Below are 72,089 nucleotides of genomic sequence, written 5' to 3'. Positions count from 1 at the left end.
AAGAATCAGGAGAAAAAGAGACTTCAGGGACCATGACAATGACTGGCTCATATGCTGATTTAAATTCCCTAATGTAGCTGTAATAGTAATATAGCTGCGCTCTTGGATCTATGTACTGAATTGGGTCCAGTAGAGAGGGCAACGCGCCGGAACCGTGCCATCCCGGTCCAAATACAGGTCCTCGCCGCTCTGGGTGAAACCGGCTGTTTCCAGAGGGAAATGTCAGACAGCTAAGTATTTTTTTAAATAAATATTATATATAATCTTCAACTTCATCACTAAGGCTTGTTTTGATATAATATATAGTTCTGTTAAATCTTATTATATACGTCTGGTACGCGAAGGCCAGTCGCGTATAGGTGTAGAAGACTTTCTCGTAAAAAAGGGAAAGATGGTTTCCTCAGCGGAAGCCTCTCCAAAAGAACAGGGTTCGAATCCCCCCTTACCCCAAAAAATTGTCCTGTATTTAGTTCAGAATATTATGCTACAGCATGTCTGTATTACACAAAACAATTATATATAAAGTTTTTAACCGTTTAATGTTAAATTTAATTCAATATGTTTCTGAAAAATGATGTGGAAACAATATGATAAGACCTTGTGATTTTAAGGTCATGACAATACTTTCACATGCTGCTAGTGGTAAAAGTTAAATTGAACTTAATAGTATACTACCATATAATGATACAAAATTCCAAAGCAATGTATATATTTATACGTATAATTTTATTTCATTTTCTATCACTTTTACTTCCTCAATCAAATGACAGTCATAGTAATGCTCCCAAGATATTTCATAAAGAACAACCTCATTCGTAAACACACAATAAAAACTGACATTGACACATTGCTTATTTATATAATTCAAATGTTATATATAAAACAAATTAACAACTAAATATGGGTATACATTTACGGAATAATTTATTAAAATATTACACATTTACACAAGTAGAGGGAACACTAGAGTGCATGTAAAGGTGCTGAGAGACTATGTGAGGATGATGATGATGATGATGATGAATCAGACCAGACGTCCAGTAAAGGTGAATACAGTTAAATTAAACTAAAGATCACAATTGCTTGGCTATGAAAACAGAAGAAACAGTCCTGACAATGCACAGTGGTGTGTCTTGTGTGCGTGGGTAATGCGTGCGAGGAGGGATATATTTGTCGTTTGGTGGGTGAGCAGTCCATTTGTCTGTCTTCTCTTTGAATTTTTGTGTCTCTCAGCCTCATAGAAGTCCAACAGTTTGAACCCCCAGGTCATCTCCTTCCCCATGCCCTGTGCCTTGTAGGGGAAGAACACTCTGGAGGGGCAGTAGATGTATTTCCCTGGTACCCCGGGGAAGCTGTCATGTACAGTATGTGAGGGCTGTCAGGGCCCTGCTTTAGGGGTTGATGACAGAACCTGCACAGGCGACCTGTTGGAAGCTGCACTGCTGACTTCCTGTTCGCCCTCTCCTCTGACTCCATCTACGACTTCAGCTGACTGTAGGCTAAACAGTTCCTGGTCATCTTTTTCTGCTGCAGCTGCTGATGCGGCTGCTGCTGCTGCTTGATGATGATGATGATGATGATGATGATGATGATGATGTTGTTGTTGTTGTTGTTGTTGTTGTTGTTGAACCAGGATGTCTGACCCAATCCGCTCCACTGTAGACCGGCTCAGAGACTCCTCCTAGTGCGGAGCAACAGGTGGAGGGGTTGAGAATGGCACAATCATATATTTATTATATAGTTTCTTACCAAACTCGGACAAAACATGCATCAAAAATTGTTTGTGGATTGTGTGAAGAGTTGTTTGAAATAAATTCAGTTAAAAAAACAGTTCAATTTGTTACATTTATTATATATTATATTCCCCCATAGTCTTGACATTTTGCATAGAGTAACTGATTACTAATTCAACCTTATTAAGCCTATTAAGCCTGACCATTAACTGGTCTGTAGGAGGATGGTAGGTAGGTAATTTGAATGACCTGTATCCATGAAAGACTGCCTCTGGTAGCAGCTGTGTGCTGGGACCGCTGGGACCGCTGGGACCGGGAAACTGCTTCAGAGCCCTGCTGAAAGACCACTCCAGCTGTGTGATCAGCACCACTCCAACTGGATCTTCACTGGTCTCCTGCAATACAGCATCACATATAGTGATTTAGTCAGTCTAAGCCTACAGATCAAAATATTTTGCATTAATTTGCTATTGGGTCATATTACTCTCAAATGCAATTATACACATGTTCACTGTGTAAATCCCTACATGCTAAATAGAGCAACCAACAATCACAATAACCTGTCACACATAAGATACATAATAGATATGTGACATTTTTTTAAAAGTTGTAAGCTAAATGAGGAACAATTCAATTTCCTCACAATTTTAAACACATTTACACTGCAAGTGTCAGACTGAGCAGAATATGGAGCATGCAGGAGACAGACTGGGGCAACAGCCTCCCGTAAGTAGAAAGGGCATTAGAGTGCGGGGAAAGGCGACGGCACAGTGAAATATCAAATGAGATAAGGGCAACAATCACACTTTAATCAACCATGGCCTGAGCATGACAGGCTGGGTGGAGAGTACAGCCTCTTTTCTTTTTACCTGCACTTGTACAGCAGTTCCTAATAGTTTTGCTTTTGTATATCTTTTTTTTTTTGTACAAGCTTTCTTTATGTATATTTCCTATGGCTAGTATGTACACACAATGACAAGATACATGTTTTGTTGAAAATGTTTTTGTTGACATCAATAGTATTCAGCTGCCTCAATATAAAATGTTAGACTTCAGACAATATTTCATAGTGGGCAACTATCACACTTTCAGATTACACTGTCATTAGACAGGATGTCTTTGCATTTTGACTGTGTTGGTCTAAGCAATAATTAATAATGATTGTTTTGATGCCACTTAGTTATTCATTGATGGATTTATTTACATTTGAAACAGGATTTCATTATTTTGATTGAGTAATCACCTTTTATAGGTCACATAGATTATTGGAATGCTGAATGTGCCATGTGGTGTGAGAGCTGTACTTAGAGTTTTGACAATTGTAAATTTGGTTCAGTAAATGTACCAAAGAGATTTAGAAAAACTGTAACCTGGATTACCTGAGAGTCTGTGGCCACCACAGCAGCAGGGCAGTGATCCTCGGTCTCCATAGCTACAGCAGCTGGGATGTTGGGTTGTACCCTGTGCTTGTCACAATTTAACACAACATGACGACAGCCTGGCTCCACATGCTGAAGTCCACATATCATCTGAGCTGAGGAGCTAGAAGGGGCTGGCCGGGGCCTTCAGCCTGGCTGTAAGAAGATTTTGGTCACAAAAACATTCAGGGCATTCATGATGGTTTAAAGTAAGAAGCAACAAATAATAACCTTTCACAGAAGCAACAATCCCAGAGGAGTCATCAGGCTCGGCAGGTCTGGAAACCGTCGCTGTTGGCTCTGTCCTGTGTGCTGTAAAAACAATTCAGAGTAATTTTCCTCACACAGTGAAGTTAGTTTATTCTTCACAATGTGTCTTTATATGTTTTCTCTCTAACAAACTGTGAATACAGACTGAAAACACCATATTTCCTTAAATTATGAATCATTATTTATTTGTCATGAAAAAAACAATGCTTTTAAGAAAACAGGTAAAGCACAGAAACAATATCAATATATAGTAAGCACACAATCAAAGATGTGGTTTGTTGTGCCTATTGAATATAAAATTTAAAATGCCAAATCCTTGAATGACAGCCTGAGAAAAAAAAAACTGTTGGTGGAGACACAGCCGTGGCTCTTTAGACTGCTGCTGCTGGCCCTGAAAGCACAGCTGACATTAGACTATTATCATGACCAGTAGGAGTAAGAGTTTAAAAAATACTCTGGTTATTAAACTAGATCCACCTACTTAGTTCAGTGTCAAATTTAGACTGAGAGAGATTAAGCATCCCCCTCTCCATCGCCACAAGATGACTGTAATGGTAACATTTATTGTGTGTCAGGTATTTACCTGATGGAGCCTTCGCTAAAGACACCGTAATCTTTCCTGGAAAGAAGTTGGATCCTGTGCACAGAAAAACACAATGCACATAATAATTTGTATGATTTTATTCATGAATATAATTATACTATTATCATAGATCGATAGATAGATAGATAGATAGATAGATAGATAGATAGATAGATAGATAAATAGACAGATAGATAGATAGATAGACAGACATAGATAGATAGATAGATAGATAGGTAGATAGGTAGGTAGATAGATAGATAGATAGACATATAGATAAATAGACAGATAGATAGATAGATAGATAGATAGATAGATAGATAGATAGATAGATAGACAGACATAGATATAGATAGATAGATAGATAGATAGATAGATAGATAGATAGATAGATAGATAGATAATAGATAGATAGATAGATAGATAGATGAACAAAATGTTTCACCTATTAATCTTAACAATTTAATATTCTGTTTGGCATAGCAATTAAACCCCATTCCAGACATGCTGTAGTATTTAACGTTACCCATTCAAAATGTACACTATAGTTGCCTGAAATAGGAAGTATTTATGTCTCAGTGATATGATTTTTAAATACAAAAAATGTAGAAGCATGCAGCAAGAGAAAAAAATGAAAATCAGACAGGTCTTCCACAAAGTAACCTTATTACAATTGGTAAACATTACTAAAAAACGCTAAAATATAACGTTATGCATAACGTTAATGTATTAACCTTAATGTTAGCTAACATCATACCATTAACTAAAAACAGTTAGAACCTGTCAATCATAAAACAATAACACTAAACGTAACGTAACACTTTCCCACATAAACAAAGGAGACACGTACATTTACTACTTACTTTTGATAAGTTTACCAGCTTCTTAGACGACAGAACAGTGATTAAAACGCCGTACATACCGATATAAAACCTCCGTGGATTATATTCTCTACTGCTGCTGCTGCTGATGATGATGTGAAGGCTGTCACTGTAAACAGGAAACAAAGAAGAAAAGAGTCTCTCCTTAACTTTATCCACAGGGGGAAACAGCGCCCCCGAAATCCAGCTTGTGGCCACAAATATATGACAGCCGTAGTTTAAGACTTACCATAGAGAATGAATGGTAAAAGTTAAGAGAATTAAGCCCTAGCTACTATTCACGGCTCTGGCGCGGAGATATATCGAAGCTGTCCCCGAGTACCGTAATGCCTGCTGGTTTGGAAGATTTTATGAATAAAGGTTGTCTATAGATCCGGTTTCCCTACACTGTGCGACAACAGGCCGAAATTATAATTCAATTGGCAGCAATTCCCGAGCGTCTGAGAGTTTTTCTTTTGTTTTGTTTTTTTCTCCGCCAGTCGTCATGATTCGGTATGATTTGGTGTAACGAAAGAACAACTGCAAATTTCGGCGTACGCCAATTTGGGCTTTTGGGTGCACATACATTTATAGTAAGGATCCTACGCACAGTTTTATAAATGAGACCCCTAGGGTCTCATTTATAAAACTGTGTAGTCGGGCCATCTCCTACTCCTGCGCTCCGTAGCGGACAATGTGACGGCGAGACAGTGCTGATTAAATATTAAGAATGTTAAAAAATAAATTTTTATTTAAGATTTGAGTTTGAGGAGTTTATGGAACAATTATCACTCAATATAAGCGCAAATAACACTGCTGGATTTAATCTTCATTTGGTGTGAAGAAATGTGTGTGAGGCATCATTTTTTAATACTTAAACATATTAAGAGTAGCCTAACCCTTATTCCCACATGTACTTTCTGCAGTCTGACTTCAGTTCACCACCTCACCATCTGCGTCGCCAATTCCTATTTTGTCTACAAAATGTGCGTACGTATGGGTCAGAGTTTGCGTGGAGGACCGCACATTCTCCCGTCAAGTTTGTTTTTTATAAATCACAACCTTTGCGTGGAACGTTTTCAGCCCCGTTTTGTGCGTACGCCACGTTTATAAATGAGACCCCTGGGGTCTCATTTATAAAACGTACGCCGAAAAAAAGTCAGATTTATAAAACCGTGCGTACGCACACCTGTAAGCAATGTTCCCTTTCTAATTCACAGATTGACTACAAGTGTGCGTATGTGAATAGTCAATGTAAAGCACCTCGTGAATGCTGATCAGTTTGTTAATGACCCTGGCAGTTGTTCTTCGTTACACCGAAACATGCCGAATCATGACGACTGGCGGAGAAAACAAACAAACAAAGAAAAACTCTCAGACGCTCGGGAATTGCTGCCAATTGAATTATAATTTCGGCCTGTGTCGCACATCGTATGGAAATCGGATCTATAGACTGAAGTGTTATTGAGGAGTCAATTGTAATCTAGTTCCAAAATAACATATCACAACATAGACTACCTTTATTCATAAAATCTTCCAAACCAGCAGGCATTACGGTACTCGGGGACAGCTTCGATATACGAGACGTATATAATAAGATTTAACAGAACTATATATTGTATCCAAACAAGCCTTAGTGATGAAGTTGAAGATTATATATAATATTTATTTAAAAAAACACTTAGCTGTCAGCCATTTCCCTCTGGAAACAGCCGGTTTCACCCAGAGTGGCGAGGACCTGTATTTGGACCGGGATGGCAAGGTTCCGGCGCGTTGCCCTCTGTACTGGACCCAATTCAGTACATAGAGCCAAGAGCGCAGCTATATTACTATTACAGCTACATTAGGAAATTTAAATCGGCATATGAGCCAGTCATCGTCATGGTCCCTGAAGTCTCTTTTTCTCCCGATTCTTCCATTGCTGTCCTGTCCATCATGCAGCATTACGCACGGGTTCACCGCAGTATTTATGTTTAGTCTACAACAATTTGTGATTGTTAACTCCTTGCTAAAATCACAGCAACAACTGGTATCCCCCACCCCGAGATACAATTTGAAATCGAAATGTAATAGGCAAACACACTTTTCTTCATGCAGGGTTTGTTATAAACAGTATTACATTTTAGACTGATAACAAGGACATAGAGCGTAACGATTGCGCGAGAGCTTAACGGCTGCATTTCCAGACTTTGACATTTGATGATATATGCACAGTTTTAAAGACAGATTTTTAGTTATTTACACTGTGTTGTGCAGTTATCTAATGCTAGGGTATTTGATGCTATCCTGTATTCCATGCAGTCGGGCCATCTCCTTAAAGATTTGAGTTTGAGGTGTTTATGGAACAATTATCACTCAGTACAAGCGCAAATAATACTGCTGGATTTAATTTTCATATGGTGTGAAGAAATATGCGTGAGGCATTATTTTTTAATACTTAAACATATTAAGAGTAGCCTAACCCTTATTCCCACATGTACTTTCTGCAGTCTGACTTCAGTTCACCACCTCACCATCTGCGTCGCCAATTCCTATTTTGTCTCCAAAATGTGCGTACGCATGGGTCAGAGTTTGCGTGGAGGACCGCACATTCTCCCGTTAAGTTTGTTTTTTATAAATCACAACCTTTGCCTGGGAAGTGGCGTACGCACGTTTTCAGCCCCGTTTTGTGCGTACGCCACGTTTATAAATCAGACCCCTGGTCTTTTAAGGGCAGCTGCCTTTGCAATGAGAGCAGCCCTTTCCGCCTCTGCTTTTAGGCATGCAGAGGAAATTGAAGACCTTGAAGACCTATGACTGTAACAGCCAGTTGATGAGCCTGTTTTACCACCAACATTAGAAACGTGACCACAGTCATCAGTGACCACAGTTGTGACTGGTGCAGTTTTGAGCACAGTTTTTAGTGCAGCATCATCATCGTCACCATCATCTTCATCATCGACCCTTTTGTCAAGCAACCACTTGTCCATGTTTTGTATTATTGCTGTATTGCTGTGCATTTGGGTTTCAAACCATTCATTTTGTTTCGACATTTCATCCTCAGGTAGTTTTTGTTTCAATGATTCATGAAACTGTTCAATTTCCACACAGTTTCAAACACATCTCATACTTTGTTTGTACCTCAGACAGATTTCCCTTTGAAAGCATCAGTTGCTTAACTTCCTTTGTTAGTTTATATAGTTTAGTAAAGTTTAGAAAATGTAGTTTCTTTATACTGGAATTCCTTTCCTTTTGATTTGATATCATTTTTAATTCCAATGCTTTGGCCGTTAGTTTGACCGATCTTTTACCACGTTCATTTTCCGTTTCACTTTGATTGACAGCTGCAGACACACTCATTTTGATATTGATTTAGCAGAACTGCTGAAGGCTTTATTAAGAATTGTAGCAGTATGTACCTGTATCACTTTTGTAAGAAGGCCAATCTCTTCCACACAGCGTAACAATTCTTGTTTTGTCCTACCGTGATTCTTCTGCGAAGCTTTTGTGCAGGCTGTATTTGTGTCCAATTGAGTGGATTCAGCTGACACAGAATGAATGAAACGCGGCGCTGCCCTTCCTCTGACAAATCCAATCGTTCTGTCCTTTGAAGCTAAGTTTTTCAACAAAATGTAGTGGCAATCTGTCAACAAAAAATGCCACTACAGGGACTTTGAAGCCATTTCCAACTCTTGCTGTTGCAAAAAATGAGGTCCTCCATTGTCATATGGTTAATCCTTTATTGTATAAATGTATTTAAAAACATATTTTTTTGTAATTTTTGATAATATGAATAAAGATGCTAAAACAATTTGTATTACATGTTTTCTAATCTCAGACATATATTGCACTACATCATTATATTGATCCAAACTTATTGTTGATATTAAAAAAGATGGGGGCAGAGATTAGTGGAAGCAGTATAAATTTGATAATACAGCTAAAAATTGCTTTATTTTAAATGATCAAATTTAGATATGCATCTGAGAATATGATTGTGTAATTAGAAGTACTGAACACTAGGTGTCATTACTCTGCCATCTTGAGTTGCTCCTCAAATATCAAGCCAAAAATGTGTAAATGTTTTCTGATTTCGCTAATACTTGTTGCTAATAGCCGTAGTAAAGAACACATATATAGTCTGTAAACATCCGAGGCTGCTTACAAATGGACAAGAACAAAGATCATAAAAGCACAAAATGTGTATAGGGTCTTCATTTAATATATCTCTATGTCTGCTGTCCTTTGCAAAATCCAAACACATTTGTCAGATGTCCAAATCACATGTTGACTCTAAAATGCCAAATAAAGCCTTTCGTCTTTCTTTTCTTAGGAAAGAAATAAGACTGGAGCATTTTACATTCCTACAGATTCCTTTTACAGACATACAATCACACAAATACCAACAACAACCCATTATAATTGTTTGATTAGCAACCAAAACGAAAAAAGCATTCATATACAAGGTCAATAATGAACCTTTAACCTCATCATATATTTTGTTCACCCCTGCTGGAGCTGCTCCCCCTGCGACCCGATACCGGATAAGCGGGCGAAGATGGATGGATGGATATATTTTGTTTAAAAAAACAAAAAGGTCTTCTTTCAGTCCCCACCGATCATCCCTACCATCACAAACAGATCATGCTTCCTAATCGCCGTGTTAGAAAAAAGTTTGTTCATAATATGAAACCGTAAAAACTGTGCTGCATTTTCGTGAATAGTTGGATTAGTCTAATATGATTTAATCTGGTCTGCTGTGCTTGTGACTGCGCTCAAAACGTCTGTAAGCCATACTCTGATTTCCTTGACCTACAAAGTTGAGGATAGCAAACTGAAAAGAGTTGTGTACTAACTTTGGGAGCAGCCCTATAGTTCCTTGGTTAAATTCCAATAGGGATTGGCTCTGCAATATAACTGTGTACTGTATACTTATCACATTGTAGTATGTCATGTAATATAGTGTACCATATCTGTGTATCATATACAATAGCCTCTGGACCTTATCCGCAATGGCCCTCATTTATGAAACGTTCGTACGACCTAAAACAGACCACACAGTGACCCTACTCGTCAAATGTCTGACGCATGGTCAAGGACCCCTGGGCTAAAGTTCCAACAAAAGAGGTGTACCTTTTGCATTGGTTTTCGAAGTGGCGGTAGACATTCATGTTAATCCCTCACTGTTGTATATAAACAACAGAAAAAACACCTTAACACTAAATCTTTGGCAGTTTTAGCATTTTTACCCCAATAACCGCATTTTTATCAACATTTATTCACGAGATCTTATCATGATTTATATGTATTTTTTTAAAGTTATTATTTCGATCTATTTGGGCCAGGGAAGCTGGATTGCTTTGTTGTTTATTTATGTTTTTAAAACTATCACGCTACATCTATCAACATTTATTTAGATGTTATCATAGTATTCATTTCTTTATTTTAATAATAAAGGTGAAATATTACAGTATGCTGATATACGATGTGATCTGAGCGGGGCGAGCATTGAAGCCTGTATCCCACAATGCAATGCGGGCATTCATATCAGAGAATCGGACAGCGATCAGTGGGTCTTTAACCCCAGTATCGCTTCAATGTACATACTGTACATATAATCAGTGGTTTTTGTAACCAGCAACAACACGGTGCTCAGCTTTGTTCCAGTAAGTTATGCACCGTAATAACGTTTACATTAACACAATAAAAATACAAATAATGAAAAAATTGTGTTTTATTCTAGCACTTTGATTTGCCTTATACATACTATATAAATAAGCTACAATTGAGTGTTTAAAAAATACAGCATAATGGCTTCTTTGACTAATTTGCATTTTTTTTACTTGTACTGTTGTGAAAAACTTTAATTTACAAAGAGAAGCATTTTTTATTTTATTTTCCATGCTTCGTTAGTTAAAAAAGCAATTTTCAAATTTTGCGGTTGTTGAATGTTAATAGCAAAGACTAAAGGAAAAAACATCAGCATATTGATGTGTGGGACTTAGTTTGATTTAACATCACACTGCATTATTACTTGTTTTAAATAAATTACTTTTTTGAAATATCAATTTATGGTAGGCCTAAAATATTAATTATTATATTCAGAAGATGATCCTCATACCAATCACCGTGGTTACAGTAGTTTTAGGAAGCATTTTCAGGAAATTAAAAAGATAAGCAGATTGTTGCCAAGTATTTTGTTCACAAAGTAAGATGTATATAGCTTTGCATGTGTATATGTGTACATATGCAACATGTATTTTGGCATTTTTGGCACACTTCTACCTCAGCCTATACTGCACACAGACACAAGTACTTTAGTATATTCTGCTGCCAACAATCTCATTCAACCATTTCACAAGCTGAGGAAAGGGCCGTGACCATGGGTCAGAGGGTATCAGAGGTCATAAATGATTAACCAATCCATCAGCTCCGCTCCTATAGGCACCTTGGTGTTCATATGGACAACACCTGGCTGGAAGGCTCGTGTTCAAAGTGTGTGTTATCATTTAGAGCAGACACTCACAGTGAATGTCATACAAGGCTGCATTACAGACCACTCATATGTTTATGTCATACAATGCTGCATTACAGAGCATATTCACATATCTAAAAACATCTCATTTAAAGCTTGCTTGTCAGGTGACTGTCTCTCCAGGCAAGCACAGAGAATATGGTCCGATATAGCTTTATTCTCCATGCCAATGAGCTCTTATCCTCTCACAGAAGATATAGGGTACCCCAATGTGAACTAAATATTTCTAAACTATAGCCCTAATTAAAACTTTAAATAATGTTGCTTGAGGTCGCAGGGGTTGTGCAATAGCATCATGATATGATGCATAGGGTTGTGTGTAGGTTGCTCTTGTCACTGTTTGTGATAGATGAGCAAAAATTGTGGGTGTGTGATGTGCTCCCGCCGGCCGGCCGAGCAAACAGTACATAAGACAAATAGGCTACATGAAACTAAGTAAGCACCTCTCCTCCTCCATAACACTAAGCACTGGGGCCCCGCAGGAGTGTGTTCTGAGCCTGTCGTGGAAGTTTTCCTTGAAGCAGCAGAGTTAGTGATATTCATGATAAAATCAAAACGAATAACAACTGTTTGAGAATTAAACCAAAGTTTGGTCTTTGAGTATTTATTTACATTTGCAAATGGAGAAAACACAGTTTCAAAGGTACATGCAGCACAACTGAAAATGTCTTTCTAACCTAAAGTCTAAACATCCAAACATCATATAGTGAAGAAACTCCGTTAAGCCACCCCTCTAAATGTATCTTTTAGTATGGCCATAGTTGAAAAGAGGACATCATTAACAGTCACACCATTGTCTCACCTTCCCCTCTGCTCCTGTTCTTTTCATTAGCCTAAACAACAGTTTTATCTCAGGAGAAAGAAAGCTACGTAGTTCTCACTGTCGTAAACAGTCATCGGCCTTCTCCACTTCTATCTAAACAAAAAGTCAACAATGTGAGGAGCTTCAAGCTAGTAAAACTAAATAACTATCTAGGCCATAGTTCATGGTTGCCAACTATTTCACTTGGAGTCTTTTGAATCTACACATGAAGAAGCTAAATCTTGTGGCGTTATAAAACAATCATTAAACCAATGGTTAATATCATTTCAATCAGGAGAGACTCCGTTGCAGATAAGAAAACGTTTAATAGAAGAAAAACAAGTACATAGACATAAGTATTTGGAACATATGTAGTGTTTTGGAGATTAGTCTCCATTGGAAGGGTATCTATACAATTCTGTGGTTTAGGAAAACCAAACACATCCCCCAATGGAGACCAGACACCGGTGGCGGCAAGGGAAGCCGGAGACGAACAAGAGCCGACAGCCAGGAGAGGACCGAGAACGCCGTCCGAGGCCGGGAGGAGAAAGGGGAGGAGGTGGGTCGCCCCTGAAGTCTGAAAACAACTGACAGAAGCAGGAGAGAAGACAGCTTTAAAACTCGGTAGTCAGCCGTGATTGGTTAGAACATAAGCGCCAGACTCTAAGTGGTTTACACCGTAACACCCACCGCCCAGCTGACAGTAAAAGGGGGAGTGACCACGAATGGGAGTCTCCCTGACTGAATTTACGCTGAGCTTCATTTCAATCAGGAGAGACTCTGTTGCAGATATGCAAACGTTTAATAGAAGAAAAACAAGTACATAGACATAAGTATTTGGAACATATGTAGTCTTTTGGAGATTAGTCTCCATTGGAAGGGTATCTATACAATTCTGTGGTTTAGGAAAACCAAACACATCCCCCAAAACAGTGAATAAAGATGTGAGTACATACCTTATGCTGCCACAACAGTCCGGTGACCCAGAATAAACTGTGTTACTTAATCAGTGACGAATTTAGTAATGAATACTTAACCCTACTATGCCAAATAAAAGTTCCGCCCCATGACATGTGTAAGCAAACTCCCACGGCAATAGGCCGTAAAACAAAACATCGGCAAACCAGCCGGTGCAAACACAACCCTCAGCAATTCAGTCGGTACAAATGAAAACTACGGCAATTCAGGCCGGTACAAACAAGACCATCGGCAATTCAGGCCGGTACAAACGAAACCATCGGCAATTCAGGCCGGTACAAAGAAAACCATTGGCAATTCAGGCCGGTACGAATAACCATCGGCAATTCAGGCCGGTACGAATAAAACATCGGCAATTCAGGCCGGTACGAATAAAACATCGGCAATTCAGGCCGGTACGGAATAAAAACAACGCAATCTGTGCCTGTACAACAAAACATCGCGAAACAGATGGGCATGACTGGCTATCCAGGCAGGGAGCACGCAACCCTCTGCAAGATGGCGGCACCTGCATTTATAAAACAAACACTGCAAGTCGAGCTGGACACCCTCACATCAGGAACCCAGCATGAACCACGGACGATAACAACTACTGTAAACAATACTGGAATGCCATTTGAGAAACACCCGAACGTGCGCCGCCACCAGTTATATGCAATCTTACCTCGTCAATGTTTCAGAGATCTCTGATTATTGATGACGTCCTCTACATCGGGGCGGATATACGAAGAGTACGCTGAGGAAGCCCACTGTCCGAGTTGTTGTAGAGATGTACTGGAGATGCCCTGACTAGCAGCAGTAGTAGCAGCCCCTATTCTGAATGAATGACTAGTATAACCCTTCGGTGGAATGTTAGCCTTTAGAAGAACCAGTTTTAAGTGCTGGTTGAACCAACATTTCGACATAGGAAAATCCCCTGGAATAACGAATAGGGGTGACGAGTTACTGTTCTGGGGCCTGCAAGAGAGATACTTGATCATAGCTTTAAATGGGCAAAACTGCGTATCATTACGGGCAACAATGACTGAACAAGAGCTACCACTTTTAGAATGCTTGAGTAGCAAGCTGTAATGACGGGAATGAAAGGTTAAATCTGAAAACGATATATCTCGGTTGGGATTAAACATCTTGGATGGAGTGGTAAATTCACTACACCTCAAAAAGGCATAAAACGCCATAAAGAACACAGCTTCCAACAAAGAATCGACATAGGAGGAAATGACCCCGCCACGTAGCGTCGACACCAAAACGTGCAAAACCCTGAGGGTAATAGCCTGTCTAAGGTCAGGAGTGGAAGGATGAACCTTAGCTATACCTTTCAGAATCAGTTTAATTGCGGGATTGGAAAACAGGCTAGGAAACGACGGATCATAGCATCTGATATGGAACTGTATGCCTGCAAGCAGCCCACGAGTATATTGAGGTTTAAACTTACGTGTATCAGTGCAAAAACAAATAAAAGCACAAACCGTATTGATGAGAACGGGTTTTAGTGGAACATCAATGGAAACACAAAAAAAAGCAAAAGTACACCAGGCAAAATCATAGGTTCTTAATGTTGATTCAGCCAAGCCCTTCCTCATATAAAACCTGGCGGAATCACCATAAGCGCGTAGGGGTACCTGATTTAATACAGAGCTAAATCTACCAGAGAGGGAAGCACTACCGGTACTGGGCTGGCTGCGGGGCAGTGGCTCCGAAAGGTCTGAAATTGAAAGCGAGAAAGAGAATCAGCTGCTGTGTTATAGTGACCAGGGACATGTCGGGCAGTGATAATAAAGTTGTTCATAACAGCTGACCAAGTGATGCGTCTCATGTAAGGCATGATTCTATTACAGGTAGAACGCCCTTTATTAATGATGCTGACCACGGACTGATTGTCGCAAAGTACAGATATGCGTTTCCGAGACCAATGGCAGCCCCATACGTGACATGCCACAGCAATGGGGTATATCTCATACAACGCCGAGGAGTCTGATGCTGTGAACTCGGTAGGCGAGTGGCCCGCAAACCACTGCCTGAGGAAAAAAAAAAAAAACCCTGCAGAAGGGGCAGCATCGGTAAACAACCGCAGCGCCTCGGAGGAATACACCACGTCATCATAGGAAAAAGAAACCCCATTCCATTCACCCAAGAGACGAAACCAGAAACCCAAATCAGAGCGGCACCCGTCATCCAAGGACAGGACATCATGCAAACCAGGCACAGAGGAAGCCAAATCCAACAACCGAGAAATAAATGAGCGGCCCTGGGGAATAACGCGCATGGCGAAATTCAAATGACCGAGAAGCGAAAGCAATTGCCGTTTGGTCACGCTACCCGCGCCAAGAAAAGACGCAGCAATCCCACGGATATGCTGCAGCTTCTCCAGCGGAAGAGAAGCTTCCATGCGAACCGAATCAAGGGTAATGCCGAGAAATTCCAGGCGGGTATCGGGACCAATAGTTTTAGCCTCAGACAGAGGCACGCCAAGTGACTGAAAACAAGCCCGGAGTTTGCCAAGGGACGAACCAGCACGATCCCGAGGAGGGTCAATGAGCAGAAAATCATCCAGCAAATGAAGCACGGACGGCACCCCAACCCTGTTAAACAGGATCCAACACAGAGCCTCCGATATGTGGTTGAAAATACACGGACTACTCCGACACCCAAAAGTCAGCCGCACCCCGAAATAATACTTAGAATCCCATCTAACACCAAACAGAGGCCACTGGGAAGGATGAATGGGCACGATCTTGAAAGCGTCAGTGACATCAGCCTTAGAGAGCCAAGCCCCATTACCAGCCACCTTAATCAGCCTGATGTCATTGTCAACAGTAGCGTAATGCAGAGAAAAAGGCACCGGCGGTATCAGGCTATTGATGCTAGCAATCTTGCCGCGGCGCGGGGCGGACAAATCAAAAATCAGCCGCTTCTTACCAGAATATTTACGAGTAGCAACGCCAATAGGACTAATACGGAACACAGAAAACGGAGAAGAAGCAAACGGCCCGATGATATACCCTTTCTTGACCTCAGCATCCAACAGTAGTGACACGGTATCAGGATCAGAGACGGCGGAAAGAAGATTTTTACATACGTGCGTCACGGTTGGATAGGAAAGTACACCCACCCGAAAACCCTGAGAGAGGCCTGTGAGAACATGGTCCACAAACACGGAATTAGGATGAGACGACAGTTCAAATGCCAAAGCCGGAATATTTATTGGTGTGGACGGATGAATCTTCAAAATGTCTTTGAACCACGTCGTGACTGCTGCTTGCCATTCCGAGCAGAAGCTGGGCGCCGGGAGCAGACTGACCGGGGATGCGCATCTCGGCAGTCTTTTGCAGATATGAAGGAAAACGCAATTGGGGTAAGTACAAACACCTTCATTAAAACTATTACAAATGGGAGTATAACTGGGATTATAAACCTGACGCCAACGGGAATCCACACCAGGAACCGGAGTACTCTGAGAAGCCCGTTGCGCCGGACCAGCCCCGGCTACATCACGCTGAAACGCCACACTAGGGCAGAGGGAGGCAAAATGTCCGGCAATGCCGCAAGTCACACATGCCAACGCCGGGGAACCCCCCGCGACCAAGAGCAAAAGCTCAGTGTCAAGAATGGACCAGTTCAGGCGGACATTGGATCGGGCTATATACATAGCAGACTTCCTGGCAAAAGCCTTGTGGTACTGATAAAACACGTTCCTACCGTATCTCAAATTAAGATCAGCAATGAGCGCCAGATACGCATCAAACTCTTGTCTCCGGTCCGGATAAACAGAACAAATCACGTCCCGGTAGATCCCGAAAGCCACTAGAAACTGCCCGATCGACAGCTCTTTAGAAAGCCTGGGATCCGCTGATTTAAACACCGCAGAGAAGTTCCCCCCGGAGACTAGAGACCTATCGCACTCCGGTGACGGTAAAATAAGGCTCACTAAATTAATGTCCTCCCCCTGCAGAATTTTAGATCTCATCCGGGCCGAGACATTAGCAGCTTCGGAGACATAAGGCCTACCCATAGCAGACGAGGCCACGCTCGAAGCCAGGGAATACGAAACATCACCCGGGGCCGACACAGACGGCAGAGAAAAACTGGGTACAGGCAGGGCCGCAGAAGCCAGCGCGGCATCAACAGTCACCGAAGCGCCGGCAGTCGTGGAGCCATCCACAGCCAGCAGCCTCGCATCCAGAGACTGCATCGATCTGCCCAGAGCCTGTAGAGACTCGAGAATAAGGCCGGATTCAGAGGAACCACCAGGAACAGCAGCAGCAGGCCGGCGGGAAGACCCGCCACCGCGACGCTTCGGCGGGGCGCAGGGAGGAGTATCCGCCTTCCTGGTCCGCTTCCTACCACGAGCCGGCCGCGATACAGCCAGCACGCCCCTCGGAGACACACGCGCACCACCCTCCGCCAGCACCCGGACATCGGGCGAATCCAGCCCCGAAGCCGGAGTGATCCCACGAAGACGAAGATCCTGTAGCAAAGCCTCCGTCCCCTCCGAACGGGAACCGGGCATCCCAGCCAGGCGGGAGCTCCGGCGAACCCCATCCGGGGAATCGGCACCACCCACGGGAGAAACCCCCCGACCAGGATCTGGGACCCCCAAAGAACCAGAGTCGGAATCCGACATAGCGAGAGCGCCGAACCAGACGCAATACAGGACAAACGTAAGTGCCATAAGCCACGCACCGATCGCACTGAAGTCTGAAAACAACTGACAGAAGCAGGAGAGAAGACAGCTTTAAAACTCGGTAGTCAGCCGTGATTGGTTAGAACATAAGCGCCAGACTCTAAGTGGTTTACACCGTAACACCCACCGCCCAGCTGACAGTAAAAGGGGGTGTGACCACAAATGGGAGTCTCCCTGACTGAATTTACGCTGAGCTTCATTAAACAAATGGTTCAAATAAAATATACCACCACAAGCCCACTCCTGTTCTCCCTCTTCACACTAGACTGTAAACCCACTGATGACTCCAACATCATAGTTAAGACACCATCGTGATTGGACGTATAATCAACAATGATGAGGAGGCCTACAGGAGGGAGGTGGAAAACCTAGTGGAATGGAGCCAAAATAACAGTCTGGTTTTCAACTCTAGGAAAACGAAAGAAATTATCCTAGATTTTAGGAGGCTCAGAAAAGATGGTCACCATCCCATCAGCATCAACGGAGAGGTGGTGGAGGTGGTCCAGAACTTTAAGTACCTGGGAGTACAACTCAGCGGTGACCTGACATGGTCTACCAACACCAAAGGCATGGCAAAGAAAGCACACTAGAGGATGTACTTCCTAAGGTGCCTGAAGAAGGCCCAACTCCCGCAACAGCTGCTAATCAACTTCTGCAGATGTACCATTGAGTCTATTATCACATATTGCATCACTACTCAGTCCTTCCAGAAATTTTTTTTTTGTAATTGTTGCCGGCAACAATCCTTGATTATGCGGCATGTTTTCTTAAAATGCGATGGAATATGGATATTTATGCAATTTTATGCGATTAAATTGCGGGAACTTGCAAAAACTGCGGTTTGATGAAAAAGAGAAAAAAAAGTGATTCTCCCAACACCCTGATTTTTTTTTACTTTATTTAAAAAAATAGTTTACAGATATTCAGTCATCGCAATACGTAAACATATAAGATACAAAAATATATATATATAAAAATATAATATGAAAGTAAAAATAAAAGGAATAGTCCAAACAGAGGGAAATAAAAGATACAAAATAGACAGACTTTCAAAAAGCATTAATAATATAGACAGCAGGAGCACTTAAACAAAGACATTTCAGATAATGTCAGATATTAAGATAGCTTTCTTATTGGATACCAACTTAAGAGACTCAAAGTACAAAGTGTCAAATTCAACCTCCAACAACCTGCTTTTCAATGAAGTTCACATCGCGTCATTACGTCACTTCTTAATGTTCCCATGGCAACAGGGGAAAATGGCTGCTCTTGTGTGAAGTAAACGCAACATTTTTCAACTTTCTGCTAAGATATATGTGACTTTTTTGCAATGAAAATGCGGGGATTATGAAATCATGCAAGCCCCGCATATTTGGTGCGGAAATCGGCAATTTATGCGGCGAAAGTGCGGTGTATTTGAAAAAATGCAGCCCCCGCATAAATATGCAGACTTTGGCTGATTATGCATTGAATTATGCGATCGCATCTACTTGGTATCCTGGCTGCACTGCGGACAACAGGAAGGCCCTACAACGCATCATCACTACGGCACAGAAAATCATCAGAGCACAGCTCCCAACACTGGAGGAAATTCAGAGAACTCGCTGTAGAAAGAAGGCCTTAAGCATTTGTAAGGACCCAACCCATCCTGGACACTGCCTCTTCACCCTCCTGCCATCTGGAAGGCGCTACAGAGCACTCTATGCCCGCACCAGTAGGCTAAGGAACAGTTTCTATCCACATGGAGTTGCACTGATGAACACACACCACCTCCTCATTTTTTTAAACGTTATTACGATGCATAACTTACTGGAACAAATCTGAGCAACATGTTGTTGCTGGTGACAAAACCACTGATTTTATATATATATATATATATATATATATATCTACATTGAAGCGATAAAGACCTACTGATCGCTGTCTGATTTTCTGATATGAATGCCCACATTGCATTGTGGGATATGGGCTTTGTATGCGCCTAGCTCGGCCCATTGCATATAGTGTTTTACAGCATACTGTAATATTTCACCGGTTTCACTGGAATCAGAGAATATTTGAGATTTATTTAAACAATAATAACTTTATTTGTATAGCACCTTTTAAAAACAATAGTTTACAAAGTGCTTTGACAGAATAAACAAAAGCATATACACATCAACTCACATTATGTACAGACCATTGTAATAGTAAAACAGAAGATGGGGCATCTTTAAAGGACAGAAAAAAATACAATTCAATAAACAAAATGAAATTAGCAGGCAATAGGGTAAAAAGACGATAAAAAAGATGATAAAAAGACGGCATAAGACATGATACTGATCATTTCTTTTCATCCATCTCTTATTAATCAATGTCTGTGATGTCTGTCCCACACACCATCTATGTTCTGGAAGTTCTAAACAAAAGAGCAAATTAACATTCAGAAACTTCACGGGAAAAAGGAGAACACACATCTTTTTTATAAACCTCCATAGAAAATGAAAGACTTAAATTCTGGTTTCTATCTCTGGGGAAACTCTGAAACATTTAAGGCCCTATTTTAACGATCTGAAACGCAAGTATCAAACGTGAAACGCAAGTAGCTTTGTGGGCGGATCTCGGCCGCTGTTGCTATTATGCCGGCGGGATAAATGAGTCTTGCGCCCGACGCAAATCTACAATGGGTTGGTCTGAAGTAGCTAGGTGGGGTTTGGGCGTAACGTGCAATAAACCATTTCTGTCGAGTCTGGAGAGGATTGCTGCAGCCATGGAGCATGGGCCTCCAAACGCACCACCTGCACATGTTGTGCCCCTTCTTCCTCCCCCAACTCCATCTCCGTCCACCCGCTCCACCAGGAGTGCATCCAATCCCACGCCTCCTCTTTTCGCTGAACCGCCCCCGGGAGTGCAAGTTCATTCCTTAATTTACCAACGTGCGTCTGTGGAGGGAAAATCCTCAACTGCCCGTCGGGTGCAAAATAGGAATGATACATGCGTCGGTGTACAAAGGCAATTGCACTGAGTACAAGATAGGGCCCTTAGTGTGTTTGGCCGAAGCAAAACCAATACTACTGTCTTCAAACTTGGAGATTAAAACCAGTTTTATATTCCACTGACATGACTAATAAATGTGATACCATAACCATATTGGAATAACATAATGTTGCATTATTTTCAGCACATTCTCCCAGGTCCATCCACTATGCAGTTAAAGAAGTGACTTAAACAAGTGAATCACTTTTTACAATAGTTGATTCCTCCAGTAAACGCTGACTCACCGTCTGCCTCCTCCTCCTTCAGGGCACTTCCTCCTGAGCCAGTGGCATCATGGGAGGTTCCACCTCCTCCCTCGTTGAGGAGGATGAGGGTGATGATGGTGCACTGGAATATCTGTTGTCATTCTATGTTGAATGTTATCCTAAGAATAATACCAACTCATGAAAACCTTCTAACTAAGATGAGAGAATAAATGTTTTTTACCTTTTCAAACGTTCCCGTTGAGTCTGGGTCTTGTTCCACCTTTGCTGCCTGATACCCAGAGAAAGAAATCCTTTGCTCGTGTGAGTAACGTTACATCCTGCTACCAAACACACAGGCGTCGTAGCTTCAGAGAGACGTCAGCCATGATACTTTGAAGTGTGGAGTCTTTCTAATGACGTATTTTCACAGTCTGATACTTTAACAGTTTTAGAACAAACTGAGCGTTTCTTGACTTGCTAAATTATCTTTTAAAGTGACAAACATCATATGTGTAATTCATTGCTCAATTCCAACAGGATCAAAATAAATTTTGGTGTTTCTTCTTGGATGGCCAGTGAGGACGTGGCTCGTTGATTCCTCCTGCAGGTGGACACGGATCGTCAGAGGACCAAACCTTTGCTCTTTATGTGAGCCGCCATATAATATTAATTTAGTTTAGTTAGGATGAAATGAGCCAACTCGGCGTCCTTTTGGGCTCTAAGCTGTCTCCACCTTTTACATGCATCTTTCTAATATTTAGCTGTGTTTTACCTCTTCTCTGGTTATTCAACTTTAGAAAGATGCCGAGTTTTAAGATTGAGTAGAATGTATCTAATATTTGTTAATCAAGTTTTTTCGGTTGCTGCTACCAAGCAGCCAGCACCTTGTTTTTGCGTGTTTGCGTTTCATGTCTGGCAAACCAGGTGTCAAAATAGGCAACTCATAGGCCAAAATATGGACATCTATATTTAAATATGGAGAATACTGGCTTTGGCATTGTTGTCAGAACATATAGTATTTCAACTTAGCATGTTTCCTTAATATCTGTTGAAATATTGTAGACATTTCTTGATTAAATACAATATATGTTTTACATATTGCCTCTCCGGGAACCATCACCTTATCGTGGTGGAGAGGTTTGTGTGTCTCTATGAACCTGAGGGCTGTGTTGTCTGGAGCTTTGTGCTCCTGGTAGGGTCTCCCAAGGCAAAGTGGTCTCAGGTGAGGGGCCAGACAAAGAATGGTTCAAAAACTCTATGAAAAATCGAGGAAGAGGTGAAGTGACCATGCCCGGAGGAAGCCCGGGGCCCCCGCCTGGAGCCAGGCCCAGATGGCGGGCTCGTCAGCGAGCGTCTGGTGGCCGGGTTTGCCACGGAGCCCTGTAGGGCACAGCCCGAAAAAGCTACGTGGCCCCCATCTCTCCAGCCCATGGGCCCACCACCTGTGGGAGGAACCGCTGGGGTCGGGTGCGCTGCCACACAGGGAGCAGTGAAGGTCAGGGGCCTCGACGGACCAGACCCGGGCGGCAGACGCTGGCTCTGGGGACGTGGAACGTAACCTCTCTGTGGGGGAAGGAGCCGGAACTGGTGCGGGAGGTGGAGCGCTACCGATTAGATCTGGTGGGGCTTACCTCTACGCACAGTCTCAGTTCCGGAACCATACTCCTGGATAGGGGTTGGACTCTTTTCTTCTCCGGAGTTGCCCAGGGTGTGAGGCGCCGGGCGGGTGTGGGGATACGTAGCGCCGCTACGTTGGAGTTTACCCCGGTGGACGAGAGGGTCGCCTCCCTACGCCTGCGGGTGGTTGGGGGGAAATCTCTGACTGTTGTTTGTGCATATGCACCAAACAGGAGTTCGGAGTATTCGGCCTTCTTGGAGACCTTGAGTGGAGTCCTGTATGGGGCTCCAGTGGGGGACTCCATTGTTCTGCTGGGGGACTTCAACGCGCACGTGGGCAATAATGGAGACAACTGGAGAGGCGTGATTGGGATGAATGGCCTCCCTGATCTAAACCAGAGTGGTTGTTTGTTGTTGGACTTCTGTGCTAGTCGTGGATTGTCTATAACGAACACCATGTTCAAACATAGGGATGCTCATAAGTGTACTTGGTACCAGAGCACGCTAGGCCAACGGTCAATGATCGATTTTATAATCGTTTCATCTGATCTGAGGCCGTATGTTTTGGACACTCGGGTGAAGAGAGGGGCGGAGCTGTCAACCGATCACCATCTGGTGGTGAGTTGGGTCAGGGGGTGGGGGAAGAATCTGGACAGACCTGGTAAGCCCAAATGGGTAGTGCGGGTAAATTGGGAACGTCTGGAGGAGGCCCCTGTCCGACAGACTTTCAACTCACACCTCCAGCTGAGCTTTTCGTGCATCCCTGTGGAGGCTGGGGGCATTGAACCCGAGTGGACAATGTTCAAAGTTTCCATTGCTGAAGCTGCGGCGAGGAGCTGTGGTCTTAGGGTCTTAGGTGCCTCAAGGGGCGGTAACCCACGAACACCATGGTGGACACCGGTGGTCAGGGAAGCCGTCCGACTGAAGAAGGAGTCCTTTCGGGATATGTTATCCCAGAGGACTCCGGAGGCAGTTGCAGGGTACCGAAGTGCCCGAAGGGCTGCAGCCTCAGCCATGAAAGAGGCAAAGCAGCGGGTGTGGGAGAAGTTTGGAGAAGACATGGAGAAGGACTTTCGGTCGGCACCAAAGTGCTTCTGGAAAACTGTTCGCCACCTCAGGAGGGGGAAGCGGGGAACCATCCAAGCTGTGTACAGTAAGGAGGGGACACTGTTGACCTCAACTGAGGAGGTAATAAGGCAGTGGAAGGAGCACTTTGAGGAACTCCTGAATCCGACTAATACGCCCTCTATGTTAGAGGCAGAGCTGGAGGATGACGGGGGATTGTCGTCGATTTCCCAGGCGGTAGTCACTTATGTAGTCAAACAACTCCACAGTGGCAAAGCCCCGGGGATTGATGAGATCCGTCCAGAAATGCTCGAGGCTATGGGTGTGGAGGGGCTGTCCTGGTTGACACGTCTCTTCAACATTGTGTGGAAGTCTGGAACAGTGCCAAAGGAGTGGCAGACTGGGGTGGTGGTTCCCCCTTTTAAAAAGGGGGACCAGAGGATGTATGCCAATTACAGGGGTATCACACTTCTCAGCCTCCCTGGTAAAGTCTACTCCAAGGAGCTGGAAAGGAGGGTTCGGCCGATAGTCGAACCTCGGGTTGAAGAGGAACAATGCGGATTCCGTCCTGGTCGTGGAACAACGGACCAGCTCTTTACTATCGCAAGGATCCTGGAGGGAGCCTGGGATTATGCCCAACCAGTCTACATGTGTTTTGTGGATCTGGAGAAGGCGTATGACCGGGTGCCCCAGGAGATACTGTGGGAGGTGCTGCAGGAGTATGGGGTGAGGGGGTCTCTTCTCAGGGCCATCCAATCTCTGTACGACCAAAGTGAGAGCTGTGTCTGGGTTCTCGGCAGTAAGTCGGACTCGTTTCAGGTGAGGGTTGGCCTCCGCCAGGGCTGCGCTTTGTCACCAATCCTGTTTGTAATATTTATGGACAGGATATCAAGGCGTAGTCAGGCTGGGGAAGGGTTGCAGTTCGGTGGGCAAGGGATCTCATCGCTGCTCTTTGCAGATGACGCGGTCCTGATGGCATCATCGGCCTGTGACCTTCAGCACTCACTGGATCGGTTCGCAGCCGAGTGTGAAGCGGCTGGGATGAGGATCAGCACCTCTAAATCTGAGGCCATGGTTCTCAGCAGGAAACCCAAGGGGAGCCCCCTTGCGGAAGGAAGGGGGCCCCCCCCCAACAAAAAAAAGGCAGGAAAAAGGGGGGGGGGGTGTGGGGGGGAGGAAAAAAAAGGGGGGGGGGGGGGGGGGAAAGGGGGGGGGGCCGGGGGGGGGATAGCCATTTCAATCTATCGCACCGTTGTGACGAAAAGAGAGCTGAGCCAGAAGGCAAAGCTCTCGATCTACCGGTCAGTTTTCGTTCCTACCCTCACCTATGGTCATGAAGGCTGGGTCATGACCGAAAGAACGAGATCCAGGGTACAAGCGGCCGAAATGGGTTTCCTCAGGAGGGTGGCTGGCATCTCCCTTAGACATATTGGATAGGGTGAGAAGCTCAGTCATCCCTGAGGAGCTCGGAGTAGAGCCGCTGCTCCTTCGCGTCGAAAGGAGCCAGTTGAGGTGGTTCGGGCATCTGGTAAGGATGCCCCCTGGGCGCCTCCCTAGGGAGGTGTTCCAGGCACGTCCAGCTGGAAGGAGGCCTCGGGGAAGACCCAGGACTAGGTGGAGGGATTATATCTCCAACCTGGCCTGGGAATGCCTTGGGATCCCCCAGTCAGAGCTGGTTAATGTGAAAGGGAAGTTTGGGGTCCCCTGCTGGAGCTGCTCCCCCCGCGACCCGACACCGGATAAGCGGAAGAAGATGGATGGATGGATGGTATTACATATTGGACCTTTCAAGTTTTACTCGAGTGCTTGTACTTTTTTTTCATCCCACTTTCTACTTCTACTCCACTGCATTCATATGTAAGTTTAGTTACTTAATAAATGACCCATCTGATTGGTAGAGTGCTAAGCCGGAAACGGGGAGCAGATTGAGCGTGACTAGAGTCTCTCAAAATCTGACGAAAATCTTTTAAACTGACTTTTGTTGATCTGAAATGAAGACAGCTTCAGCACTTGCGCGGCTTATTTCTCACTTAAAATGTTTTAATCGTATTCTGAACAAGCCGCCATGACAGTATGTCTTTGAATTTCCAGAGAAAACAGACCCACGTGACGTGTTCGTCCAATCAGCCGGTTTTTATTTTTTGGGCAACAATCATACACTTAGATTAGCGCTGCCTGCTGTTATGGAGACGTATTACGTCTCGTCTCTTCGGTGTGTTCTGAGACACTTTTTTGACCAACTCAGGGAGACTGATCAGTCCAACTGCCTTTTCTGCCGATGGTTGGCCGTCTGATCTCTGTGTCTGCAGCTTAACAGCTGCATATTTTTCACTTCACCTTTTCACATTTTAATAGCAAAGTTCTTGTTTTTCATTTTCAGGCTGGAGGCAATTCCAGGTGCAACTCCCAAGACAATTTTGTTTGCAGAGTAAAGTTGAAGCTCAAACAGAACATTTTAGAGGATGTTTCCCCTGCAGGCAGATCACAAACTAAAACCTAACCTAAGTGTCCAAAAGGCCTCAGGCAATACTGTAACTACAGTCCGCACACACTGTGGACACACAGGACTTTGTTCAAATGCTAACACGCTGCTGGCAAAACAGTCAAGGATGGAAGCTTGGGGTGCGTTGCTTAGGCCTAATTGAATTTAGGAATTATGGTATTCTTTGGTAGCCTAAGGTAGTCGGGTCAGGTCCGGTTCAGGCTCGGGGAGAGAATCTAAACTCTACCGCCAACGGACTCACTTGTGTCCAAGTGGCGCGCCTGGCAGGAAGGGGACATGCATCACGCATTAACCCTGGTCATCATGTGACCAGGGTCATCAAGTTTAGTTACTTAAGAAATGACCCATCTGATTGGTAGAGTGCTAAGCCGGAAACAGGGAGCGGAATGATCGTGACTAGAGTCTCTAAAAGAGACGAAAATCTTTTAAACTGACCTTTGTTGATCTGAAATGAAGAGAGCTTCAGCAACTGCACGGCTTATTTCTCGCTTAAAATGTTTTAATCGTATTCGGAACAAGCCGCCATGACAGTATGTCTTTGAATTTCCGGAGAAAACAGACCCACGTGACGTGTTCGTCCAATCAGCCGGTTTTTATTTTTTGGGCAACAATCATACACTGTTATATTAGCGCTGCCTGCAGTTATGGAGACGTATTATTAAAAAAATGTACAATAAAAGGGCACTTTGGCCTTGAGGGCAAAAGGGGCAGGTGCTCAAGAACCCAGTGCCCCTGATTGAGTGAATATTATAAGAACTAAAATTAATATTAATGAATAGTATGGTGTAGAACTGCTCTATATGATGCCCAGAGACAATCCATGATGCCAGATGATTGGGCACTACATTACTAAAAACTGTCTTGATCAGAAAGCTTTGTAAAAAAAGTTGATTTAGTTTCAGAAGCAGAGCCAGTAGTGTGCATGGGATAGCTGCTGTCAGTGTGGAAGGCACATCTACTGTAAGCTGTTGTACCACAGTGTGTGACCAGGCAAACATGATTAGATTAGTTGCAATGTAACCACTTCTGCCCAAATGTTACCATTATGCCTTTTATCCTCGAAAGTAGGATAGTAAATATAGAAAGCCCACAATTGTAAGGGAATAGGATAAAAGTAATATTTAATATTATATAAAGGAAAACATAGATGATGGTGTCATTAGAAAGTGCAATACATGTTATTTTATTCTTCATGTGTTTTTATTTTGTATTTTTATTTAATTTTAGGGTTTGGATGTCTGTGAACACTTATTTGCACAGTAAATACATTTTTAAATTGTTGAACATCATTGTGTTGTTGTAAAGATCTTAACTGTTTAACATTGTGAAGCAACAATTATTGGGTTTGCACTAAATTGGAAATAAGGATATCTTACAAAAATACACTGAAATACAAGGCTGTAGAGAACAGCACGCTATTAAAGACATTTATTTGCTAAGGTTTCAACTAGATTATTTTAATATAGTCAGTCGTGAAGTAAACAGGCCCGTTCTAAGGCTGAAAATGAGTCCCACGCCGGCCCCTGTCTCCATGGTCAAAGTAGCAGCTTGTGGATTGTTTCTAAAATCAACGTCTCGGTGTTAGCAGAGCAAGGTGTGAACTACGTGGGAACTAGGGGGAGCTCGGCTCCCCTTAATAAGACATGGGCTCCCCTAAAAACTTGTTTTTGAATTTGTGAAATTTTGGGGGGGGTCTTGGTGTCATTTTGACGTGCAATTCCAGTTTTGTGTACGTGATCATCTTGGATTATTATGTGTAAAATTGCAAAAAATATAATTAATTCATGCATGACGGCGATTTAAAACTGATTCACTTCAATAAAGATAATGGTAACACTTTACTTGAAGGTATCTACATAAGAGTGACATGACAAAAAACCCCGAATGACACTTAACAAAAGAAGCGTTATGTCATGAATGTTTATGACTTGTTTATAATGTTTATGACACGTTCATGACAGTTTCATGTCACTTTTATGTAGATACCTTCAAGTAAAGTGTAACCAAGATAACTATACATCCTATTCTTGTCATGAAGCATCAAGGCGTGGCGTCACTGGGGCGCAAATTCAACTCATGTTTAGCAGATGTTAACTCTTACCTTAACACTTGAGAGAGATTATCTATTGATTGATGGAATAGCTGACAGTATAACGTCTTTGCATCTTGCGCAAAGTCACACTTGGCCATTGGCTGCATCCTTTAACAGCTGCATGTTTTTCACTTCACCTTTTCACATTTTAATAGCAAAGTTCTTGTTTATTTTCAGGCTGGAGGCAATTCAGGTGTAACTCCCAATACACTTTTGTTTGCAGAGTAAAGTTGAAGCTCAAACAGAACATTTTAGAGGACGTTTCCGCTGCAAGGAGATCACAAACTAAAACCTAACCTAAATGTCCAAAAGGCCTCAGGCAATACTGTAACTACAGTCCGCACACACTGTGGACACACAGCACTTTGTTCAAATGCTAACACGCTGCTGGCAAAACGGTTAAGGATGGAAGCTTGGAGTTTGTTGCTTAAGCCTAATTGAACGGAGGAATTATGGTATTCTTCGGTAGCCTAAGGTAGTCGGGTCGGGTCCGGTACAGGCTCGGGCAGAGAATCTAAACTCAACCGCCAACGGACTCACTTGTGTCCAAGTGGCGCGCCTGGCAGGAAGGGGACATGCATCACGCAATAACCCTGGTTATCATGTGATTTGAAGGTTTAGGTCGTTTTATCTAGCTAATTATTATTGTTAAATATTCTTCTTAAACGGACCACTTGTGGGCCATTGTCAAAGAAAAAATTTGAAAAAAACGGACAAAAAAAGGGCACTTTCGCCTTGAGGCCCCCCCCCCCAGGGCAGGTAGGATTGCTCATTGAGTGAATATTGTAAGAACTAAAATTAATATTAATGAATAGTATGGTGTAGAACTGCTCTATATGATGCCCAGAGACAATCACTGATGCCAGATGATTGGGCACTACATTACTAAAAACTGTGTCTAAAAGTGTCTAAAAGGCCTCAGGCAATACTGTAACTACAGTCCGCACACAGTGGACACACAGCACTTTGTTCAAATGCTAACACGCTGCTGGCAAAACGGTTAAGGATGGAAGCTTGGGGTGCATCTCTTAGGCCTAATTGAACGGAGGAATTATGGTATTCTTTGGTAGCCTGAGTAACTTGAACTGAAAGTGGTCTATTGTTTGCGTGTAAAAGGCCCTTTAGAATTATTGTGGAGATCTGAGAAGTGGGTGAAAGACCTGAAAGCCATGTGAGGAGTCCATTAGTGTGTCTAGTGTTGGAAGAAGCCCCCCTGATCTGATGGTATCAGCGCCTCAGGGCAGGGAACATGAACAGAACAAATACTATCGGAGTACAACACTGGCCCAAAAACAGAATTGCTATCTCCGCCCATGAAACTCAGAGTAGCCCAAAGCAGACACACACAAAATGACACAGACACACCCAGATATACACAGGTATATAAGGCGGTTGACGGTGTACCTGAAGGCTGACCATTACACAGGTGTTAGGTAGAGTCACATAGACAACAGGAGGATGGAAGAAAAGGGAGCAGAGAATGGAGTGGCGGCCATGGCAGCCATCTGGCAGGGAGTTGATCCTGCAGCGTATCTGCAGAATACCTACACTCCACCACTGGCTGATTTGGAAAGAAAGGACAACCTTTTGCCGTGGGTACTGGCATGCCTGCATAGAGCTTTCACTGAAGGTAAGGAGACAAGGTGATGGGTCATGTAAACCTCATTCCAAAAACAGTTTATTCTCAATAAAAAGCTTTTAAATTGAGTTACATATTGCCTGATTATGATGATAATCTCTTATGTTGCTGGTGTTTATTAAAATAGGTCACATAGGTCAAACATACACATAATAATATATGTGTATGTTTAATTCAACACTAATAATTTAATTTCTGTCAGAGGCAAATATTTCAGATGTTGGGCATTTTTGGAGACTAACACTTTGTTTCTTCACTGTTATTCTCACTCTTTTTTCTGAAAAAAGTCGGTGAATAATAATTTATTTTGAATTTGATATAATCTCAGCAAATTGGTGCAACAAGTGGTTCCAGAATACAGTATGTGACACTGTCCATAGTTGTAACAGTGTGAAGGATATTTTTTATGTAACTTTAATGAAATTGTTGAAGAATTAAGGTGATAAAATAGAATAAAGGACAAAGATGCTAATACCAGATACCTTTTGAAGTTTTCAGATAAAACATTTGCCTATGCTTTCTCTTCCTCTTTGCAATCTTTCTTCATAATCCAAGCACTCTTCCCTAAAATAATTTTTATTTCATTAATATTGAGAAGCTATGATCATACAATAACTCTGTTGAGATATCTGAATAGAAGCTGCATATTAATCAAGGCATTTTGGTAAAGAACTCTCAATTAGCTCTTTCTCAGAGTCTTACTTCTCCTCTCTCTTACCTTTCCAGGTGATGTGAGTGGTGAGCTGCTGGTGGACATAGGTTCTGGTCCCACCTTGTACCAGGTGATGAGTGGCTGTGAGGTTTTCAACAAGGTGCTCCTCACAGATTTCTTGGAGGTCAACAGGAAGGAGCTGAGGAGCTGGTTCCAGGACGAGGGAGGCTGCAGCATGGACTGGACACCATACCTGCAGCACGTCTGCAAGCTGGAGGGACGACCGTAAGACCAGATCCCTATAAGACTTGAGATATGCAGATCAATGCTGTGTGCATTTACAATAGCTGTTTTTCTCTAATTTGGTGAATAATTGTCTCTAACAGGCCCTCAGCATGGACAGAGAAGGCTGCCAAGCTACGTCATGTCATCATGGACATTGTCCACGTTGACGTGCACCGCCCTCAGCCTGTGGCCTTTGATGTCCTTCCTTCAGCAGGGGCTGACTGTCTTGTGTCCTGCTACTGTTTGGAGAGTGCCAGCCCTGACCTGGCTGCCTTCACCAGGGCCCTGGGCCACATTGGGGGGCCGGCTCCTGCGGGTGGCTCCGCGGCTGCTGCTCCGCCAGACTCTGGGAATGAGTTACTATTTTGGGGCGCCTGGGGTAAAGATCCCTACGGTCCCAGTGAATGCGGCCCAGGTCTGTGCTAGTTTGAAGGAGAACGGCACAACCCTGATCAGGCTGGAGGTTTACACATTGCCTGAGTACATGAAGGTTAGCCATCATGACGCGTCTGGGATATTTTTTGTAAAGGCAATAAAGGAGTAATTGTGAGAAAACAGGATAGATATCCAGATGAAAATATGATATATTAGAAGTATATGCAAAGTTTAGAACATTAGACAATGAGAAAATGGGCTACTGGTGATGCTAATAATAATACTCACACTTTTTTTGAGAGGTTGCTTTGATTCTGATCTTCAATCATTTTAATTTTTTTCAAACTGACTCTTAATGGAAAAAAAATGCAAGACAAAAAAACACGTAAATTAAATATTTCTCTTTATTTCCTTGGTCCAGTGAATGTCTTTTCTGAGGGTGAATAAGGAGACGTTTCCTTTTTCTTTCTGTTATAAATGTAATTACACATTGCCCCCTGCAGTTCAAATACAGCAATTACAGCATCAGGAATGTCACAGTTCCATTTTTTGATGATGAGTTGCGTGTTATTTTGTAATTTCTGATAATATGAATAAAGATGCTAAAACAATTTGTATGTCATGTTTTCTTATGTCAGACTTATATTGCATAACAGCATTATATTGATCCAAACTTATTGTTGATATTAAAAAAGATGGGGCCAGAGATTAGTGGAATCAGTATAAATTTGATAATACAGCTAAAAATTGCTTTATTTTAAATGATCAAATTTACATATGCATCTGAGAATATGATTGTGTAATTAGAAGTACTGAACACCAGGTGTCATTACTCTGCCATCTTGAGTTGCTCCTCAAATATCAATCCAAAAATGTGTAACTGTTCTCTGATTTCTCTAATACTTGTTGCTAATAGCCGTGGTAAAGAACACATATATTTTCTGTAAACATCCAAGGCTGCTTACAAATGGACAAGAACAAAGATCATAAATGTCTGCTGCTAAATGTCTGCTGTCCTTTGCAATATCCAAACACATTTGTCACACGTCCAAATCACATGTTGACTCCATGTGTTAACTAAAATGCCAAATAAAGCCTTTTGTCTTTCTTTTCTTAGAAAAGAAATAAGACTGGAGCATTTTACATTCCTACAGATTCCTCTTACAGACATACAATCACACAAATACCAACAACAACCCATTATAATAGTTTGATTAGCAACCAAAACAAAAAAAAGCATTCATATACAAGGTCAATAATGAACCTTTACACTCACCATATATTTTGTTTAGAAAAAAAAAAAAGGTCTTCTTTCAGTCCCCACCGATCATCCCTACCATCACAAACAGATCATGCTTGCTAATCGCCGTGTTACAAAAAAAGTCTGTTCATAATATGAAACTGAAAAACTGTGCTGCATTTTCGTGACTAGTTGGATTAGTCTGATATGATTTAATCTGGTCTGCTGTGGCTGTGACTGCGCTCAAAACGACTGTAAGCCATACTCTGATTTCCTTGACCTTGGACACAAATGTCTACAAAGTTGAGGATAGCAAACTGAAAAGAGTTGTGTACTAATTTTGGAAGCAGCCCTGCAGTTCCTTGGTTAAATTCCAATAGGGATTGGCTCTGCAATATAACTGTGTACTGTATACTTATCACACTGTAGTATATCATGTAATATAGTGTACCATATCTGTGTATCATATACAATAGCCTCTGGACCTTATTCACAATGGCCCTCATTTATGAAACGTCCGTACGACCTAAAACAGAATAACACAGTGACCCTACTCGTCAAATGTCTGATGCATGGTCTAGGAAACCTGGAGTAAAGTTTCAACGAAAGAGGTGTACCTTTTATGTTGGTTTTCGAAGTGGGGGTCCGTCAGGTAGACATTCATGTTAATCCCTCACTGTTGGATATGAACAAAAGAAAAAACACGGCCCCTTAACTCTAAATCTGTGGCAGTTTTAGTATTTTTACCCCAATAACTGCTGTTTTGTTTATATGTATTTTTTTTAAAGTTGTTATTTCTGTCTATTTGGGCCAGAGAAGCTGGATTGCTTTGTTGTTTATTGATATTTTTTAAACTATAATGCTACATCTATCAACATTTATTTAGGTGTTATCATGGTATTAATTTCTTTATTTTAATAATATTATTTTGGTCTTATTACCGGTGAAATATTACAGTATGCTGTAAAACATACGATGTGATCTGAGCCAGCCCAGTCTCACGGCAGTTTGTGTAAATGTGACGTTATTGTAATCTATTGATACGTGTTCACGGAGACATTTTTGTCGGTTTTTACATGGCGGACAACACGAAAATGTGAAGTAATGTATTTCAATGGGAAGCATAATTTGTGGCCACAGCACGAAAATGGTAGGGAGTAATATAAAAAGCCGAAAATCTGCGTAGGGAGGTTGGTCGGGGTGGTGGATGGGTCAAACAACACAGGACTTTCACCCAGGCGAGCGGGGATCGCGTCCCGTGTGTGGTGCTTTTTTTGGCGTTTTGTCCCGTGTGTTACTGTGGCGCGTCTTCCGGCGTTTAAGGCGCCCTTTCCCCGTAAGGTTTTTCCTAAACCCGACCTCCGCCATCCCGGCATTTAAGGCGCCCATTCCCCGTAAGGTTTTTCCTAAACCCAACCTCCGCCATCCCGTTTTTGTGTCGCCTCCCGAGCGGGCCGCCTCGCGGGTGCCTCCTGGCTTATGCAGCATCCTTTTCGGCCACCTCATCCAGCGCGTCCCCAGCGAGCTGCCTCGCGGGCCGCCTCGCAGGCCGCCTCGCGGGCGCCTCCCGGCTTATGGAGCGTCCTTTTCGGCCGCCTCTCGGCGTCCTTTCCCTTTGACATTTACACGTAAAAAACGAGAAAAATAACGTGACATTTACACATAAAAAACGAGAAAAACGTCTCTGTGAACACGAGAAAAATAACGTCACATTTACACGTAAAAAACGAGAAAAACGTCTCCGTGAATACGTATCAATAGGTTAAGAATAACGTTGACATTTACACAAACTGCCGTGAGACTGGGTTGCAGCCGTGAGACTGGATTGTCTGAGCAGGGCGCATTCGAAGCCTATATCCCACAATGCAATGTGGGCATCCATATCAGAGAATCGGACAGCGATCAGCGGGTCTTTAACGCCAGTATCGCTTTAATGTACATATATATAATCAGTGGTTTTGTCACCAGCAACAGTATTTTGTTCACAAAGTAAGATGTATATAGCTTTGCATGTGTATATGTGTACATATAGGCACCTTGGTGTTCATATGGACAACACCTGGCTGGAAGGCCCGTGTTCAAAGTGTGTGTTATCATTTAGAGCAGACACTCACGGTGAATGTCATACAAGGCTGCATGGCAGGCCACTCAAAGGTTTTGTCATACAATGCTGCATTGCAGAGCATATGCATATGTCAGAAAGCATGGCAATATCTAAAAACATCTCATTTAAAGCTTGCTTGTCAAGTGACTGTCTCTCCAGGCAAGCACAGACAATATGGTCTGATCTATCTTTATTCTCCATGCCAATGAGCTCTTCTCTGGCAGAAGATATAGGGTACCCCAATGCAAACTACATATTTCTAAACTATAGGCCTAATTTGGACCTACCTCAATTAAAACTTTAAATAATGTTGCTTGAGGCTGCAGGGGTTGTGCAATAGCATCATGATATAATGCATATAGGGCTGTGTGTAGGTTGCTCTTGCTGTTGTTTGTGAAAGATGAGCAATAGATTGTGGCTGTGTGATGTGCTTCAGTCTGGCTACATATCACTTTGTTTATGATGTTTTTTTATTGAAAGTAAATGTCAGCTGTATGATAAAACAATATGTCAAGTGTTAGATGTGGGGACAATAAAGTATATCCTTCAACTGTCTCCATGATATGTCAAAATTAAAACATTGTCGACATGACTAATAAATGTGATATCATAACCATATTAGAATAACATAATGTTGCATTATTTTCAGCACATTCTCCCAGGTCCATCCACTATGCAGTTAAAGAAGTGATTTAAACAAATTAATCTGCCTGTCTCTCTTAGTTATGCTCTTAGTTATGCTATTATAGTTTTAGACTGCCGGGGGACTTCCATCCTTCCTTCCTTCCTTTGACTGCTCTCTCCTCTCCTCTCTTTCCTTTGACTGCTCTCTCCTCTCACTTTCCATTTGTGTGCATCCCGTCCTACGGGATGCTTGTTACTAACCTGGCTCTGAGGAGTTTACTCCCCGGAGTCCTTGTGCTTTGATTTTTTTCTCAGCCAGCTTATTACCTTGGAGTACATTGGCACCAAGATCTTGGTTGCAGCTGTCGCCGTGGTCCTGCTGCACTCCCTACCAAGCACTGCGGTACCCTACAGTGTCATGCTGCGTCCTGCTGAACCCTGCAGCTTCCTGTTACGTCCATCCATGCTCTGCTGTGCCGCGCTACATCCTGTAATGCCCTGCAGCGCCCTGCAGCGCCCTGATATGACATGAACTACCACGACTACCATTTGAAGTCACTATTCCTTATCTTTAAAGTGACTATTATTGCCACTGTTCATCGCATCCCCAACAGACACCGTCAGACACCGCATACCAAGAGCCTGGGTCTGTCCGAGGTTTCTTAATAGGGAGTTTTTCCTCACCACTGTCGCATTGCTTGCTCTTGGGGGAAATAGAATTAGTATTACAACTGTTGGGGCTTTGTAAATTATCTGTAAAGTGTCTCGAGATAACTCTTGTTATGATTTGATACTATAAATAAAATTGAATTGAATTGAAATTGAATCACTTTTTAGAATAGTTGATTCCTCCAGTAGATGCTGACTCTCCGTCTGCCTCCTCCTCCTTCAGGGCGCTTCCTCCTGAGCCAGCGGCATCATGAGAGGTTCCACCTCCTCTCTCGTTGACAAGGCCGAGGGTGATGATGATGACGTATTTTCACAGTCTGATACTTGAACAGTTTTATGACAAACTGAGGGTTTCTTGACTTGCTAAGTTATCTTTTAAACTGACAAACATAATATGTGTAATTCATGGCTCAATTCAAACAGGATCCAAATAAATGTTGGTGTCTCCTTGGATGGCCAGTGAGGACGTGGCTTGTTGATTCCTCCTGCAGGTGGACACGGATCGTCAGAGGACCAAACCTTTGCTCTTTCTGTGAGCCGCCATCAGAGACGAGAGAGACCAACCTGACAGAAGTAGGCTAGATCAAACATGCTGATTGATTTCAAGTTGATGTCTCATTCTAAGTCTTCTGCTGAGTCAGCTTAAATTCAGTTCAAATTCATTCATTAGTTTTCCATTTTTCTCGTAGCTTTTCAAATCATTTCCCATCATTAATAGTTTGACTTCAACAGGTAGTCTGTGTTCATATCTCATTCATTTCTGCTGCCTTAGTTATAGTTGTGTTGTTGTACTCTCTTCTTCTGATTATCTGATTATCTGATTAATAAATCCCTTCCATATATTGATAAAGTTGTTGTCTGTCTGTCTAACTCATGAGTAGACTTTGGGGTAAATATACAAACTTTACGGCTTTTCATTTGAGATTAATAAAAATACCATATTTATCGAATATAATGTGTGATTAAATGACGTAATCCTTTATATTTGATCATTTAATCCGTTCAATCTGAGCTCTTTCTGCCCCACTTTTTGAACGGCTCTGGTTCTGATCCCTTCCGTGAAAAAACGCCACTGTGGACAAGAACCATCAGTTAACAGTTTCTCTCAATGACCGCTGACAAGCTAAGAAAATGGGCTTCCCTCTCCTACCACCACTATGGTTCAACGTGATCGGGGCTGGTTGCTCCCGGATTTTAAAACAGACCAACACGGCGGCTCGTTTGGAAAACTTTCCCTTATTTTACAAAATGTCGTTCACCAAAATTTGTTTACTGAAAACATTTTATGCGAGAAATAGTCTACAGCTGCTGAATCTCAGATCAACAACGGTCAGTTTAAAGGGATACTTCACCGATTTAGCATTCAGCTTTGTATCAGTAGAAACCCGATAGTATTTCTGAATGACCGTGCCTCCCTCATGTCCCCCTGAGACGAGAGATTTCTGCATTTGGGGCCTGGAAAAAATCTTCCGATGACGTAAAATGACGATTTTTGCGTCATTGGAAGATTTTTGGGCCAGAGGCAAAGGACTACAGCCAGTAGTAGGATCTACTTCTGTATGTTTTCAACACACCCACAGGGGGTTGGACTGCCGAGTCTGGCCGAGGTATTCCGAATGAAAACGACTGTCAGCCATCTTGAATCTTCGCTAAACAGGCTTTCGGTTTTCAGCAGAAAACATTTACAACAATTATCTGCATTCAAACTACCGGCGTGTGTACCACCGGGATACATCGGTACAGATCGGAGAATATGGAGGAAACGTTATTACAGACGCAATATTCGCGCACACTACGCGAGCATCGCCTGCACGGAGACCAGCGGTGTCGCGCCGCCAATGCCGCTGTAGCCGCGGGACATCCTCATCGGCTAGGTGGAAAGCTAACGCTAGCTGTCCACCTGTCCCAGCCATCCTGCTTGCAAGTGTCTGCTCATTAAACAACAAGCTGGACTACATCCTCCTTCAACGAAACTCCTGCTGTGTTTTTGTTGTTGTGGAAACATGCCTGAACAACAGTGTACCGGAACCGGGACTATCCAGCTACCAGGCTGCTCGCCCGCCCGTGGAGGTGGGCTGTGTTAAACGGACTGGTGTAGAAATAAAATCCAACTAGCTACTGCTAACTGCTGGTGGAGCTTGTGCCTGTAAAATGCCGACCATTCGACATTCCACGCTAATTCACGGCTGTGTTTATACTCCGTGTTTAGCTACACCAATGCTAGTATGCGTTAGCTGAACTTTCCGGATCCTGCTTGCAAGTGTCCGGCTCATTTAGACCACAAACTGGACTACATCCAACTTCAACGACACTCCAAACGTGAGTTCAGAGACTGCCCGTGTTTTTGTTGTTGTGGAAACCTGCCTGAATAGTGTACCGGACTGTCCAGCTACCAGGCCTGCTAGCCCTCCGAAGCTAGAGATGCTCTGTCGCCAGGTAAAAGAGGTGGGCTGTGTTAACACCGATTAAGTGCGAAATGTGGTGATTTGTATCCATTTAACTGCTAACTGCTGGTGGAGTTTGTGACTGTTAAATGCCGAATTCTACATTACACACTAATTCACGGCTGTGTTTATGCTCGGTGTTTACAGCCCACCAAGCGCTAATGCTAGTATGGCGTTAGCTGAACTTTACGGAGCCTATAAAGTGTGTGTACTAAATGTAGCCTGTTTCGGTATGTCGTTTTTATATAATGTCGTTTTTATATATGTTAAATGTGTAACACCATTTGAGTCACGATGAAACGTTTGTTTACGTGTATATGGTTGAAATGACAATAAAACACACTTGAGTTGAGTTGAATGCCTCTGTCGGTCTGTCAGAGCGGTAGGGGGCGTGGCTGAGTGGACTCAAAGCACCGAAGCAGGTGCATTCTGGGATTTGGTGTTTTTCATCCATATAAGACCAAAACACATTTTCTGGCTTTTCTCGGCCTAGAAGGCACCAATTTAAATTTTTTTTTCACATTTCTACTACATAAGTGACCCAATTTAAAAGATATATTCAGCTTTCCAGCGGTGAAATATTCCTTTAAAAGATTTTCATATGTTTTGAGAGGTGGTGAGCAGAGCCCCTCGCTCCTCATTTGCATAAAGCAGCCTGGATACAACTTTATGCAAATGAGGAGCAAATATTTAGACATCAAAAAGCATCAAACCACTTGCCAGCATACAGAGCATCTACCGGTATATGTGGGGTTGGAATGTCATCAAATGTGACACACCCAGTTTTTCTGATGCACACTTACATTAGTTTTTTCTGGCTGCGCTAGTGGTCCAACCAGTCAGAATGCATACTTTCATAGTGAAGTGAGGACACACACACACACACACACACACACACACACACACACACACACACACACACACACACACACACACACACACACACACACACACACACACGCACACAAGAAACGGTGTCACTTCATTTTGTCTGTTGGGAGTTGAAGTTGAAGCTCCTTTTCTACACAGACCTGCTGAGGACAGAATAGATCTGCACACTGATGAAGTTCATGGCTGAAAGTTCAGTAAGTGGAGCTGTGATTGGTTGAGGGGACGTCTTTGATTGTTGTGGTTGGAGAAACGGTTGAATTGTTGGTGAACGTGTGATTGTTGAAAGACAGACATTTTGGGCAAAACTGTTTTTTAGAACTATAGATTTTGGACTATTTATCTTCCATAATATGTCAGACGATAACATTTTAAAACATGTTTCCTCGTGTGCTTTGGGTCTTCACTGGAAAAACAACTCACGTCCAAATTAAAGTCTAAAGGGAAGTTAACTTCAGTCAGTGGTGGAACGAAGGAAAACCAGTTTATAAAAGGGAGGGAGGAGAAGATAAGTGAGGAGAGGAGAGAGGGAGGAGAGTAGAGAGGGAGGAGAGGAGAAAGGGAGGGGAAGATGATGAGGAACTCCAAGAACTCCAACTGGAAAACTATTCCAGGTATCCATTATGTAATTTTGAATATCTAAAATATGGCACTTTTTAGGTGTCCTTATTCAAATAGGGTCCGTGTACTTTTTCGTTCATTCGATTTTCATTTCATAAACAGGTATTAAAAAACAAAAAACGAATGGTTATTTGATTTTCGTTTTAAAATACGACATTTGAAATTGAAATACAATGCGTTTTTTCTTTTTCATGGTCGAAATGGCATGGGAGAAATTTAAAATATGCTGTGATTTTCATTTTCTATTTTATATAACAAAAATAAAATCACTCGAAAACAGAAACGAAAAAAGGCTTGTTTTTTTATATTCAGAGACCGGATGTTGTTATTTCCAAGGCAACAGCGCCAGCCTAGCCTACCAGTGTTCAGCCCAGGCCAAAATTACTTTGGAAACCTAGCTATACTACGCTAATGAACCGGGGAATTTTATTTCATAATGTCATATGTATTTATAACCTCTCTCCCTGCCTCCCTGTCTCTACCACACGCGAACAACTTCGCCCGAAGAGAGTCGAACCAGCGGAGCAAATAGACTTCGGTTCACCGCGCGTTACCGTTTTATACGCACCGTTAACAATCCCAGCAAACTTTCTGTTGCTGCCGTTAAGCTTGCTGATCTGGCAGAGAGTCACCGGGGGTTCGGGATCAGATCATGGGGATCAGACCTCCGGTGCTGGGTCTAATATTGTAATATTAGCTGCTGCTGCAGCTAGCTAGCAGCTAGCTACCAGTCCTGTGACCTCGGTCCTCGCGGTTCGCTCCCCGGGACTGACTCTGCAGAGCTGGCGTTACCCGCTCTATGATCAATGAGCAATGATCAAGGATTACCAAATTTCTCTCTCATATAGCTCCTCATAACCACTGAAAACTGTCAAAAATCTAACCCAGAGTACAATTATTATGGACGTTACCTTAATTAAGGGTTTCTGCTTCATTAAGGGAAATTGTAAGGAAAAAGCTTAACGTGGTTAACCATTAAGCTTTTTCACGTTAAGCGATTTTTTGATCACTGTTTATAAACAGTGATCAAAAATCTAACCAAAGTCGTTATGGACGTTATCTGACTGATAACTGACTGATATTTGATTGATCATTGTTTAGGTACATTAAAGTTATAGCTTTCCGTTAAGCGCGTTTTAGAATGTCCCTGCTGCAGCTGAGGGAATCTGTAGCCTATAACTTCCGTTTTTTGCCCCCCTTTACATAAATATACATATGGCTATGAAATAGATCATGAAATACAGGCTTTAGTCATAATACTTCAATAGCCTAAATACATGTATGTTTTACTATGTATTTCGTGGGACTTTTATTTATTCCATCTATTTATATGCACGTTATATTTAAGGGAAGTTTGGTTATCTCACAGACTCAGACTAAAAGCAGCAGCAAGTCTGCCTGACATCAGTGCATCATAGCATATCACTATCTGTAAATAAAATAAAATATGAATAAATCACAGTGCGGCAGATTCTAAGCTCAGCTAGAAGATGCGCGCGCTCTGCAGGCGCACCAAGTCAGTCAGCACTGGGGGCGAACCACGGGGACCGAGGTCACAGGGCTGGTGGCTAGCTGCTAGCTAGCTGCAGCAGCGCTAATATTAGAATAGACCCAGCACCGAGGTCTGATCCCCATGATCTGATCCCGAACCGCCGGTGACTCTGCCAGATCAGCAACAGAACGTTTGGGATTGTTAACGGTGCGTAAGGGTAACGTTACAGCCGTGAACTGAAAGTCTGTTTCCTCAGCTGGTTCGACTCTCTTGGGGCGAAGTTGTCTGCGGCGGGTAGAGACAGAGAGTCAGAGGGAGGCAGGGAGAGAGGGGAATAAATACATGTGACATTATGAAATAAAATCCCCCCCCAAGCATTATCAAGAGCACAGGTTTCCAAAGTAATTTTAGCCTGGGCTGAAAGCAACACTGGTAGGCTAGGCTGGTGCTGTTGCCTTGGAAATGACAACATCCGGTCTCTGAATATGAAAAAACAAACCTTTTTTCATTCCTATTTCCGAGTGATTTTATTTTTGTTATATGAAATAGAAAATGAAAATCACAGCATATTTTTAATTTCTCCCATCCCCTTTTGACCATGAAAAGGAAAAAAAATGCCTTGTATTTCGATTTCAATTGTTGTATTTTAAAACGAAAATCAAATAACCATTCGTTTTTTGTTTTTTAAGTCTGATTATGAAATGAAAATCGAATGAACGAAAAAGTACACGGACCAAATAGTAATGTCTTTTGCAATTATTTAATTTTATTTTGCAATTGAGAATTCAATATACAAATTGACATTGCAATGTTAAATTTAGTTTGAATTATTTTGACTCAATTGCATTACATATTGCCATGGTGTTTTTGTCTCTTTATTCAAATGGTAGTTTATATCCACGACGTCTCACTTCCGGGATTGCTCCGGTGCCGCCGGAAGTTCTTTGTGTTGGCAATGAGGACTTTGTGAGGACTATGGTTAACTGCTCCTCAGATCTCTGCAGGGTAAATCCAGACAGCTATGGAGCTAAATCGGGGCCAAATGTTTTGCTAATTTGAAAAAAATATATATAGTTGAAAAACTAAAGCTTGAACTTGAAAATTTAAGTTTTGTTCAAAACTTGGAAAAAATAAAACCATGTATTCAAACTAAAAATAAGTGTACCAATTTTTCTTTCAGTTTGAATAAAATTTAGATTCAATTCTGGAATTATTTTGAATAAATTATAAATTTTCATTTTTCACTTTCATATTTTTATTGGTGTCCCTAAATTGTCCGTAGGTGTGCATGTGTGAGTGAGTGGTTGTTCGTCTATGTGTGGCCCTGCGATGGACTGGCGACCTGTCCTGGGTGTACCCCGCCTTTCGCCCGACGTATGCTGGGATTGGCTCCAGCCCCCCCACGACCCTGTGCGCGGGATAAGTGGTTGACGATGGATGGATGGATGGATGGATATTTCTTTTCAGTTCCACATTTCATGTTTTCAGATTCAAAACTTATTTTTTTTAACGGCTTCAAATCTTTTTTTTTCGGTTTCAAATCTTTTTTTCACTTTCAGATCATTTTTTTTCGGTTTCAGACTTTTGGCCCTGATTTTGCGTGGCTTCAACTCAGAGGGGCGTGGCATTATGAATGACAGCCTAACAAAGAAGGCATGTTGCCTTCATGAAATTGTGTTACTGTGAGAACTATGACTGAATGCTTTCTATCCACTATATACATGTGCTTTTTACTTAACAAACTGATACCAGTGACAAAGTTCCATTTAAAAAATTGTTTTGGACAACACATGGTAACAATTACACTATAAGAGCAATAAACTGTGCCAGATTGTGCAGTTCAGCAAGAACAATGACTTCTCCCACTTCCATGTACGACTTTGAATGTAGCACCACAGTATTCACTCGGCAGTCAGCGTAGCGTCTGCTCTGCCAAGGCAACCTGCTTACGTACAGGTAGGACATGTGAAAGATATTAGCCTTTTTGAATAGATACTTTGGGACATTATCCCCGCAGTGGCATTTTTTTGTCATTAACACATAAAGGGAAAATAGGTGGACAGCTGGAAATGAAGGATCACTAGCACTAAAGTTAGCATTAACTAACGTTAGCTTCACACTAGCTGGTGTTTTTACACTAATTTCAGTGTCCAGCTCAAGTTTTTTGACTTTAACGTAGTGGTCTTTGTTAACCTCGGTTTGTCAGAATGACCATAACTCGACAGTGGCTGCCTGCAGCCGTACAGAGCCTTATAAATGTAAAACATTATAGATAACTAACATTGCTAAGTTAATAGTGTTACCTTTTCATGGTTAGTTTAAACAACATGTCCTGGTCTGCTTTGTTAATCAATCAATCAAAGCTTTTATTACGGACACACACGGTCCAGAAAACAGACAGTAGACCTACAAATACAAAAAGACAAGTTAGTGTATTCTGATACAGTTAGGCTGTGGTAGAAGCCTTCAAAGTTTGCCCACTTGGCATATTTTGTAAGGCATAACTGTCATGCTGTTACATGTAACGTTATGTGTGTAAAACGTACTTTATCAGGCCAGAGCATTAATGTAAAGTCATATTTGTCTACTCTGTAAAAGAGACCTTCTGTCGAGTTATGGTCATTCTGACAAACAGAGGTTCACAAAGACCACTAACCGTTAAAGTCAAAAACTTGAAACTGAAATTAGTGAACGTATTAATAGTAACTTATAGTGCTAGCGATCGAGCTTCCCAGCTTTGTCCAGCTGTCCACCTATATTCCCTTTATGTGTTAATCACAAAAATGCCACTGCGGAGATATAGTGGCAGGGTATCTACTCAAAAATGCTAATATCTTTCACATGTCTTACCTGTGGGCTGGTGCTAGTGAATACTGTGGTGCTACAAGTTATACATGGAAGTGGGAGAAGTCATTGTTCCTGCTGAACTGCACAATCTGGCACAGTTTATTGCTCTTATAGTGTAATTGGTACCATGTGTTGTCCAAAACAATTTTTTAAACGGAATTTGTCACTGGTATCTATTTGATAAGTAAAAAGCACATGTATATAGTGGATAGAAAGCATTCAGTCATAGTTCTCAACGCAACACAATCCCTGAAGGCAACATGCTTCTTTTCGTTGTTAGCTGTCATGACTCATAAGCACGCCCGCTAGTCGGCTCCGACCCCTACGCAAAATCAGGGCCAAAAGTCTGAAACCGAAAAAAATATTTTTTTCAAATTAGCAAAACATTTGGCCCCGATTTAGCTCCATAGACAGCTAGCTAGACTATCTGTCCAATCAGATAATTTGTTTTCTGTTGCACGACTAAAACTACTTTTGAACGTATACATGTTCCACCAAAACAAGTTCCTTCCCGAGACTATTTGGCATGGGCAGCGGCGGCCTTAAGCATCTGGGGGCCCGCTTCACTAACTAATATGGGGCCCTAACCACATAAAACATAAACACAATAGAGCAGAAAAAGGAAGGATTCCTGTTGGTTTGCATCAATGGTATATTATTTTATTACGTGCACTTTCAGCTTCACGAACAGGCAGCTCAACATAGAAATAATCCAACCTTATTTGATTAAAACTATATACAATTATACAGCGTTTTACATTGGAATAAGCCTCGCCCTTTCACGGATGCCAACTTCTCTGTTTAATTGATTTGCGCAGTATATTTTCAGCTGTCTGAGCTGACTTTAACAGCTCAAACATCTGCTCAACTTGAATTATTTAACAAAAGCAAAGAAGGAAAACGTGTCTGACGTGTCTGCGATTGCGCTTTTATTAGCTTCAAGTGAGAGAAACTCTCTTCGCTCGCTACAGTCACGGGCACTGTCATCATGAGTTGGAGAGCAATGCTGAGGTTTGGATACAGTTCAACTAAATTGTTTCTGTAAATGTAGCTCAGAATCTGCAGGCCAGTGGTTTCTTTTGCTGGCACGCGGCGGCATCTATGTAAGATCTGGCGCACAAGATCCTCAGCATCCAACACCGCGAGGGTTTTTTCTATATTTACGCAGCTTTCTTTGAGGCTGTATTGTCAATGGTAGCCTACTGCTGGCGTTTTTCCGGCGCTTCTCCAGCTACGCCAGCTGTCCATATTGGCACATTGTGCATTAGATTTTCATGATCCTGGAGTGTGAGAGTGAGTTGTTCCCACATTTCTGAAACCTCTGTGAGTGAGACTACTCGCCCCCCTCCCCCAAATTCAAAGCGCGGTAGCCTACAGCAGAAACATAAGACTGAATCGGGTGATTTTGAGTACACTAACCATGACCTGCGTAATATTTTCTCCATTTTTCATCTTCTTTAAATATCTGTACTTGGTAAAACGGCGTTGGTTTGGGCTTTGTGGGAAGTTAAACTCCTCTATCTGAACGGGACTGCTCCTAACAATATCAATTTGTTGGTCATCGGCAATATGCTCTGGCCAGCACCAGGGGTCTGTCTCTGTAAACAGGGCTTTCTCCCTGGCATCTCCCTCACCTGTCTCAGGTCTCAGCGGTAGGAACTTCATTGTCATGTTCTTGTTCTACTAACAATGTTTGGTCATCATTACTGCCAGCAGTTTGAGTTGAAGACGGATAATCTGTATTTTGGCTAGCATCCTGTGACTGGGGTTCGGACGCTGCTTTCGCCGGTAGGGTTCCAGATGCTGGACCAAAGAAAGAGGTCACTTCTGGTAGACTGAATAAAGCTTTTCTTTTGTTGTCTGATATCTTTCGTTTTTCAGCACCACTGGCATATGTACGTTTCATTTCCTCTTAACATTCTTTTCTTCAAAATAACATTTTAAACTAACGGCAAAAAGGCAAAGGTATAAACATAAACTACCAGTATTGTACTTCAGATTGCTTAAGCCGTTCGCGGTAAAGGTCGCCATGGTAACCGACCAATCAGAAACGTCAGTGTTTTGCTTAGAATTGTGGTTAGTGTAGTATTTCTCCAGAAGATCGCAAATAACAAGGTTGATTTCTTACCTTGTGGCTTTTATAGGAGCAGAAACTTTCGTTTCACAACCTCGTAGCTCGTGGTCAATCTACCTTGGATGGTTTAGACATTATGGCTGAAAATCAATATCCTACGGAGAAAATTAATAGGATTTTGCTGGTCTGTTGAAGCCCCCTTGGAGGGCGGGGCCTGTTTCAATTGAAACAGATGAAACATAGGTAGGCCTAAGGTCGCGTCTGGGCATGGGCATCGTGGCTCCGTCCGCGCTTAGTACCGCCCAAAACGATTGTGATTGGTTTAAAGAAATTCCAATAAACCAGACCAGAGCCCATTTTTCTTCCATCCCAGAATGCTGTGTGTTGCCAGATTTGGAGGAAGGTCTGGCAATGCGAGACTACTGAAATGGTAATTCAATGTGCCAGCGAAACAGCAACCCGCCTATAGCATTACATGTACTACGTCACCGCTCTTTTTTGTTTCTCAATTTCAAAATGACAGTTCAATCTGATCAAGGTGGGTCTGTAGTTGGGACATCACTTGCCTTTTTCATGTTTACTATTGCCATGGTAACATATAAACCAACTTCTGGAAAGTCCCGAAGGTGAGGTTTTACCGTAACGGACAAACGGGCAGCGGGGAATTTACGTTACGAGGCAGAGAGCCAGCCGATAAATAAGTCAGATTTTTCCCTGGCACGTTGAATTACCATTTGAATAAAGACACCGTAACACCCTGGCAATATTTGAAGTCAAAATAATTTAAATTAAATTAAGGAATACATTGCCAGTTTTCGTATCAAACTGACAATTGCAAAATGCATTAACATTTAAATAAAGAACACAAAAAACTTCCATACTACAGTATAATATATGTAATTAGGTGGTATTCACAATTGGCATACCAACTTATGAAAACGCAATTTTGGATATCTAAAATGAATATTCTGAATAAATTATTATTAATATTGCATTGTAGATATCTAAAATTGGAGTTCTTCCTATAATTCTGTAGATATCAAGTATGTGGATTCTGGACAGGAAGAATGACGTTGTGGATATAAAAAAAAATCTTTTTGACGAGGAATAATTAAATTACGGCTATCTGCAATAAATATCCAGTCTAGCTGATAAATGTTAAAACAGCTTTCCATACCCTCGGCCTCTGGCATCGTGTAAGGAGAACAACGATTACATAGACAAGTTCTGAAGAGATCACCGTGTTCATGTTTGTAGTTGTTCCTTCACTTCCCTTCTGTCTGAGGATGAAATGGAATATATTTCTCTCTGATTGAAAATAATTAAGCTAAAAACTGCTCTGATCAGGACCTAGAAATCAGGACATGTTCTGTCTCTTTGTCTGTCTGTCTGTCTGTCTGTCTCTCTCTCTCTCTGTTTCAGTACTACAGGCAGTGCTGCTCCTCTACATTTCACCATTTCACAGCTCAAACACCCACTTGCTTAGCTGTGGCGCGTTTTTAACGGTTATTATGTCAAAATATTTAGACACCAAACAGCATCAAACCAGCATACAGAGCATCTACCGGTAGCCTAGGGTTGGAATGTCATCAAATATGACACACCCAGTTTTTCTGATGCACACCCACATTCTTTTTTTTTTTGGCTCCGTAGTGGTCCAACCAGTACATACCATGCATACTTTCATAGTGAAATGAGGACACACACACACACACACACACACACACTCACTCTGGTTAATGATAAGAAACGGCGTCACTTCACTTTGTCTGTTGGAAGTTGAAGCTGAAGCTCCTTTTCTACACAGACCTGCTGAGGACAGAAGAGAGCTGCACACTGATGAAGTTCATGGCTGTGACTGGTTGAGATGACGTTTTTGATTGTTTCATTTCATTCAATTTATTTATTTATCTCGAACAATCATGAATGGTGCAAGACAAAACAAAAAAATCTGAATTTAACAACAAAAAAACCCACAAAAATATAAATATAAAAAGGATTAGTTCGAGAAGGAGCAGGCGGAAGCAAATAGCTTAGGTGGTCCTGCCCCTATTTCACAAAATCATATTAATACAAAGGAAGTAGAATTGCAAATACAGCATACATTTTTTTGGTCTTACAATAACTTACAACAATACACAACAATGCCTTCATTACATTACAATTCCGATCCTGTGTTTCGATCTATTCTTTTCTGTGTTGGTCAAGTAATGATTTCTTTAATCTAATTTTGAACTGAATGATATTATGGCTCTGTTTGATGTCATTGGTCAGTCCATTCCATAAGGTCACCCCACAAACTGAAACACACACATGCTTTTAACAGTAATTCGCACAAGAGGTTGTTTGAACATACAATGTCCTCTTAGATGATATCCCCCGTCTCTTTCATTAAACATTGCTCTTGCATTTGTTACAAGGTAAATTATTTTCTTTAACTTTAAACATAAATTGTGCAGTTTTGGATGTAACAATGTCCATATATTTCAGCAAATGTAAATTAAAAAACAGATGATTGGTGTGCTCATAACACACGGTGTGATTTATTATCTTAATTGATCTTTTTGGCAATGTGCACGTATTTTGTAAGTTGCTTTTGTAGGTATTTCCCCAAACGTTCACACAATGTAACATATATGGTAAAATAAGTGTACAGTACAGAGTATGTCATGTATTTTGGTTCAATATGTATCTAGTTTTTCTCAGTATACCAATACTCCTGGCCAGATTCATGCACAGATATTTAATGTGGGGCTTCCAGCAGAGTTGAGTACAACATTTTATTTTCATAAACTCTTTCAATTATTTCGTTATCAATTATTATTTTAACATCTGTATTTATAGTGCGATTTCCAAATATCATGAATTTAGTTTTGTTGAACTTTATAGATAACATATTTATGATAGTGGGTCAACTATCCTGTCTTTTTTTACTAGAGACATATCAATGTCATTACAGTCATTAGAAGTTTTATTATTACTTTTATTTACAGTCTCTATAATTTCCTTGCTTTCTACAGTTCCCCAAAACAATAAATATGGGTTATTTCATGTCATGGTCCATCACAGAGTAATTTTTTCCCTGTGTAATTTATGTCTTTGGCCAGTGTTAAGGCCCCACATTAACAAAGTAATTGTTGAATCTGTCAACCACTTCATACATATTAGTCCATGTCTTGTCATTATCATTGAAATCTTTCGGATAATCAAATTTATTAAGCACTTTTGTAATAATGGTGTTTATTGTAGTCCATGTTCCTTTCACATTATTGTGATAATAACATTTGTTATTTTCTAGTAATTTATTATAATTATCCTTCTTACATACCCTCATTATGTTAGATCATTTGTTTTCATATTTCTTGTATTTTAACTTAGATTCTTTCGTTCTATATTTTATAAAATTCATATAAAGGGTATTCTTTTTTTACAGGCATTTTGAATTCCTTTCTGAATATTTCCTTTTATTACAATATTGTTTTATCGGACAGTTTTTATTACATAAAGTTGTAAATATGTCTAAGAATAGTTCATATGCATCTTTAAGGTCAGCTTCCTTGCTTACTTCCTTCCAATTATACTTTATTAACTCATTTCATTTTTTTTCCATTGTTTCTGTGAATATTTTCACATTGGATCGTGGTTTCCTATTCACACAACTTATAATGACATTCTTCATTTTTCCATACATAATTCAACTGAGATACACTCCATTATATCATCAATGACTATTGATGATACAATGAATGTGAATGTCTTCGACCCCCACCCCCCCCCTCCACAACTGCTTACTCTATTCCAATAGTTAAATTCATATCCCTGTAACTCAAAATCTATACCCCTATCAGCATTAATCCATTGTCCATTGTTGTGGTTGGAGAAACGGTTGAATTGATGGTGAATGTGTGATTGTTTAAAGCTGGGAAACAAGATGGCCACCTGTGTGAGCAGGCAGAGAGCAGTCCAGATGAAGTGTTGCTTTGCATGAAGTAGAGTAGTTGAGTCTGATCTGGGGTCTGTCAGAACTCTTATTGATGTGGAGGGAAAGGTAGCAGGCGGGCAAGCACTAGACTCAGCAGGGATCACTTTATAGGATCAGCATGGAAAATCATCTCTTCTGACGTCTTGTTAAAGTCAAGTTGGTTTTACACTTCAGGCAAAAACAGTTTTTTAATCTATAGATGTTGTACTATTTATCTTCCATAACATGTCTTCTTTCAGAAAGAAATCATTTATTTTATTCCACTTTGTCTGTCTGTAGATTTCTCCACAGCCACTATCTGTAGAAGAATGTTTTATATTTTACTGTAATCTAATGGGAACTTGTTTTTAACATGATCTTTTTACGGTGCACATTAATCACCAGGTTTTAGTCAAGCTTTTCTTAATTCAACTGTCTGAGACACTTTCTGTTGTACTTTTCTCTTCAGGTTTTTCTGTGTTAAAAAGGAGCTGAGCAGGAGAGACGACATTTTAAAACCTGTTTCCTTGTGTGCTTCGAGTCTTCGCTGGAAAAAACAACTCAAGTCCAAATTAAAGTCTAAAGGTGAGTTGACTTCAGTCAGTGGTGGAACAAAAGACAACCAGTTTACAGAAGGGAGGGAGGGGATGATGAGGGGGGAGAGGAGGGAGGGAGTGGGGGAGAAGAGAGGAAGGAGAGAAGAGAGAGGCAGGGGAAGATGAGGGGGGGAGTCAAGAAGAGAGGGAGGAGGGGAGGAGGAGAGAAAGAGATAAGGATGAAAAGAGAGGAGGTAAAGCGTATCAGACAGATGTAGAATAGTTGGAGGGAGGAGCTCCAGTGGTCCCAGTAAGTAACTCCACCTCCTCCAGCTGATTTCTGCAGCTTCTCTGGTTTCTTCTTTTGAATCATCCAGGGCTGCGGCCCAATAGTCCTTTTATTTTAGGAAGGTTCCTAACGGAGTGAAATGACCTGGAAGTTGTTAAGTGGCTGCCATGATAAGAGCTGTTTGAATTGTCTGTTTTCAACATCATAAAGCTCCATGCTTTATAATAGTGTTTCACATTAAAAGACATAATTAATGCAGAAAAAGATGGAAAATTAAAACAGAGATGAAGTTAATATTTCCACCGTGTTGTCCACGTTTATAGAGCCAGCATGAAACAACATGGTGAGAACACACGGGGTGAAGTATCCAGATGTGTGTTCTGTGTCCATCTTTGGAACAGTGTAGTTTTACCGGCAGACCCACGTCAGTAATATATTACGTAGCCGTGTCAGGACAGTCGGATTTTCTGAGCACCGCGGTTGTCTTTTCCTAATTCCTTTTGAGTTCTCCTTCACATCTTTCCTTGACCTCATGACTTTTACCATTGAGGTTAAGGAGAAGTGGTTAGGAAAGGACATAGGAGGCAATTGTTTTGACTTTTGCCATACAAAGTGACATTCAGCTCTGATTTCCATGAAGCAGTTTAATCCTCCAAACAGCTCCATGAGGCCATCTAGTGGACTGATAGAAGTAGAGCAGCAGACAACAGCTTCCTCTGCTCTGATTCGTCCTCACCACTGACCAATGAGAACCAGCAGCATCTTTTCTGTCCAATAACAAACCACTATTGATCCATGTGTTGATCAGTTCTCTGTGTTGAGTGAATGAAATGTGATGAAGTGATGAAAAAAGCCCTCAGTAGTTCCCAGAGTTCAGTCATGTTTTCTAACTGCTTCTTTAGTCTGAGCAACAGTCCAACAAGCCAAAAGGATTTATCTGACACTGATATGAAACAGAGAAGCAGAAATTATGTGAGGGATGAATGAGTGATGATGTGCTGATGAGTGATTGGACTGCTGCTCTCATTGTTTCCTCTCCAGATGAAGGTGTGGACTCTGCTATGAGTCAGTGTGAGGACAGAGAGGAGGGAGTCCCTCCCTCTAAAACCACTCTGTGCGGGAACATGACAGCCAGACCAAAGCTCAGAGGTGAGAGGACCATCTCTAACTGTCCACCACTCAGATCACTCCACCATCATTATTCACACTCAAAGCTCTGTGTGTGTTGTGTTTCAGCCCAGAGAAGCAGCCCAGACCTGGACCTGGACCTGGATCTGGACCTTTCATTAATTTAAAACAACATGACAAAAAGTACATAGTTGTTGTGTTCAGTGTTCAGTAACACATACATAATGTCTGTATTGTATTCAAACATTTTAAATTAGATATTAAGTCTTTGATTCAGAGAAAATTCCCCTAAATATGTGAGCTATAATGAATTTCTTTCTATCAGGATCCATCAGAGACCAGACTGTCCTGAACCTGAACCCAGCTGTGTGTCCATGAAGAGTGACCACTCTATGCCTTGTTATGTAGTCTTCAAAGATGGATGCCACTCTGATGATCAAAGGTGAGCAGAAGTTAAATGTTAAATTACACTTCATTCAAGTCATTTATTTTGCAGTTACTGTATACCTGTCTACTACCAACATAATATATATTTTAACTTAACTGCAATATATACTGCTTCACTGTAATTGTGCATTTGACAAATAACTTTAAAGTGATGGTTCAGAGTAATTTCACCCTAGGGTCCTTTGCACCATGACCTCGAGCCCCCAGAAACTTTTTTCACCTGGGTCGAACATTGGGAAGTTAGCGTAAAGTAGCGTTATCAGCTGAATAGCTTAGCGCAGGGGCTAATGGATCCGAAGTGTCTCTTAACATTACCCCACTAATAATGCCCGAAATGATACCAAACTTCTACACTAGTACAAATAGGTTATGCACTCATAAAACGATGGATTGGAAAGTTTGTAAGTAAACCAGAAGTGTATGTAAATAACACTTGCCTGCTGGCTTCTGCTCTCTGCTGCTGCTGCTGTTACTACCGGGCAGTAAAAGTGCTTAGGGGCCGTCTACAAATTACAACACCGAAAAGAGATGCAACAAAAATATTTATTAATTTAATGATTAAATAAGGTAATGTCTCCAAACTTACCTCAATTATAACTTGTCTCCTGCTAGTTATTCTACAGCACTCTCTTTAAAAAATAATAATATGGAGGAGCACTTTCTTTAAAAAATAATAATATAATATATAATAATAATTAATTAAATTAATAAATATTGAGTCTTCATGAGTCTTCATGAGTCTTCCCCTACCACCCTGCAAAAAAAATACATGGCACTGGTTTCGATTTAGCATAAGACATGACATTCAGTAACCGACGTATATTATCGGACAGCTGGCAACCAGTAATAAAGCCTGTCTGGTCTGGGTGCACTGGAGTCGTAATAACCGATTTAAGTCTCTTTGTCAGTATGGAGGTCAATATTTTACATTCATAATTTTGAAGTGCTATGGGTCTATATGAACTGCACACTGTAGGGTCCTTTCCCTCCTTATGAATAACCAAAATTATTGTCTCTTTCCAATTTGGTGGGAATTCCCCCTTTTCAAACGCATAAGCGTAAGCTTTCTCTAAAATAGGGCTTATGTCGTCTACAAAGGCTTTATAAAATTCGTTACAGTATCCATCTGAGCCCGGACTTTTGCTGTTTTTTAACCCCTTGATTGTCTCCACAATTTCTTCTCTAGTAATGGGTCGATCTACTGTATAGCTTGTGAGTCTTCCTCTGACAGCTTTAGCAGGGTCCATATTTGAGTACAGTTTTTTATAGAAAGTGGCAAAAGCTCCCGATACCTCATCCGGTTTATACAGAAAGGGTTTATCTGGGTCATTATTTTTAATTTTCTGTACAACTGTTAGGCTCATCTGTTTTTTAAGTTGGAATGCTAATAATTTACAAGCCCTACTCCCATGCTCATAATAGCGCTGTTTTAAGAATCTTAAATTTCTCTCAGTGTTATTTGTAAGCAAGTCTCCCAAGGCTCTCCTGGCTTCATTAAGCTGATTGAGATCATTTGTAGATAGTTGACTTTTATTTCTCAGTTCTAACGGTTTGATTTGTTCTTCAAGTTCTTTACGTTTGGATTCTCTAAGTTCATTTTAGCTGATGCGAATGAGATTATCTTTCCCCTCAAAACTACCTTGGCCGCCTCCCACAAGATTGCTGGTGACGTCTCACTCGTGTCATTAAAGTGAAGGTATTGAGCCAATTCTGCCTTTATATGATCTTTAAATGCATTTTCATTTAGGAGTGAAACATTTAGACGCCATAGGCTTGGGTTAGAACACCTACCTACATCCCAAATCAAACTAACTGGGGCATGGTCACTTAATGTTATGTTATGTGTTTTATAATCCAGGACTCTGTAAGAGTCATATTTAGAGATAAAGAAATAATCAATCCAGGAATATGAGGAGTGCGGGTTTGAATAGAATATGTAATCCCGGTCTCTTGGGGGTATATGTCTCCATACGTCGATGAGACCCAGATCCTCCGTCATTTGCTTTACAATCCTACTGGCCCCTGAAGGCGTGGCAAATTATGTTGGATTTTTATCCATCCTATTTGACAAAGTGCAATTAAAATCGCCTCCAATCAGGATGAGTCCTTTTTTTTCTTCAAAAAAATTTAGTAGTTTATTTGAACATGTAACAAAAATAAAATATATATAAATATATACATACATACATACAAAATTAAAATGACAGATAAATAAGGACATGTACTTCCCAGCACAATCTACCAAAATTATTATAAATAATTCAAATAAGAAATTCAAAAAGGAAGAAGTTCATAAACCAACTTTTCTAGTAAAGTAAAAAAATTTAAAAATGTATGATTGTTTTCATTTGGAGCGTATATATTCAGCATAGAGGCAGTCACACCACAAATGGACCTGTTCACCAAAATAAATGTCCCCTCTTTATCTTTAATTTCTGAATGTAAACAAAACTGACGAGCTGTGCAACAATTTTGCCACCCTACGCCTTCTCCCTGAACCATGAGATGAGAAATACACTTGGCTGGCCCATGACGTCTTAAGTTTCATATGCTCAGAAAATGATAGGTGGCTTTCTTGTATAAAGGCTATTGTACATTCAAGATGTTTAAGCTCATTGAGAATTTTTTTTTCTTCATGGGGCTATGTAAGCCTTTAACGTTATAGCTAGTTATTCTTATGCTATCCATTAATGCTTACGTATGCAAACCATTTTACACTTTGAAGTTCTATGTGACCTTGAGGCCCATTGTTATACATATCCCATGTTGTAAAATAAAGCATTAACACGAACACTGTAACTATATACATGATAACATTCTGCATCCAGACTTCCAATTTGTTCACCCATAAATACAGTGCCTTGCGAAAGTATTTGGCCCCCTTGAACTTTTCGACCTTTTGCCACATTTCAGGCCTCAAACATAAAGATATAAAACTGTAATTTTTTGTGAAGAATCAACAACAAGTGGGACACAATCATGAAGTGGAACGGAATTTATTGGATATTTCAAACCTTTTAAACAAATAAAAACTGAAATATTGGGCGTGCAAAATTATTCAGCCCCCTTAAGTTAATGCTTTGTAGCGCCACCTTTTGCCGCGATTACAGCTGTAAGTCGCGCTGGGTATGTATCTATCAGTTTTGCACATCGGAGACTGACATTTTTGCCCATTCCTCCTTGCAAAACAGCTCGAGCTCAGTGAGGTTGGATGGAGAGCGTTTGTGAACAGCAGTTTTAAGTTCTTTCCACAGATTCTTGATTGGATTCAGGTCTGGACTTTGACTTGGCCATTCTAACACCTGGATATGTTTATTTGTGAACCATTCCATTGTAGATTTTGCTTTATGTTTTGGATCATTGTCTTGTTGGAAGACAAATCTCCATCCCAGTCTCAGGTCTTTTGCAGACTCCATCAGGTTTTCTTCCAGAATGGTCCTGTATTTGGCTCTATCCATCTTCCCATCAATTTTAACCTTCTTCCCTGTCCCTGCTGAAGAAAAGCAGGCCCAAACCATGATGCTGCCACCACCATGTTTGACAGTGGGGATGGTGTGTTCAGGGTGATGAGCGTGCTGCTTTTGTTGCCGCCAAACATAACGTTTTGCATTGTTGCCCAAAAAGTTTGATTTTGGTTTCATCTGACCACAGCACCTTCTTCCACATGTTTGGTGCGTCTCCCAGGTGGCTTTTGGCAAACTTTAAACGACACTTTTTATGGATATCTTTAAGAAATGGCTTTCTTCTTGCCACTCTTCCATAAAGGCCAGATTTGTGCAGTATACGACTGATTGTTGTCCTATGGACAGAGTCTCCCACCTCAGCTGTAGATCTCTGCAGTTCATCCAGAGTGATCATGGGCCTCTTGGCTGCATCTCTGATCAGTCTTCTCATTGTATGAGCTGAAAGTTTAGAGGGACGGCCGGGTCTTCGTAGATTTGTAGTGGTCTGATACTCCTTCCATTTCAATATTATCGCTTGCACAGTGCTCCTTGGGATGTTTAAAGCTTGGGAAATCTTTTTGTATCCAAATCCGGCTTTAAACTTCTCCACAACAGTATCTCGGACCTGCCTGGTGTGTTCCTTGTTCTTCATGATGCTCTCTGCGCTTTAAACGGACCTCTGAGACTATCACAGAGCAGGTGCATTTATACGGAGACTTGATTACACACAGCTGGATTCTATTTATCATCATTAGTCATTTAGGTTAACATTGGATCATTCAGAGATCCTCACTGAACTTCTGGAGAGAGTTTGCTGCACTGAAAGTAAAGGGGCTGAATAATTTTGCACGCCCACTTTTTCATTTGTTAAAAAAGTTTGAAATAGCCAATGAATTTCGTTCCACTTCATAATTGGGACCCACTTGTTGTTGATTCTTCACAAAAAATTACAGTTTTATATCTTTATGTTTGAGGCCTGAAATGTGGCAAAAGGTCGAAACGTTCAAGGGGGCCGAATACTTTCGCAAGGCACTGTATATGAGTCTTCCTTGCAGTAACATAAACAAAACAATACAATGTACTTGAGTTGACTGTGAAAAAACATTTTTTGCAAGGAAGTGAAGGATTATCCAGATCCTCCATAAAGGGGTCTGGGCCTTGACTGCAAGTTCGTTATTGCAGTCCCGCAGTAGATCTGTGTCCCCTCCAACCATCACAGACGTCCTGCGTTTTTTTATTTTTTACTTTTTTTTCTCTCTTTTGTTTTTTTAAAGTATTCTTTAAGAAAGTTGGAGAAAGTTTAGTGCCATTTCCTTTGCACCCATGAAGTCATCATTCAATTCAATTCAATTCAATTTTATTTATAGTATCAAATAATAACAGAGTTATCTCGAGACACTTTACAGATAGAGTAGGTCTAGACCACACTCTATAAATTCCTAAACCCCAACAATTACAGTAATTCCCTCACGAGCAAGCATTAGCAGTGGCTGTTGCGACAGTGGCAAGGAAAAACTCCCTTTTAGGAAGAAACATCGGCAAACCAAGACTCTTGGTAGGCGGTGTCTGATGGGCCGGTTGGGGGTGTGATGAACGGTGGCAATAATAGTCACATTAAAGATAATGGAACAGTGACTTCGAAGGTCATCGTGGAAGTTCATGTCATGTCGGATGCGGCGGACGTAGCAGGACGCAGCAGGACGCAGCCGGGAACTGCAGAGAATCGCAGAGGGTAGCTCTGCAAAGAAGGAACATAAGGACTCCCCAGAGCTAGGTTAGTAACAAGCATTTCTGGGACAGGATGCATACAAAAGGAAACAAGTAGAGATGAGAGAGCAGCTCAGTGTGTCACAGGAAGGAAGGAACTTCCCCGGCAGTCTAGAATTATAATAGCATAACTAAGAGAGGCAGTTAAATAGAGGTGCCTGGTCGGGCTAGAACTCTCCCCAACCGGATCGGGCTGTACTGGCCTGCCTCCCTCTACTCTCGCTTTATTATTGATTATATGATAAATAAAACTGATGACTACGAAGAGAAGCAGGTGGGCCGGTTAGGCGGACGCTGCAACTCCTCACTCCTTAACTATAAGCTTTATCAAAGAGGAGGTTTTCAGTTAACTCTTAAATGTGGTGACGGTGTCTGCCCCTCGAACCCAAAGTGGGAGCTGGTTCCACAGGAGCGGAGCCTGGTAGCTGAAGGCTCTGGCCCCCAGTCTACTTTTAGAGACTCTAGGAACCACAAGTAGCTCTGCATTCAGGGAGCGTAGTGCTCTACTAGGACAATAAGGTACTAGGAGCTCTTCTAGGTATGATGGTGCTTGACCATTTAGAGCTTTGTAGGTCAGGAGGAGGATTTTAAATTCGATCCTAGATTTAACAGGAAGCCAGTGCAGAGAAGCCAATACAGGAGAAATATGATCTCTTCTCTTAGTTCTCGTCAGAACACGTGCTGCAGCATTCTGGATCAGCTGGAGAGTCTTAAGGGACTTATTTGAGCAACCTGATAGTAAGGAATGGCAGTAGTCTAGTCTAGAAGTAACGAATGCATGGACTAGTTTTTCAGCATTATTTTGAGACAGGATATTCCTAATTTTGGCAATGTTACGAAGATGGAAAAAGGCTGTTCTTGAGGTTTGTTTTAAGTGGGCGTTGAAGGATATATCCTGATCAAAAATAACTCCTAAATTTCTGACAGTAGTGCTGGAGGCCAGGGCAATTCCATCCAGAGTAGCTATATCTTTAGATAATGAAGTTCGGAGGTGCGTTGGTCAGAAAGGCCGCTCCCACGAAGGACGTGGTCGAGCCAGAGAGGCCCAGGCAGGGTACCCTGGGCAAAATAATGAGCCCAACGAACCAGACCAGTGTTGGTACTGCAAGGACTTTGGACATTGGGTATGTAAATGCCCGAAGAAAAAGCAAAAAACCTCAGACAGAGAACAACACCTGTCCCTCTGTTTGAGTCCAAAAAACTGATGAGGAAGGCAGTGCACACACACACACACACACACACATCTTTGACAATGGAAAAACATGGAAGACGCTATTGGTAAAAATAGATATAATCATTAAAGTAATTTGTGTATTGTGATTAGGTTGTAATCAAAAGGGTGGAATGTAATGGCAAAAATTACATTTAAGCATAATTCCTTATATTTTTATGTTTTATTTCTACTTTAATTCTCTCACAAATGCTGAAAGAGTTTCTCATTCCCACATGCAGATTTTGATTCTAACTTTGTGAGACGTCCAGTCTGGAACATAATGTGAGCACGGTTTGTCTGAACAGATAAGGGCTACAAGGTCGCCCTAAAACTCTCTAGTTTTCCCATGCCAGTTAAGATGTAACTGGGGGGTGAAAGTCGTACCGGGAGGAGGAGGCGAAATGGCTCCAAGATGTCTCTTGTATTATTTTGATTGTCTTCATGTGTATCAGATTGCCTGTAACAACTGTAGCGTCATAATAATCCAAGTGCGTGTGTGCTGTCACTCTGAAAATGCATATAAGCCTAGTGTTGTTGTTCACTCATTTGAGAAACTGACTCCACACTGGGCTGCGGCCTTTTGTGAAATCATGTTGCTCCTATATTTGCAAATATATCTTTTTTAATAAAATACAAAAACCCAACTTGGTTTTAGTCTCAGACTGTCTTATTTGTTTCATTTTACTAAACTCTGAATCTCCCCCCTGCTGCAAAGGAAACTTCCATAACAGAATGACGACGAGGATGGGATCATGTGCGGGGCTCAGATAAGAGAGACTCCGTGGTTGACTGAGGACTTGCGATCCGAGATCAAACGATCTTTGCCTCTACCTCGCCCAAAAAACATTCAGAGAGAGAGGATCAGAAACCACGGAGGGGTTTTTATCCATCCATCCATCTTCGTCCGCTTATCCGGTGTCGGGTCGCGGGGGGAGCAGCTCCAGCAGGGGACCCCAAACTTCCCTTTCCCGAGCAACATTAACCAGCTCCGACTGGGGGATCCCGAGGCGTTCCCAGGCCAGGTTGGAGATATAATCCCTCCACCTAGTCCTGGGTCTTCCCCGAGGCCTCCTCCCAGCTGGACGTGCCTGGAACACCTCCCTAGGGAGGCGCCCAGGGGGCATCCTTACCAGATGCCCGAACCACCTCAACTGGCTCCTTTCGACGCAAAGGAGCAGCGGCTCTACTCCGAGCTCCTCACGGATGAGTGAGCTTCTCACCCTATCTCTAAGGGAGACGCAAGCCACCCTCCTGAGGTAACCCATTTCGGCCGCTTGTACCCTGGATCTCGTTCTTTCGGTCATGACCCAGCCTTCATGACCATAGGTGAGGGTAAGGCAACTGACCGGTAGATCGAGAGCTTTGCCTTCTGGCTCAGCTCTCTTTTACCACGCGGTGCGATAGATGGAATGTAATACCGCACCCGCTCGCCGATTCTCCGACCAATCTCCCGCTCCATTGTCCCCTCACTCGCGAACAAAACCCCAAGGTACTTGAACTCCTTCACTTGGGGTAAGGACTCATTCCCTACCCGGAGAAGGCATTCCATCGGTTTCCTGCTGAGAACCATGGCCTCCGATTTAGAGGTGCTGATCCTCATCCCAACCGCTTCACACTCGGCTGCGAACCGATCCAGTGAGTGCTGAAGGTCGCAGGCCGATGATGCCATCAGGACCACATCATCTGCAAAAAGCAGCGATGAGATCCCCAGCCCACCGAACTGCAACCCCTCCCCACCCCGACTACGCCTCGATATCCTGTCCATAAATATTACAAACAGGATTGGTGACAATAAAATTAATAAATTACAAAAACCCAACTTGGTTTTAGTCTCAGACTTTCTTATTTGTTTCATTTTACAAAACTCTGAATCTCCCCCCCTGCTGCAAAGGAAACTTCCATAACACCATCACAATAACTTCAGTTTTGTTTGAGTTTAACATCAGGAAATTGTGGGTCATCCAGGATTTTATATCTTTAATACACGCTTGAAATTTAGCTAACTGCCCACTTTCGTCTGGCTTAATTGACAGATATAATTGGGTGTCGTCTGCGTTACAGTGAAAGTTGAGTGTTTCCTAATAATATTACCTAGAGGAAGCATATATAAGGAAAATAGAATTGGTCCAAGCACTGAGCCTTGAGGAACGCCATGGCTAACTTTAGCGTGCTTGGAGGGTTTATCGTTAATGTTAACAAATTGGGATCGCTCAGAGAAATAGGACTTAAACCAGCTAAGTGCGATTCCTTTAATGCCAACTAAGTGTTCCAGTCTCTGTAACAGGATGGTATGGTCAATAGTGTCAAATGCAGCACTAATATCTAGTAAAACAAGAATGGAGACAAGTCCTTTGTCTGCAGCAGTTAGAAGGTCATTAGTAATTTTCACCATTGCCGTCTCTGTGCTATGATTCTTTTTGAATCCTGATTGGAAGTCATCAAATAAACTATTGCTATGTAGAAAATCACATAACTGATTAGCAACTACCTTCTCAAGGATCTTGGATAGAAAGGGAAGGTTAGATATAGGTCTATAGTTTGCTAAGACCTCAGGATCGAGGGTGGGTTTTTTCAGAAGAGGTTTTATCACAGCTATTTTAAATGACTGCGGTACATAACCTGTTAATAAGGACATATTGATCATATCTAGTAATGAAGTGTTAATCACGGGTAACGCATCTTTGAGTAGTCTCGTTGGGATGGGGTCTAAGAGACAGGTAGATGGCTTAGCTGAGGATATCTTTAACATTAATTGTTGAAGGTCTATAGGATAAAAGCAGTCTTAAGTATATGTCGGGAATAGTCATTCTTTCTAGCGGCCCTGCGTTTAAGGCATGACAAAGAGTCAAATGCTGTTGGAATCTATTCCTTAAATTTAGCTATAGCACTGTCAGATAGGCATCTAGTGTAGAAGCTTTTATCTAATTTAGTATAGTCAGGTAGTAAGAATTCGAAATTAATTAAAGAATGATCTGATAATACCGAATTCTGCGGAAATATTATTAAATCCTCAATTTCAATACCGTATGCCAGCACAAGGTCGAGAGTGTGGTTAAAACAGTGCGTCGCCTTGTGCACACTCTGACTGAAACCGACTGAATCCAATAATGAGTTGAAAGCAGTGCTAAGGCTATCATTGTCAACGTCCACATGGATATTAAAATCACCTACAATAAGTACTTTGTCTGATTTAAGGACTAAACATGATAAAAACTCTGAGAATTCAGATAAAAATTCAGAATACGGACCTAGAGCCCTGTAAATAACAACGAATATAATTGGCTGTAATGTTTTCCATTTTGGATGTTGAAGATTAAGAATAAGACTCTCAAACGAGTTATAATTTAGTTTAGGTTTAGGATTAATTAACAGGCTTGAATCAAAGATGGTTGCAACTCCCCCTCCTCGGCCTGAGCCTCTATGAATTTGAGTATTAATATGACTGGGAGGAGTGGCTTCATTTAGACTAACATATTCTTCATGGCCCAACCAGGTTTCAGTAAGACAAAATAAATCAACTTTATTATCTGATATCAAATCGTTTACCAATACTGCTTTAGAAGACAGAGATCTAATATTTAATAGTAATAGTCCACATCTAATTTTCCTATTTTGTTCTAACGTTGCAGTCGTTTTAATTGTAATTAAGTTGTTAAGTATAGCGCATCTTTTGTTTACCTTTGATTTAACCGATCTGAGTTGGGGGACAGACACCGTGCTTATTAGACTATGAGTAGGGAACTGCTCCAACGGAAGCACAGAGGGGCGCGTAGCACTGCACCTCTGATTACTAATATCAATCTTGGGTTGTCATGGTTTATGACCGATAATAGACTCAGTCAGATTTTTTGATATGAGAGCAGCTTTTACCCTGTCATAGCTGAATAACGACAGTTCGGTGGGTAAATAGGACATACATAGAAGCTCAAAATCCCATTGTCACCCCTTTATTATGAAAATCGCATATTTTGAAACTGCCGCTGAAAACGGGCGAATCTCAACAAAGCTGGAAGTTGACGTCAACCTCCCAAGACCTGTACCTTTGTCACGCCCATGGGTGTATTAAGAGAACGGTCACGCCCCAACATTTACATAGGCTACACAACTGACCTTAGATCAGGTAGTCTTCTGAATCTAGGTCGCACAGATCTCTGCTATTCCATTACAAAATTCACTTTTTAATGCGAGAAATCAACTATGTAAAGCTCAAATATGGGCCGTTTTACGAAAATGGATGGCTAATTGCAAATTTTGTCCGACTGTGTGTCGGAGTTCAGCGGCCGGTGCTGTCTGTGTTGTTGCCTCCCCGCCTGGCCTGCCTTCCTTCACAGACACCGGCCTGCTATGAGGTCCGTCACGGCTGGCAGCCCACAGCACTCCATACCCGCAAAGTCAAGTTTTTGGGCTAATGGACTACCAAACGCCGCTGCTCTGACAGAGCTTCAGGGCCTGCAACTCCTCTCTTCCTGCTAGCTAAATGCCTGGTGTATGTGAGATCAGAGCGCGGTCAGCAAGCTTGTTATGCCAGCAATCTCTTACCACAGTTCCAGTTAGTCTTTTAATGTGTGTAATTATAATGTGTTGAGTTATTTAAACAAACGATTGGGGAAACAAATTCCGCTTGTCCGCGAGTCTCATTGATAGAGCCTGCGGCTGGATGTAGCTCTATTAATGAGAGCTAGACAGCCTCCTCTTAGAATTCCTCTGAAATACACAAATATTCATTAACTTGAAATCGGACACCATTGTTAGCTAGATGTTGTATACGTGGCGTGATGAAATTCAAACTGTAAATATACTCGAATTACGCCGAAAATGAAGCTAACTATCCGTGATTTGTAGCTACACAGGTAGCTAGGATTGAAGGGACAGTTGCAGCTAACGAAAGCCCTAATCTTCACAAATATTCATTGATTTGAAATCGGACACCGTTGTTAGCTTTATAAGACATTTAGCTAGATGTTGTATACGTGTCGTGACGAAATTCAAACTGTAAATATACTCGAATTAGGCCGAAAATGAAGCTAACATCCAGCCGCACGCTCTATCAATGAGACTCGCGGACAAGCTGCGTTTATTTCCCCAATCGTTTGTTTAAATAACTCAACACATTATAATTACACACATTAAAAGATGAACTAGAACTGTGGTAAGAGATTGCTGGCGTAACAAGCTCGCTGACCGCGCTCTCGCTCACATACACGGGCCATTTAGCTAGCAGTAAGAGGGGAGTTGCAGGCCCTGGAGCTCTGTTTTCAGCCCAACCAATGTTACATACCCTATTAGAGGACCTTAATAAACCGATTTCCTAATCAGTTGTTTGTGAATCTGTAAGACATGAACAGACTAATGATACAATGTAAATAATTTCTGTGGTTCAGGTGATGTTTATGTCAGGCTATTTCAACTGATAGTCACACAATTGTTATCAGTTATTTTTAACAAATTTCTGAGAACTACCCTCTTAATCTCCTGTTTGTATCAATCCAATTCAAATTTTTAACATAATAGCATGTTCAAAAGTTGTTGTGCCTTGCGAAAGTATTCGGCCCCCTTGAACGTTTCGACCTTTTGCCACATTTAAGGCCTCAAACATAAAGATATAAAACTGTAATTTTTTGTGAAGAATCAACAACAAGTGGGTCCCAATTATGAAGTGGAACAAAATTCATTGGCTATTTCAAACCTTTTTAACAAATAAAAAACTGAAAAAGTGGGCGTGCAAAATTATTCAGCCCCTTTACTTTCAGTGCAGCAAACTCTCTCCAGAAGTTCAGTGAGGATCTCTGAATGATCCAATGTTGACCTAAATGACTAATGATGATAAATAGAATCCAGCTGTGTGTAATCAAGTCTCCGTACAAATGCACCTGCTCTGTGATAGTCTCAGAGGTCCGTGTAAAGCGCAGAGAGCATCATGAAGAACAAGGAACACACCAGGCAGGTCCGAAATACTGTTGTGGAGAAGTTTAAAGCCGGTTTGGATACAAAAAGATTTCCAAGCTTTAAACATCCCAAGGAGCACTGTGCAAGCGATAATATTGAAATGGAAGGAGTATCAGACCACTACAAATCTACGAAGACCCGGCCGTCCCTCTAAACTTTCAGCTCATACAATGAGAAGACTGATCAGAGATGCAGCCAAGAGGCCCATGATCACTCTGGATGAACTGCAGAGATCTACAGCTGAGGTGGGAGACTCTGTCCATAGGACAACAATCAGTCGTATACTGCACAAATCTGGCCTTTATGGAAGAGTGGCAAGAAGAAAGCCATTTCTTAAAGATATCCATAAAAGTGTCGTCTTCAAAGTTTGCCAAAAGCCACCTGGGAGACACACCAAACATGTGGAAGAAGGTGCTGTGGTCAGATGAAACCAAAATCGAACTTTTGGCAACAATGCAAAACGTTATGTTTGGCGTAAAAGCAACACAGCTCATCACCCTGAACACACCAGCCCCACTGTCAAACATGGTGGTGGCAGCATCATGGTTTGGGCCTGCTTTTCTTCAGCAGGGACAGGGAAGATGGTTAAAATTGATGGGAAGATGGATGGAGCCAAATACAGGACCATTCTGGAAGAAAACCTGATGGAGTCTGCAAAAGACCTGAGACTGGGACGGAGATTTGTCTTCCAACAAGACAATGATACAAAACATAAAGCAAAATCTACAATGGAATGGTTCACAAATAAACATATCCAGGTGTTAGAATGGCCAAGTCAAAGTCCAGACCTGAATCCAATCGAGAATCTGTGGAAAGAACGGAAAACTGCTGTTCACAAACGCTCTCCATCCAACCTCACTGAGCTCGAGCTGTTTTGCAAGGAGGAATGGGCAAAAATGTCAGTCTCTCGATGTGCAAAACTCATAGAGACATACCCCAAGCGACTTACAGCTGTAATCGCAGCAAAAGGTGGCGCTACAAAGTATTAACTTAAGGGGGCTGAATAATTTTGCACGCCCAATATTTCAGTTTTTTATTTGTTTAAAAGGTTTGAAATATCCAATAAATTTCGTTCCACTTCATGATTGTGTCCCACTTGTTGTTGATTCTTCACAAAAAATTACAGTTTTATATCTTTATGTTTGAGGCCTGAAATGTGGCAAAAGGTCGAAAAGTTCAAGGGGGCCGAATACTTTCGCAAGGCACTGTATTTTCAGAATGTGAGTGTAAGTGCGAACCTCCCTTCACGTGCATCAGGACGGTCTCTCGCTCCCCCCCTCCTTCTCTCAATCCGTCTGCTGGCTGTTGGGCCATACCTCCAGATAGGATTCAGTCTTTTTGTTTGATGAAGCAGGCCTCAGATTACCTTAAGATTTGTGTTTTTGCACAAATAGTGCAAGTCCAACAAAACAAAACAAAATGTTTTTAGTGTAGTTTGAAAATCAATATGACGTGAACACCTTTTTTATTATTGCTAACATCCCTCCTGTTGAGGCATTATGGGATTAGTTTTATGACTTTAATTCCAAGCAAAACTTCTCAAGTATCAAACAAAAAACACTAACTCAAGCAAAAAAATTGTCACCTCAAAGGTAAAACTTAAAACTTGCAAACAAAACATTTGTGTAGTTGTAAACTATTGGTCTTTTATTTGTTTGATATTATGTCCTTTTGTTTACAGTTCGCTCTGCTTCTTTCTCAATGATCAGTCTTTTGCTCTCTCCATCACGTTTGCAGTCATGCTCCCAGCTTTCTCCTTTGCGCTCCCTGAGTTTTTGCTTGCGATTCTGACACAAACATCTCGCGTGGGCGGGTCTTACAGGGGTGTGTCCCCATTGGCTAATGAGTGTTTAGGGAAAGTTTATATATAAAGTTTATATATATATATATATATTTTATCTGGGATCTACGTTGCAAGCATGGTTACTAGACATTTGTTGTTTCGTTGTGTTAAGTTACTAGCTAGCTAGCTAGTAAAGCTTTTTTAAGTTAGTAGTTGTAAACGAAGTCAGGACAGGACTTGAATCGGTCACCTGAGAGCAGAGGCACTGTCTTCCCCTACTGGCGTGGGGGTGTAACGGTAGGATTTGTACACTAGACTGAGACACTTGTTAGAAATGAAACAAGTGAATTTTCTTAGTTGTGAAAATCGTTCTATTGATAGATTCTTGTTTTAAGTATTTTCACCTAATACAGTTAAAAAAACGAAATCAAGCACAAAAGTATTGTTTTTAACAAAATTGTTATCAGCCTAAAAATAATTTTATTATCTTGCTATGTTGTTTATCTTACTTCGATTTTATAAGACCAATAATTTTTGCGTGAATCTAAATCAAGTGAATGCTAGGCTACTTCAAAAACTTAAATGGAGCTGGTAAAAATAAACATTTTCAAAACCGCAATCAGAACAACCAAAAACGTTGTGTGGAGGTAACAGTGCAACCACCACTGCATGAAAAGTGGGATTTCCGTCCCCGTAAATGCCTGTAAACGCCCGGAAATCCCCCTAATTTTCGGCAGTTATCGACCATTTACAGGCTGTGAACGTCACGTTCGTCTGTGCCACATATTGTCGGAAACGAACCATGGCGTATGTGGAGAGTCCCCGCGGAGGTGTTAATGGATCTAATTAGAATATGAATAGACGCCTGGCCAGAGAACATCTGGACTGGCTGGAATTTCCTCACTCGCTATTGGCTGAAACCACTAGGCTACTTTTAAACAAGAAACATCTCTCGTGATTGGTTCACAGGTCTGTCACGGGTTAGGCTATTGGTCAACCTGGGCCATCATTATTATAATAATAAAATTTTATATAAATATTTATATATATATTTATGTATTATATATATATTTATTTATGTATTATATATATATTTATTTATGTATTATATATATTTATTTCATATATGCTATGTTGTATATTCATGTCATGATTATCATAGTTAAAATGATTTGCCAGGAACGTGCTGTTTATTCAAAGATAGAGCTTTATTGACACAAAACACAGACAGAAAAAAACTGCGTACAAAGCATCGGAGACACACAGCACACACAACAAATATCTCTCGCTCACGAGGAGCAGCACCGTCCACACCTAACTCGCGGCTGGCTCGGAGCTGTAGGTAACCAGCAGCATTCGGTCTATTTAGCAGACGTCTGTGGTGCGTTGTCCTGGATGTCTATGTGGCGCACTTCCAAATGACCACCTCACCCGCAGCCAGCACACTCTGTCTCGCTTCCAGCAGCTGTAAAATCAATCAATAAAGACAGTCAGTACTGCGCAATGCACTGCGTATACACACAACACATCTATGAATGCACCTGAAAAATATTCACATTAACCAAACGGATCTAATCTTACCCTCTTTTCTTCTCGACCGACTCCGAGCTGGACTCTTCACAGCTTCTGCCCGCGATGCCACATCTGGTTGTTTCTAGCTGTTCCTGCGTGCTGTCTCGTAATATGTCTTACAGGCAGCTGGAAAACAATTAAATGAGAGTGGTATGAATAAAAAACATAAGTCACAGTAAAATTAAACAAGGAAAGATGAAAAAGTAAAAATTACTTACACACAATGGCGTCATTATCAGCGTCATGTAAATCTGGACTGGCAGACAGCTCCGAGCAAATATAGGTCACAGCCTCGTTATGAGGCGAGGTTAGTCTGTAAAAAAACAACTATGGTTAAGATCGGTATCTATTGGGTCAATATATAATTGAGGGAGTTTTCATGTCCATGAGATTTATCTCGCAAACATGCTTATTAAAATAAAATTTTAAAAGTCTTCAGTGTTCTTCATGATCTTGTATTTACAAATTCCATAGTTAATTATTATGGAAATAATCATTTATTTAAAAAAATTTACTAGATATCCCTAAAATGTCCACTAAATAACCGTCCGAAATGAATTACAACCACAATCTCATTACCTAAAAAACATTTTAAAAACTTATTCAAAAACAGTTTTAATTATATTATTTACATTAAGTTGAGGTAATTGTGAACAATGTGTCTTTTTGGGCAATATGTCACATTTTCAATAGAAATTGACAAATTGAATATGTGTCCGAGAAGTCGCTGTCATCTAAGTTACCCATAGCAAATACACCCCTCAAGGAAGAGTGTTTTTTCCAAATCACGTGACCTGCTCCACATGATGTCATTTCCTCCTGAAGAGAAAACTAGCAAGACTCCGGGTATGTTCTCCGTCCACATTTTCAGTTATTTCACCTAAAGTAGTGCTTGGGGCAAATGTGTACTTATCATATGTCAACAATGTTACTACAATGAATTCATAAATAACTTTGAATTTCAATTTTACTCAGTTGTACATATAATATTTAGAAGAACCTCTCCGTAAAATGCCATGTGGTGTCTGGTGCTAGGCAACCATTTTGATTTTATCCCTAAAAACAGCAAAAATGTCAACTAGGTTACCAGTCACCTATGTTACTCTGCAAAGGTAACTTAGTTGACCAAGAGTAACATAGTTGACATTCATGACATGTTCTTATAGTTTTCAGGAGTTCATTTAATATTCTAATTGTACAGTAACTATAAAATACTTTGCAATAAATATTATAAAAGTAAACTTGTTTTCAGGCAAATGCCACGATTATCTGCTGCAGAAAAGCAGCGCCGTTACCGTGCACGACGAGATGCTGATCCTGCAAAAACGGAGGCATACTTGGCAAAAGGCCGGCAGAAATGGAGAGAAAAGAGGGAGCAAGGGGCATACTATAAGCCCATATCTGAACAGAGTGAGAGGGAAATACGCACAAAGAGATAGGCCTGGAGAAGAGCCCAGGAACAGAGCAGACGCAGAAAGAAACAGGCTTCTGCTATTGATACCCCACCACTGAGTCCTGGCAGCGAGGAACAACCAGTTCCACAACCAGGAAGGTTAGAAGGTTATGTAGAAAGAACCTCAAACAGAACTATGTAGGCAGGCTATGTAGAAAGTACCTTAAACAGAACAATGTCTCATGAAAAAGTACTTAGATTATAATGTTAGATTAAAATGCAAAATTACATGGTGGCATGGTGACAATTAATTTCAAATGCTTTAAGTGACACCTGCAATGTTAAAAAATAATAAAAAAATGTCTTCATGTAATTTCAGACAGAGAATACAAGGAAGAAGGACTAGAAGAAGACGGTACCAGAAAATATACATTGAGAATCGCAAACTCAAGGAAAAGCTTAAAGCTCAAACAAAAACATCAGACAAATACCGTAAGCGCTATGAACGGCTACTGTGCAGTGTCGACTCTCCGAGGAAAAGAACAAAAAGGATGCTCGGAACAAGTCCCGTCAGTAATGATGTGCGGAGAACTCTGGTCTATCATCATGCACTTGTGAAAAGCCTCAAACAAAAATTTCAGTGTGCAGCAAAAGAAAAGACCAGGAACCTAATTGCCAGAATCGTATCTGGAAAAATATTGAAAAAATACAGGTTCCAGAAAATCATTCATGACACACTGGGTGTCTCAGCCAAACGATTCTGCAAGAATGTGAACACAAATGGGGACGAAATAGCCTGTTTTGCCAGGAAGAAATACATATCCACACACTTAAAACTGCAAGACCAGGTTGTTGCCTTTTACACCAGGGATGACGTAAGTCGTTCAACAGCAGGTAAAAAGCAGACCGTAACAAAGGGAAAAGTAAAAAAGCAGAAGCGGTTTATGACTGACACCATAAAAAACCTCCATAGGAAATTCCTGCTGGAAAACGTCTCTAGCAAACTTTCCTATACACTCTTCTGCCGAATGCGCCCATACTAGGTAGTCCATCCAACCATTGCAGACAGAGATACGTGTCTATGTAAGGTGCATGAAAACTTGGAATTTATCGTGGAGAAACTTCATGGCCTTAAACTTCTGGAGAAAACAGAGTTGGAATCTCTTGCTGAGGAAACTTGCTGTAATCCAACATTTAAGCCATGCATGTATGCGGAATGCAAGAACTGCAAACTACAAGACCTCAAGATTCAGTCTGGCTATGATGGTCAAACCCAAGTTTCTTGTGTGCAGTGGACAACTGAAACTGTCCTCAGAGAGAAGAAAAGTGGTGACAGCAAAGAAAAGTTGCCTGTGAATATCACCGTGAAGAGGGAAATGGAGAGTTCTTTGGAGGACCTGATTGAGACTTTCCAGAAACAGCTCAAAAAGTTCAAAAGGCACTTGTTCAACATCAAGACCCAGTTTAACTACTACAGGGAATTGAAAAAGAACATGAAGAGTAATGAATGCCTCATACACATAGATTTCTCTGAAAACTACTCTTGCAAGTTTCACAAAGAGATTCAAGCTGTCCATTTTGCCTCTTCTCATCAACAAGCAACTCTTCATACAGGGGTCCTCTACATTGGTGGTGAGGAAGACCACTTGTGCTTCACAACAATTTCGCCATGCAAAGAAAAAGGTCCACCTGCCATATGGGCACACCTCTCCCCAGTACTTAACCATCTCAAGGAAACATGCCCAACAGTGTCAATTATCCACTTTTTCAGTGATGGTCCCTGCTCACAGTACAGGCAGAAGGGCAACTTTTACATGTTGACAACTGAATTGTACAACCAGGGCTTCACTGCGGGCACTTGGAACTTTTTTGAAGCCAGCCACGGAAAGGGTGCCCCCGATGGGGTAGGAGGCCTTCTGAAGAGAACAGCTGACAGATTGGTGAGCCAAGGTGAAGACATTTCCACTGCTAAACATCTTTTCAATGCATTGGTAAACACCAATACAGCGGTCAAGATCTTCTACATTGAAGAGGCTACAGTGGAAAAGGCCATACAGCAGATGCCACAACGACTCCCCGCTGTACCATGCACTATGCGGATTCACCAGGTCATCACGCAAGCACCAGGGAAACTGACATACCGTGATGTGAGCTGCCTGTGTTCAACAAGGCAGATTCTGCAATGTCAGTGTTACCAAGCTCAGGCCTTCGACTTCAAAGTCAACTCTGCTGTTCCTGCATTGCACCAAGAACAACCAGACCTTGAAGTACAGTGGGATAGAGATGACATTGTTGGTCAGTGGTGTGTCATCAGATA

At 41.6% G+C, this 72,089-nt stretch overlaps 2 long non-coding RNA genes and 1 pseudogene across 3 annotated transcripts; 2 read left to right on the top strand and 1 right to left on the bottom strand.

Moving 5' to 3' along the window:
* Positions 1-3,290: 3,290 nt before the first annotated feature.
* On the bottom strand, positions 3,291-5,109 carry LOC120574300. Its single transcript, XR_005641850.1, has 4 exons — positions 4,868-5,109; positions 4,005-4,058; positions 3,383-3,463; positions 3,291-3,303 (listed from the first exon to the last, which is right to left on the bottom strand). It is a non-coding gene; the product is annotated as an uncharacterized LOC120574300 (long non-coding RNA).
* Positions 5,110-29,767: 24,658 nt separating this feature from the next.
* Positions 29,768-31,902, top strand: LOC120574298 (annotated as a pseudogene).
* Positions 31,903-39,351: 7,449 nt separating this feature from the next.
* On the top strand, positions 39,352-59,964 carry LOC120574304. 2 transcript variants are annotated; one of them, XR_005641855.1, is made up of 6 exons: positions 39,352-39,457; positions 50,725-50,840; positions 52,122-52,229; positions 52,317-52,391; positions 52,534-52,650; positions 59,794-59,964. It is a non-coding gene; the product is annotated as an uncharacterized LOC120574304 (long non-coding RNA). The 2 variants fall into 2 exon arrangements; XR_005641854.1 differs by lacking the exon at positions 59,794-59,964 and having other exon boundaries at positions 52,534-52,854.
* The last annotated feature ends 12,125 nt before the right edge of the window (positions 59,965-72,089 follow it).

This window comes from Perca fluviatilis, chromosome 15, assembly GCF_010015445.1.
Source record: "Perca fluviatilis chromosome 15, GENO_Pfluv_1.0, whole genome shotgun sequence".
In the NCBI taxonomy this organism is placed as follows: domain Eukaryota; kingdom Metazoa; phylum Chordata; class Actinopteri; order Perciformes; family Percidae; genus Perca; species Perca fluviatilis.
The sequence above is the reverse complement of the archived record's forward strand: the minus strand, read 5'-3'. Positions and strand labels throughout refer to the sequence as shown.